Source organism: Helianthus annuus, chromosome 7 (genome assembly GCF_002127325.2).
Source record: "Helianthus annuus cultivar XRQ/B chromosome 7, HanXRQr2.0-SUNRISE, whole genome shotgun sequence".
In the NCBI taxonomy this organism is placed as follows: Eukaryota; Viridiplantae; Streptophyta; class Magnoliopsida; order Asterales; family Asteraceae; genus Helianthus; species Helianthus annuus.
This window is the reverse complement of record NC_035439.2, coordinates 145,439,343-145,511,431: the sequence shown is the minus strand read 5'-3', so window position 1 is coordinate 145,511,431 and position 72,089 is coordinate 145,439,343. Positions and strand designations below refer to the sequence as shown.

The following is a 72,089-nucleotide window of genomic DNA, read 5'->3' as shown; positions in this document are numbered from 1 at the left end:
GTCTGTATTCGATCTGTATATGAACGATGTCCCAAGTCTGTAAGTTGACTAAGTCAACCATCCTCCGGATTGACTTGGTCAAACTGTTAGAAAGATGTTTGTCTGGATCGAAGGATAGCCTCGAAGGATACAACTGATCCTTCGAGGTGCTCGAAAGATATGGTTCGACCATTAGACCTCGAAGGATGATCCTTCGAGGTCCATGCTGATCATTCGAACTTGTTGTGGTCGATAGATGATCCTTCGGACCATCTATCGGATCCTTCGGTCAGAACCTGCTGTGTTTGGGTATATATACCCATGCAGTGTGTTAGTGTTAGAAAGATGCACACATAGAGAGTTAGAGAAACTCTGTTGAAAAACACACACACACACACACTTAGAGAGTTTGCAAGATAGATTGTAAACATTGTGCTTGTAACCGGAAACCTTCATACGTATTAATACAGTGGTGTTAATCGGTGAACTTTGTGTGTTCTTGTGTTTGTTCTTGCATCATCCCGGTTTGTCCGCTAGCTTGGATTCCGCACTCGCTAGTGGGTTAGTATAACAAGGTTTAGGTTTGTTCTCGATCCTCCGAGAGGGACCTACACCTCCCAACCGCCGGAGTGATCTCACTCCGGGAGCCGCTACCCGACCAAGCTAGCTCCGCGGTGACTTCCCCATGTAGAGTTCTTACCCTGGGCGACATATGTCACTACCAAGACTCGAACCCGGTACCTCTGGGAAGAGGTGGGTGTCGATGGCCAACTGGGCTACCCAAGTTGGTTAAGTTTTGCCCTTTTGTATGTGGGCAGTGGTTTGAAATTTAAATGTGGGCAGACCTTTGGAATTTGAATGTGGGCCAGCTTTGAAATTTAAATTCTTTTAATATTAAGGTTTATAATGTAAAAATGACATAAGAAAAGCCTTGTTGAACAGCCTCTATGGTTGACAACTAATCTTTTCTTATGTCATTGAGTTTTCTTCTTTTATAGTAAAGATAGATAGATTCATAATGTTGGGTTTTTAACATGTTTATCAAAGTAATTTTATCCGAATAAAATTAAAACGCAGCGGAAAAAGATTTAAAGCATCTTACTTTACAAGATTTAAAACCATTTTAAATGCAAAACCCAATAATCGGATCCATATATGACATGCATGCTATCAAAATCACAACCATAGGGTGTTTAGAATACTACCATTCAAAGAGCAAGGTGATATGAAGAAGATTAAAATTTATGAATGGAAATCTTCAAAGGAGAAGACCTCAAGCTTGCATACCCAAGCCTCCAACGAACACCTTATGTTGCTAGGATTTGTACACTTGAAACACACTTGAAAAATTCCTCTTGATCAACCACCTTTGGCCGAAAATTAGAGAGTGTTTGTGTGTGTTCTTGCACTTGAATTCTAACTTGAAAGACCCTCATTGACAACCTTATGTTGACCGAAAAATATGAGAGCAATTACTATAGTTTTCTCAAGTTCTAAAATCCTATTTTGTCATACAAAATAGTTATAGAAAGTTGTGAGAGATTGCCACCCACAAGACCCAATCAAGGACCATCTAACCATGCAAGATGCATGCCTTCTCATTGGACCAAAAAGTCCTGGGAAGACCCATGGGGTGGGCGGCCTAGGCTTTTATTTTTAAAAAAAAAATTCAAATTCTTTTATAAATTTAAGTCTTGTTAATTTTATAACCTTTTATAAAATATAACATCTTATGTTTACAAGACTTATGCAACCTTTTAAAATGTTATTTAACCCATTAAATAACAAAATAAAATATTCTCCCAAAATAAATTATCCATATAATTTATTAGATTGTCAAGTGCAATTATTTAGAAAACCAATTTCTAAATATTATAAGTGTTAATATTTATTTGTTTGATCATATTGTAGGTATTTGTCTAGCTTGTTATTGGGTATGACCCGACTTGGAAGCCACATCAATTTAATATGTTTCTTGGGCATACAGAGTCCAACAATCTCCCACTTGCACAAGATACATAGAAGATTGATGCAAGCAGTAAATGACGCCTAACAACGGTTTACTACCCCTAATACGTATGCCGAACTGCCATTCAATAACATCATCCCCTTTAAGTCCCTTACTTGAACATGATTTAGGTGAATTTATCATCTATCCTTTTGTTTCAGATGTCATGTCAAATCCAGAGATATGGTGTGATCATTCTCTGTTGATTTAACTTTAGCAGGCCTTAGACATCTTACTCTGAACGAATAGGAGGAACAAATCCCTTCTTGACTACATACGTCTCTCACAATCACCTTGTACCACACCTGAGCTTAGCCTTATGTACTGTCTTATTACAGACAACGAAGAACTAAGTCAAGGTATAATATTTGGTGAATATCAAGACCCAATATGTATCTCAGGTCAGAGGATACTATGATATTCTCCTTTGCTCAAATTTACTTATGATCAATCACAAATGATTCCATGCAGTAACATTTGAGAGCGGGTCAGTCCAATATTTGTATCGCATAAATACTTATGAACTTTGGCAGCAACATTTTTCTCTATATTCATACCTAATGAATATCCACCAATCCAAGTTCATAATAGTCTTACATTCATATTTGTTCCCACAAGTATGATCGACTACGGACATTTAGAATAAGTAACTTATTAATGGATTTAAACATGCTAAAATGGAACATAACTCAAAATACCATTAAGATTTAAAATAACAGTTGTTCCAATATCCAAATACAAAATAGATCAAATCCAATCACTAGAATATCGAAGTTCTAAGGCACAAGTATGACCCTTCATGCTTTGCCCGTTCAAGGAGCTTCGTGAGTGGATCCGCAATATTTTGATCAGTGCATGAACTTTGCGAATACATGTCTTTCCCTTTTTTCAACTTCATCCCTTATGTAGTTGAAACTCTGCTCAATGTGCCTAGTCTTTTAATGTGCACGAGGTTCCTTGATTTGAGCAATCGCACCATCGTTATCACAAAGATCTCTAGGAGTCCTGAATGGTAGGGACTACCCCTAGATCGGCAATAATTCAAGTGGCAGATCCATATGAATTACCTCGATCAATGAAGCGGCGATGTATTCTGATTTTGTAGTGGACAATGATACCCTGATTGTGATCGAGAATCATCTCGATCAGTTTGGAAACTCGTATCCATGTAACCCTTTACAACGAATTCTGAAACTCGCATCCCTGTAACCCTTTACAACGAGTTCTTCTTTACCAGATCCATATATTAGAAACATATCCTTAGTCCTCCTAAGGTATTTCAATATGCTCTTAACAACCATCCAATGACTGTTACCTGGATTTTGCTGGTATCTACTTGTCATGCTTAAAGCGCATGACACGTCCGGTCTAGTGCATATCATTGCATACATTATGGATCCTATAACAGACGCATATTGGATTCCTTTCATTCTTTCTTGCTCATCCTTTGAGCTTGGACATTGAGACGCACTCAATATTGTCCCCTCTTGAAAAGGTACCAAACATTTCATAGAGCTCTCTATCTTGAACCTTTTCAAGACTTTGTCAATGTATGCACTTTAGTTTAAACCTATCAAGCACCTTGATCTATCCCTATAGATCTTTATTCCCAAAATATAGGCGGTTTCTTCAAGATCCTTATTGGAAAAACAACTTCCAAGCCAAGGTTTTACACCTTCCATGGTTGGAATGTCATTTCCAAATAGTAGAATGTCATCGACATATAATACTAAGAAAGTGATGATCCTCCCACTAGCCTTCTTATACACGCAAGCTTCATTGACGTTCTTGATGAATCCATATTCCCTAATCTCTTCATCAATATAATGATTCTAACTTCCAGATGCTTGATTCAATCCATAGATTGATTTCTTTAACTTGCACACCTTGTCAGGATGTTTTGGATCAACAAAACCTTCAGGCTGAACCAAATAGACATCTTCCTTAAGATATCCATTAAGGAAAGCCGTTTTGACATCCATTTGCCAAATCTCATAATCATATTAAGCAGGTATGGCCAATAATATCCTAGTTGACTTTAGCATCGCCACGGGCGAAAAGGTCTCATTATAATCAACTCTTTGAGTTTGAGTGAAACCTTTTGCTACAAGTCTCCCTTTATGAGTATCCAAGTTTCCATGCATATCTATTTTTTCCTGAAAACCCACTTATTTCCAACTACTTTGGAGTTAAGAGGTTGCATAACCAATTCCCATACTTGGTTGTTATACATGGATTGCATCTCTACGTTCATGGCTTCAAGCCATTTGTCACTATCGAATTTTGACATTGCATCATGGTATATGGTAGGTTCACACGAATCTACCATGTAGCATCCATCCATGAAAAATCCATATCTTTCAGGTGGACTACTGATTCTACCAGATCTGCAAACGTTTTGTTTGTAATGATCAACCACTTGATCATTTTCAACAACCTCTTGTTGAATGCTAGTATCAACCAAACGTGTATCGGCTTGTGGTTCTTGATCCTCATCAAGTTCCACTGTTCTACTAGCTCCTTCCATAAAGAACTTAGTTTCCAAGAACTCAGCCTTTCGAGCAACAAATACCTTTTGCTCTGTTGGATCGTAGAAATAGTATCCTATATCATCTTTAGGATATCCTACAAAGATACACCTAATGGATCGTACTTCTAATTTGTTTGGGTGTATTGCTTCACAAAAGCTTCACAATCCATACCTTTTAAATATGATAATGATGGAGCCCTTCCATGCCATATTTCAAAAGGTGTCTTATCCACATTCTTGGTTTGGGCCACATTGAATGTATGAGCCGCAGAGAGCAAAGCATAACCCCAAAATGATAGAGATAATGCGCTCCTAGCCATCATAGATCGAACCATATCCAAATAGAGTTCGATTCCTCCTCTATCAGAACGAAGAACTTTGATTGAGTTGATTTTGTACTTCACCTTTTGAAGGCTTTGAACATTTCAAAACTTCAACTTTGTATCTCAGCAAGTATACATAACCATAACTACAATAGTTATCGGTAAAAGGTAATGAAGTGTCCCTCACCATTCCTAGTCATTGTCTTAAAAGGATCACATACATCCGAATGTATGATACCTAATAAATCTTTTACCCTTTCCCACTAAAGGGTTTCTTAGTTATTTTACCTTTTAAACAAGATTCACATATATCAAATGAACCAATTTCATTTGTTTCCAAAAGACCATTCTTTTGAAGTGTTTGCATGTGATTCTGTTTAAATGACCAAGGCGATAATGCGAAAGATTGGTCTTACTCAAATCCATTTTGAGTTTCTTGGTGATTGCTTGGTACATTGAACTACCAAACGACGTATTATCATGAACCAGTTCATAAATACCATTTGAAAGCATAGCTTTAAAGTAAAACATGTCATTTATCAAAATATAAATGTCATTGTTTACAAACTTTAAATCAAAACCATATTGTCTTATAAGGGAAACTTGAATAATGTTCCTAGTCAAACTAGGAGCATTCAAAACATTTTTAAAACAATTTCCAAACCATTTGGAAGTTTCAAAACATAGTCTCCTAGGGCTTCAACTTGAACATTGCCCATGAAGAGACTAATGTCTCCCTTCTTGTAATCCTTATTTCTTGTTAACTCTTGCAACGAATTGCAAATATGAGTTCCATATCCGGTATCTAATACCCATGTGTTTGAAGAAAAACATTAAGGTCAATATGTATTATTAAGGTTGTACCTGAGGTTGCCCTGCATCCCTCTTAGTTTTCAACTCTTTGAGATAGGTTGGACAATTCCTTTTCAAATGCCCTATCTCACCATACTCAAAGTATGGATCGTTCGTGGCAACCTTTGCCTTCTCTTCTTTTGGTTTTGGTGGTTCCGCTTTAGTCTTTCTTTTTTCTATTTTCTTTTTTTTTTGATGTGCCCGTTTCCATTTGCAACAATTGCTTTGGTGTCGGGGTGATGCCCTTTCTTGTTGCCATCCTCATTGATCGTTAGAATGGATAAATCCCTTTTATCCATATTGAGCCTTTCGAGGTGATCAATGTGGCGTTTCATCTTAAGGACATAAGATGAGACCGACTGGGTTTCCTCCATTCGACATGCATGAAGCGCTCGAACCGTTTCGAAGCGTTCTACCCTAAGGAACATTTCCTACAATTGGGTAATCATGTCGTATACCCATTATGTTCAAAATCCTATTGAATCTCGGGAATCATAATTCCTAACATTAGGCAAGAAGCTTGTATAGTATCCTCGATATACTTAATCCAATCGTTGTAGGCATCCTTATCTTCCATAAGAAGTTCATCGGGATTAGGATCGTTCAATACATAGGATATCTTTTCTTACTTGAGAACGATTCTTAAGTTTCGATATTAATCCATGAAGTGTTATGATTAAGACGATCCTTTTCAAGGATGGTTTTTAGTGATAGTTTACGGACGGTTTGGGTAATATTGTTAGCTGCCATCTACAAAATTTAACAAGGTTCAAATTTTAGTATTTTTAATATTATTATATTTTAATCATTAATACCTTTTATGTCTCAAGGACAATTATAATTAAAATCTAGAATCCAACGTTACATTTAAATATTGGTTAGGTGACCTTTATCCCTCTATTTAATTTAACAAGGTAGTCAACGTTTGACAATTGCAACCCTTTGCAACTTCTAGCCATATGGGATCGGTTAAACATCTTTATGTTTAGTTGGCATGTTTAATCCCATCAATACCTTTGTTCCCCATGCTTCGGTGACCCTTAGTTCATGGTTTCCAAATCAAGTCGTCCAACTTACACACACGTGTGAGTTTATACACATAAGTGGTTAGGTGACCTCTATCCCACAAACATGGTAAACCCACCTCGAATATACAAGTTCCCTCAAATGTGGTTAGGTGACCTTTATCCCACAAAGAGTTCCCAAGTGATTCGAATGTTGTATTAAAGGATGGTGTTTGACTTGTTTTATAAAAGGGATTTTGAGTTTTTCAAAATTCTAGTTTAGAAATTTTTTATGTACCATATATTTGCATGCATTGAAATCAATGGTACTTTAGTGAAAACCAATTTTCAAGGTTTTTTTAATAAAAACCCATTTTATTATAAAATCATTAATTTTTTAATAACCTTTTATTAACCAACTTTAGTGATTTTTTAAGAACCAATTTTAAGCTTGTTGTCGATGATTAATTGTTAAGCATGCATATCCAAATATCATCTAAACAATCATAAATAAAACAACCACACAAGGACAACATACAAAACAATAGGTGCATAACCATAGCCAACTATTTTGACCACACTTGTTAGCTGAAACAAGTGTATCAAAAGGTCCTTCCTAAAGGGTGAACATTTACACAAATAATGTGTCGTTGAACTCCCACTTGATCCTGCATCCAAATGCTTCAATTCTTCTTCTTGTGTTGTGATTTCTTCACATTCTTAGGTCTTCCAAATGTCTTTTATATTCAGCTCCAAACTCTTTTGGACTTCAAAAATGTGTTTTGGTTATCGGGCTAAAATCCCGTTAAAAACTATGAAGTCCTTTAGGCCCGAATTTAGCCAAAACCAAAACCGCATTTTTGTGTGCATCTTCTTTTACAAAAAAAAAAAAGTATCCTAATACATTTTTTCTAGTAAAATAAAATGCACCTAATCTATTTACTTACATACCAAATGAAAATAAATAAATTACATATTTTTTACAAATGGAAGACAAAAATAATAATTATTACAACCCATTGAATAATTAAATAAAATCACAAACACAAACATTCAACATATTCACACAAGGTCATGGCTAGGTTATGTACACCAAAATATATATATATCCAAATATATATAAAATTCAAGAGCAAAATGGTTTCCTTTTACAACCTACATTTTTGGTCAAGAATGAAAAAAACCGAAAAATATGGGTTTTTGTCCAAACAAAACAAATCATCCACATGACATAATATTTTCAAGATTCCTTTATGCATGTAGGAAATAAATCTTGAAAAAAAACAAAGGAAAACCATAGATAAAATTTCGGCCATAGGGTTTCTACAAACCCGAAAATTTTAAATCCGATGAAGCATGCACTCATATAAGCGGCTCTAGATGCGATTGTTGGGTTTTTCACATGTTTATCAAAGTAATTTTATCCGAATAAAACTAAAACGCAATGGAAAAAGATTTAAAACATGTTACTTTACAAGATTTAAAACCATTTTAAATGCAAAACCCAATAACCGGATCCATATATGATATGCATGCTATCAAAATCACAACCATAGGGTGTTTAGAATACTACCATTCAAAGAGCAAGGTGATATGAAGAAGATGAAATTTATGAATGGAAATCTTCAATGGAGAAGACCTCAAGCTTGCATACCCCAAGCCTCCAACGAACACCTTTTGTTGCTAGGATTTGTACACTTGAAACACACTTGAAAAATTCCTCTTGATCAACCACCTTTGGCCGAAAATTAGAGAGTGTTTGTGTGTGTTCTTGCACTTGAATTCTAACTTGAAAGACCCTCATTGACAACCTTATGTTGGGCGAAAAATATGAGAGCAATTACTAGAGTTTATTCAAGTTCTAAAATCCTAATTTGTCATACAAAATAGTTATAGAAAGTTGTGAGAGATTGCCACCCACAAGACCCAATCAAGGACCATCTAACCATGCAAGATGCCTGCCTTCTCATTGGACCAAAAATTCTTTGGAAGACCCCATGGGGTGGGCGGCCTAGGCTTTTATTTTTAAAAAAAATCAAATTCTTTTATAAATTTAAGTCTTGTTTATTTGATAACCTTTTATAAAATATAACATCTTATGTTTACAAGACTTATGCAACCTTTTAAAATGTTATTTAACCCACTAAAAATAAAATATTCTATAAAAATAAATTATCCATATAATTTATTAGCGTGTCAAGTGCAATTATTTAGAAAACCAATTTCTAAATATTATAAGTGTTAATATTTATGTGTTTGATCATATCATAAATAAATATTGTAGGTGTTTATCAAGCTTGTTATTGCGTATGACCCGACTTGGATCATAACATACTAGCCACAGCAATTTAATATGTGTCTTGGGCATACAGAGTCCAACACATAATACTCCAAAAAAAACACCTCTAAACATTATGAACTATTTAAATTTAATTATTTTGATAATGAAGTTATTAGTTAACTAAAAGTTTCTACTTTTTAAGTAATAAAATTTAAAATTAGAGTTAATTGCGTGGATGGTCCCTGTGGTTTGTCATTTTTTCACGTTTAATCTCCAACTTTTTAAAATTACATGTGTGCTCCCTGTGGTTTCATCGTTTGTTACTCGGATAGTCCCCTGACTGGATGGAGGTTAGTTTATCCAGTTAAGTCCATGTAAAATGACTAAATTACCCTTATTATAAAAAACTAATTAACTAATAAATATGTGGGGCCAGCTTAACAACCCAATCTCTTCACCAACTCCGGTGACCGGTGACTTTTGGCGACCTGAAATCATTTAACCTCTGGTTATATATAAAAATCCACTTATATCATTCTAGATTTTGAATCCATGAACAACCTTTTAAAACCCACTTTTATAACATAATCTGATGAGAAGGTTAGTTACGATCTTTAATACGAGCTGGCCCACCAACCCAATAAACTTCACCACAAACCCACTCATTATTCACCAGCAAATTGATCTTCTCCGGCGACCTCCTACAAACGCTAACTATGCTTATCTCAGTCAATGGGTTACCAAAATCAGATACACTACCAAATCCATATTTAGAACACTTTCAAATGCTAACTATGCTTACCTCAGTCAACGGATTTAACCGATGTTCACGCTTGCAATCCTAATCGGAGATATGGTATGCCACTGATACGCGCAAAATGCAACATATAAATTATATCAATTGTGGCATAAAACTAACCCATTTTAGTACTAATGTTGGAAAAAGTGTGCTTTTGTCTTCCTTTTATATTTTTAGGATTAAATGAGCTCAAATTAACAAAAGAAGCAAAAAGACAGCAAAATCTAACATAAATACAAGAAAAGGAACAAAAGTGGATTGCCCGACCCCGCGACAGTATCCTCTCAAGCAAAACAAAGAAGGCAGAAGACTGAACACGCCCCGTGCTCAGCGAGCACGGGGCCGTGCCCAAGAAGCAGCAGAAAAGACAAACCTATAGAAGCTTCTATTGCCCACCACGGGGCCGTGCCCAGCGAACACAGGGGCGTGGCCAAAGTACTGCAGGCGCATTTATTGTAATTGTGAATTACAATTAATAAAGAGAGAGTGTGTCAGACGGACACGGGGCCGTGCCCAGTGGACATGGGCCCATGCCCAGGCTTCTGTTCAGCCTATAAATAGGAGTGCTTGGAGCCATTGCAACTCATCCCTTGGCATACTACCTCTCTCACACTTCATCCACCACCCACCATCATCACAACACCATCATCCACCACCATCATCCATTGTCCATCATAGAGTGTGTGAGTCATCTCGGGATCCAAGATTGATCGTAAGAGTTCTTAACAATCAAGGCCATGTTTGCCTAAGTCTCTTACATCACTTGGTGAAGACAAGTGTTTAGTATAATACTTTTTATTTTTAATCTTTTGCACTTCTTAATTGGTTTTGTATTAATGACTTTAATAACTAGTTTCTTATGTTGAAGGTGATTCTTCCTTATCGTTTGTCCGTGGTGTCTTGGCATTATTTTACTGTCTATATAAAATAAAAGATTTTCACCATTCATATCTCCACGGTCTATATGGAGGTATGTTGGCTAGCTGGTCGGGGGTTAAGGGAACGGTTTGGTAAGAGTCTTGCCCTTGTTCAGCGTTTAGAGGTCCTGCAAGGGACCTGGGTCAAATTTAGTAGGACCTCCTTCAATACCCAAAGGTATTGGATGGCGGGGGTCCAAACTCTTTGATCGCCTCATAAGTTAAACTACTATTAATACTGTAACCCGGCTATTTAGGACTGTATCCCTGCTGACTCAGACTGCTTAGTCGAGGGTAACGTCACCTCCAAAAGAGGGGCCTACCATAATTTGCATTAATAACTTAATTAATTATCTTTCAATAATCTGACCCTTTAGGATTGTATCCTCGCTGACTCAAACTACTGGGTTGAGGGTAACGTCGCCTTCAAAAGAGGGGCCTACTACAATAACTAAGATAATCTCTTAAACAAGTGCAAAAGTGCAAAAATTATCAAAGGTTATACTAATACACGAGTCGGATCCAAGTGATTCATCTTGTCTATCTGTTTTTATTTTATTTTTATTTTTCAGCATTTAGTTAGTTTTGTTTTCATAGCTTAAAATCTTTTTTCTAACATTTTGATTTGATTAGACGTTGAGGATAAACCGGTACTAAAAGCTCTTGTGTCCTTGGACGACCTTGGTATCTTACCAACACTATACTACGTCCACGATGGGTGCACTTGCCCATATGTGTGTTTAGTGTTAGTAAATATTGTGTTTTATAAATTTAAAACTTGGCTAAAGTGTAAAAAGGGCTTAAAATATATACCTAAAACATATTACACTACACACGCATCCCCACCAAACCTTTAAACTGACATTGTTGACCCAACATCTTCCCCCGTCATGTACGACGGAGCCTTAGCCTTCGTGGTGCCATCGAAAACCACCATCTGTTTCCCTCTCTCTGCTCGCACATTCACCACCGTCAATGGGGTTTGGAACATCGATGCGTTAACGGTTTTTGAACTGAAACGAGGGAAAGGCTCGAGGGAGGGTACATGTCGGAAAACGGCGCCGGTGGGAATCGTCGGAACCCTAGCCAGCCCCCTTCTCTCCTGCTCTCTTCTCTTTCTCTCTCTATCTCTAGCTATTTGTGTTTGTGAGAGAGATAATGGTGGTTGATGGGTTTTTTACTTTTTGTATGAGGAATGGTTCCCACATTATTTATTATATTAATATTTGTTTTTTAATATATGGATAAAGGATAGTTAAGTAATTTCACACATAATTAACTGGATAAACTAACCTTCATCCGGTCAGGGGACTATCCGAGTAACAAACGATTAAACCATAAGGAGTACATATGTAATTTTAAAAAATTGAGAACTAAATGTAAAAAAATGACAAACCACATAAACCATCCGCGCAATTAACTCTTAAAATTATAAGAAGCATGAAAACATTTAAAGGGTATTTAATCAGTTTAAGAGTCTTAAAAAGTAAATTAAGACAGATAACTTAAAAACGACTATACGGGAAAACAAAGATCTAGAGGTTTCTACAATGATTACACATGACACAAAAAAAAGAAAAAGAAAACTTTTATTTATGAGTATGGGCGAGTATCAGAAAGTTTATTTTGTAGTAAGAAATAGAATTATAACATGTGGCAAAATTTAAAATAAATAGTAAGGATATTTTAGTCGATTTTACTCAATCTTCTTCATTCTTTTCCTCTCTGTAACTTCAAAACCCATCATCTTTAACCTTTTCTTCACTTTCTATCTCAATAATCACTATATTATAGTGCGATTTCGTCACCAATCAATGATTCAAACACCCAATCAACGTGTTCTTCAACTTTTTTGAAGAAACCAATTTAATTTCATACAATATTTCATTTTTTCCCTGTGATTTTGAAGCGAATCACTCGATTCGTTCAATTCGGTCGCTGATAAGTGTTTCTAACATTCAAATTTCGTCAATCGGCTTCGATCTATGTAATAAATTTTTGGATTGCATTTTTATGATCTGGATTTTTAAATTGAGTCATTGCGTTTTAAAATCTTGGCAGGGGTCCGGGGGCAGCGCCCCTGAGAGCAGGGTCCAAGGGGCGGGAGCCCGTGGCGGGGTCCAAGGGGCAGAGCCCCTGGCTGGGGTTGAGCTGGAATTTTTTTTTTTTTTGATTAAATTGCTTTAATAAAACTGTATCAGAAAATTTAATTTTCTGGAAATTGCCTCATTTTCGTAAACAGTTTTGATCTCTTACTTCCTGGTTCAGTCATTACGGTTTAGAAATAAGACATTTTTATCTGTTTTTAGACTATTGCGTTTTAGAAATAAGACATTTTATGCGTTTTCTGGCCATTGCATTTTAGAAAAACATATTTTTGAAGTGTTTTTAATCATTGTGTTTTAAGTAAAACACATTTTATGTGTTTTCAGTCCATTGCGTTTTAGAGAGAACACTTTTTTTTGTTTTTTTAGGCTATTGCGTTTTAGAAATAAGATATTTTTATGTTTTTTCTTACCATTGTGTTTTAGAAAAACACATTTTTGAAGTGTTTTTATTCTATTGTGTTTTAGGTAAAACACATTTTTATTTGTTTTCAGTGTATTGCTTTTAAAAAAAAAAGACAGTTTTAAGTGTTTTCTGGCCATTGCATTTTAGCAAAAAGACATTTTTTTGTATTTTTTGTGCATTGCATTTTAGGTAAAACACATTTTATGTGTTTCAGTCCATTGTGTTTTAGAAAGTACGCTTTCTTTTGTGTTTTTAGGCTATTGCGTTTTAGAAATAAGACATTTTTTGTGTTTTCTGGCCATTGCGTTTTAGATGTAAGACATTTATACATTTATTCGTGTTTTTTGTGTATTGCGTTTTACAAAAAGTCATTTTTTACGTTTTTTTTTTTCATTGCGTTTTACGCCAGTGGGTTTTCGAAAAAAAAAATTCGAAATTATAGCAATAGTATACTCATTATAAAGATAAAAAAACTCGTTTTTTTTGTGCATTTTTTATAATAAAATAATGTCGTATGAAAAAGTTATTAATGTTTAAAAAATGAGGGAAAATTGGAGGAGAGAAAAACTATTGTCCTAAATTGACTATAATGCCCTTACACATCTTTTCAATTTCACTCATTTAACCTTAACCACCGATTAAATCAATTGATGATCAATATTACTTACTAGCCTTTCTAGCCAAACAAATTTCCTATCATATCTTAACCCTTATTAGTATGGATAAATAAATTAGTTTTTCTTAATCTCATCCAATAATTCTTTTTCGATTGCATTGAAATGACCCAGTCCAAGTAAACGCATAAAGTCTCCATATGCGAACTTGCACAGCAACTTAGAAAATCAACATATGTGGACAGAAATGAAGTCGTTGCAAGGATAAATCAACTAGCCAAGTCAAGCGCAACTTTTTTTTGACCAACAAACAAATTAAAAGCCCGGTTACTCAAGGTAAACCAATGACAGAAGGCGACATACGCCCACGGTCGCAAACAACACTAGGGTAACCTAAGGCCACCATCTCAAGTTCCTAGGAAAACCCATCATCCAAAGACCAATGTGGTAAAACCGTATTAGGATCGAATTCGAACTCGAGAGGTGTGGCTTTCAGTGGCGAAATCAGTAACTTTTTTCGCCGGGTTCCTTTTGGTAGATTTTTACCAATTCTCAATATTTTTTTCCAAATCATACAAGTTTCCACTATTTTTTTCATTTTTTCCCGAGCAGAGGGGGTTCCCATGAACCCCCAAAACACCCTTGAATCCGCCCCTGGTGGCTTTCAACCCGAATCTTCACTTCCTGAGCTACAGCTCACTGGCCAATCCCAGCCCAACTGCCCACCGAATTTATATAATACAAAATCATATGTGGCTCACTGGCCAAGCCCAGCCCAACTGCCCACCCAATTTTATATAATACAAAATCATATCACTGGCCAAGCCCAGCCCAACTGCCCACCCAATTTAATATACTACAAAATCATATGGCTTTCACTGGCCAAGCCCAGCCCAACTGCCCATCCAATTTTACATAATACAAAATCATATGGCTTTCACATACGTAATCAAACAAACGGATTAATAAAGAACACACACTTTGCACTAGTTGAACTTGACAGAATGACAACTAAAACTGAAACCTAAAACATTGAGAATGGATAACGGAATATTTATTAATTTGGGTATGAGTTTTGTATTAAGGGTTTTTTACATATTTACCCCTCCTAAGCTGCTCTATTACATATTTACCCAAACCAAAAAATCAATTACATATTTCCCCTCCCTAACATATATATATCACATATTTCCCCTTTTCATTAAAATGACCCTTATTTATAACTATTTTACCCTTAATGAACTAGTAAATGAATATTTACATATTTCCCCACTCTAATATGTAAAATCAATTACATATTTACCCAATTTATGTATTATCACCCCAATTCTTCTATACTTCGCCCCTGTTTACAATGATAAAAACATAAAACCAAAAAGTACAAAACATAATTTCCGTTCATAATAATAAAACCATAAATTCCGTTCATAATAATTTTCGTTCAAAAAACATAAATACGATACCAAAAATTCGAAATCAAGCGCTCATCTTTGACTGATTACTTTCACGTCTTTTTTGCACTTTTTCCTCGTCCCCTTTTGCTTGTTGAGGCTTGTTGTTGAGTAGGATCTTCAGGTGCTGAGTTTTTGCATGTCTTTTCACGGTGTCCATACTCACCACATCGTGGACATTTTTGTCGTTTTTTAGGTTCGTCACCTGGTCTAATTCTGTTTTTTCTTGGTCTCCCAGGTGGACGTTTGATTGCAGGTGGGTATATCTTCTCCTCGTTATCTATATGCACCCATTGATCCTTTGTAGGCATTGAAGCAACTTCTAAAGCATAAGCTAATTTAAACTAATATTTACCTTTCTTGCACCGAGCTTGTCTCGACATTATTATTCATTGTCACATAAATGGTTAATTCTTTCTCAACTTTATACATACTAAGCATGAATTTAAAGTTGTCATGAGAATCAACCTTCACAAATTTTTGCTTAGTAGCGTATTTGTCGATATAAAAAACTGAAAAGGATATCTCCGGATCCGGAGGATAATGAGCGGCAACCTCTTCATTCAAATCATCAAAGTCGTATATCCAAGTGTCAATGTTAAGACATTTTTGAAAGCCAAAACAATAACGTTTTTTGTATGAGTTCTTAGCTAACCGAAAGTAACCTCCATATTTTAATTTTATCTTGTACTTAGTTGATCCTTGGCCAACAACATGTTCAAGCAATATTGGTGATTCTGTCCCATTCTCCCAAGTTGGTGTAAATGAATTATTTTCCATATCATCTTCCATACAAAGCACCTGATTCATATAGAAGAAGACTTTAATTTCAGACATAAATACCACCATTAACAGTGATTTAAAGCTCAAATAAAACATGTATTTTTGGGTTCATTAATGTATAAATTCTATTCGAGTAGATCTTATTGTTTACCCAGTTATATCCAAACATTTGAAATATGATATACATCAAGTAAACATAACCTCTATGAAATAAATAAGAGTAGTAAAAGTAATGATGTTTATTTTACCCATAGACGTGAGCATGTATGCCCTAAAAGACAATTTGAGAACAGTTATACATATGCATCGAACCAGACATAAACTGAATACATATCAGTTATAATCGATGAACATCACCAGACATAAACTGAATACATATCAGACATAAACTGAATACGCAGCCTATATGCATCGAACCAGACAAAAACTGAATACATATCAGTGAACAATCGATGAAGAAGATGAAAAACACTTACCTGATGAAGATGAACGTCGTCTGGGGGAGAAGAAACGTCTTTGGTGTAGGGTTTTGGATGCGTTCAGTATACGAATGGGGATTATTACGCATGATTAATTTGAGGGTAGTTAGGTAATTTCTCAAAAAAAAGGAAAATATGTAATTGATTTTTTTGGTTTGGATAAATACGTAATAAGGAGGCTTATGAGGGGGAAATATGTAAAAATCCCTTGTATTAATATATTAGACTCTAAGGTGACCTAGTTCGGTTGTCTGGTTTACCCGAATTATATTCATAACAATCTTTTTTTTTCTTATTATCCGATAATAGAGTAATCTATCAATCCACTAAATATTTAGTTTTATATATCTAACTAGGCTATCACCCGCGAACTTCGCGGGCAGGAAAATTTAAGTTATATTAATCGAATTATATCGTTAAATAAAATAGACATATTTTCAAACGTTATATTGTTTTATAATTGCTTTGAATTGAAATTAATAGAATTTTTGAAAAGAGAATTGAAATAGCATAAACGATACACAATGAGTTGTATAGTATATAAGAAAAGAGGTTTCATAAAGATTATATAAAGTAAAATGTTACCCGTTTTCAAGCCATAAATGTAATATTTATATATATTCTAAGAAAAGCATATGAAGGTAATCCAAGAATTTTGATGTGTACTGGATGAGATAGTCCTTTGTATGACAAAATATATAGTCGCCACGTATACTTTTTTTCCAAATAATCAGCATATCAAAAGCAAAAGCAAAAGCACAAATGCAACCAAATGTCGAAAGTAAAATAACAATCTCTCATCAAAAGTTACCAAGCCTGTTGCTAAAACTTTGGAAAAAAAACAAAAAAGCTTCTTGTAGTTAAAGTGTTAATGTTTAAAATTAATAGATAATAATAATAATAATAATAATAATAATAATAATAATAATAATAATAATAATAATAATAATGAGCAAGTATGAGTGCCCAAGCGTCGTGGCGGCTCATGAGTAGTTGCATTTGTCATTAATTTGGACCAGTATATACAGGGGCGAAGTATAGAAGGGGCAGGGAGGGGCGCCCGACCCCCCGAACTTTTCGCTCAGTAATGTTATATATGTAGTTTTCGTATAGAAATTTTTGGGTATATACGTTTTCGATCACCCGGTTCTATAGAAAATTTTGTGTATATACGTTTTCGACCCCCATTCATTCTGGTCAAGCTTCGCCACTAAGTATATAGATGTTGACCTGGTGTTGTAGAGGTTAAACACAATGCATGTATTGCATTAAGAAGCTTTGGATTAACAACCCAAAATTTTAGAACATGTGCATGAGCTTTAAAAAGCCTACCGAGCATTTAAAGAAAATCAACCAAGAAATGTAAACTAGAAAGGACTCTAAACTCTAAAGTCGTACAGTTTACTCTATATCTAGAAATAGGGTTGTAATGTTATGGCTTTTGAACATTGTAGTGTAATCTATTACATTGATTATATAGAAATTGGGTGGGCAATATTGCTTACAGTCTAGTCGTTGACCAACTTATTCAAAGCTACAAATACCTACTCTTGGGTCGATTCCTATACAACAAAATAACCGAAACAGAGCGAATTATAAGTGTCTTTGGGATAACAAAAAGGTGGATAATGTTCTTTCATTTATAGTTCTTTTTAGTACCGCATCTAGTAATGTCAACTTCAAACCAACTATGCACTTTATCGTCCTTACTGACCCATATGTTCAAAGTGTCAAACGGGTCGAAATTGACCCAAATATGTAATGTTAATCTATAAAACCTCCTAAATCATTTTACACATGCAATTAGAAACATAAGAGGAGCTACTTGGGGTAGATTAAGCAAAAGTCTAAGCCAACGTTGTCACACCCCCCCCCCCCCCCAAAAAAAAAAAAACCACGCGCGGATTTCACCGCGAGGCGTGTAACGTACCAGGATTTAGCCAATAATCACATTAAACTAACAGTAAAATAATAAACACGTAATCTTATTCAGTATGAAAAGTGCATTTAAAAACGTCTGATTTAGACAAGTATACGTTCAGCGGAAGCAATTGAAATTGTTCTAAGTATTTGAAATCAAACTGTTTATAAAGCATAGCGTAATATTAAACGTTTTAATAAACGACACGATCCATGACATCCCTAGCTCCTCCGATTGCAAGTTCCGTTCCTGGAAGACACCTAACGACCTGCAAGCATGCAGAAAAGTGTGTCAACATGAAGTTGGCGAGTTCACAGTTTTGTTTAACAAAAATAATGTAAGTGTTTAGTTTAAAGACATGTTACGAATAATAAACTCGATACCGATTGACTGTTCTATTTTTGGTGCCCTCATCAATGTCTATCATCATTGATCAAAGTGTTTAAGGTCATTAGTTCACGCCCGGCTCCCAGCACGGCAGCACGGCGTGAGGTTTGTCAGGCCTAAGAGCGCTATCAACTAAAACCTCGTTGCCGCCCAGGCAACTAGCTCGGTATGTAAGTAGTAACTTTCGTGATGGAGTTGAGTTTATTAACTAACATCGAAATTAAACCAACACATTGAAAAGTATTCCTCCCAGAAATAGTAGTTTTTTTGCCCCCCCCCCCCCGGGGACGCATGCTAGTGAAAAAGTAGTGAACTCACCTTAGTTTGCTCGGTAAATGTTAACGTGCTTCTACGTGTTAAATACAAGTTAGGTCCGTTACACGCGACCTAATATACATTCAGTGTTGGTAAGTATATGAGTAGGGTTTGCAATACCCTTAGTGTCCAAACAGTTAGTGATCAAGTTAATATATTTATTATATAGCATCGCACAACTTACCTACCTAATATGAAATAGTTAAACACATACATGTATTCACACAAACTCGGTCAAGTACATCAGCATATTAGTCAAGTAAATTCGGACCCTTTTTTATTTAACCAAGTGCGGATCCTTTTATATTCAAACAAGTGCGGACCTCCATATATATCATAAGTGCGGACACTTTTGTGTCTAGCATGTGTGGACACCTTTGTATCTAACATGTGCGGACATCCTAAGTGCGGACCATATACATTCATTAAGTGCGGACTATATTAAGAAATATGTGCAGACCCTTATATCATTCCTTAAGTGCGGACTATATTAAGCAATATGTGCGGACCCTTATATCACTCATTAAGTGTGGACTATATTAAGCAATATGTGCAGACCATATACTTTCAACAAATGCGAACATATAAACAAGTTTAACAAATGCGGACACCCTTTGAACTTAATAAATGCAGACCCTTGTGACTTCACTAGGCCTGACAGTTATCTACGGACTAACATTTCTTCCCAAATTAGCAACATAGAGAATATCACAGTTTTCAATAAAGAACCTACGACAAAAACCCCAAATCGCAGTAATCAATCATACTCTGAATCTAGGCAAAAGTTTAGCATTCATGTCACATCAAATAGCATCTAAAATGACTAGTAGCAACCATACACTTCAACCAATCTAGAAATTATCACACCTTCATCAATCATAAAACAAAAACACAGATTGTTTAGATGTCTAGGATTTTGCATTGGAATCAAAAGAACAAGATTCACAACATAAAGCATGAACACTTACCTTAGATTGATATAGAGGTTGTTCTAGGAGAGTTGGAAAGATCAATATTGAGGATGGAGAGTTGTGTTGCAAAGCCCAAATAATTGAAGAGTGATTTGAGAGCAATGAATTGTCGTACAGTGATTATGAGAGGTTTTAGGGTTTGAAGTAGCCTATTAAAGTTTTACAAATATACTAAACACCCCCTTAATTATATAACTTTCATAGAAGGAGCACACAATATCATTCAGTTTATAATAAAGCACATAACTCATGTAGTTCTCATACAACGTATAAGTTTCATATAGACCGTTCGTATAAATGTAACACCCCAAAATTTCGTATGACATATTATAATGTTTAATCGCAATACTTAGACGAAAAGTAATGGTAAACATAAATTTTTACCATTATTCCAATTATAGCTTTTAGCAAATCTAAAATTTTATATATATGCATGAAGGTTTACTAAGTATGTAAATATGAGAAAAGTGACATGTTCTAAATGATGAGGGAGACAAAATGAAAAAGTATGTAATTAAAACCCATAACAAAAAAAATGTCCAGTGCTTCATGTGGGTGTGTGTGCAATCGTGAGAAAGGGACCAGGAGGAGCTTTCCCCTCAAAACCCTAACATCCTAAATTCATCAAATTGGAAGGGAAATTGAAGTGTAAATTGATGCATGTATCAAGATTCATGATCATCTAGTGTTCTTTTAACACCAAGTAAGTCAAATTTCATATTTTAGTGATGTATGATAAAGTGGGTTATGTATAATCTATGAATGTAGTATGAAATTGAGATGAATGCTAGATAATATTAACATGTAGAAATAGTAATATGTTTGATTCTGACCATATTGAAGGTTTTGATTAAAACCCACTTGGTATTTGTAAGAAAGTGAAGGATTGGTGAAGTTTATATGTGAATTAAGTAATGTTGATGTTTAAGTAGAGTTGTAGAAGATATTTTAAGGAATAATTCGATAAGAAACAGAATACATATACATATGATTATGATGATAATATATGAAGATTAAATGAATATGATGATCCATGAATGAACAAGGAAAAATGTGCTTTAATTACTCGTACACTATGCCTTATTGATGGTACGCACATAAGGTGTTGCATAGAATGCCTAGGTTTATTTACTTGTGATTTGATATGAATCCTTGTTAAATGGATGTGGTAGAATAGAAATGGAAGTGTGCATAGCTGTTTAACACCATGATGAATAAAGGAAATGCATATGTAATTAATTCGTATGAAAGCTACAAGTATGAAATTGTAACATGTAGGAGCGAAGAAGGAAAAAGACACAAGCCATTCCAAAACACAAGTAGCGCAAGACCACGGTAAGTTCTTATGAACTTTGTCTATCCTTAATGTAGATTATGAATGTTAGTCTCGTTATATAAATTGTAGTTCGAAAGTGGTATTGTAAACATGGTAATTTGATATGTTGAACATTTAAGGAACGGTTAGAAAAATGAGAAAGTAAAGGAATGCTATGTAGTCGAACTGTATGAATGGGTCGCACTAATAGAATGAATGTTTGAAATGTTATGTAGTCGAACCGTATGAACGGGTCGTACTAATAGAATGTACGTTTGAATTCTATGTAGTCGAACCGTATGAATGATCGCACTAATAGAAGGTATGTTGTTCTATGCTTACAAAATTTTATTGTAAATTGTCATTTGTGCTGAAACCATAATTATATAATTTGTGATAGTTAAATATGAAAGGAATGAATTTGTTCGTCATAAATGAAAGTTATCTTATGAATGTTATTATCCGTTATTAACGGCAGAGCCGGCTGAAGGGTAAGGAAACTAAAGCCTTTGCTTTAGGCCACCACTATTCAAAGGCCCCAATTTGAGTAAAAATTGTATGCTATTATTCTGTTATTGGTTTAGAAAGAATGACTGGGCAAAGGAGTTTTAAGTCAATAAAGATAAATGATTTTTTATTTTTCTTTTTGAGATTCTAACTCTATTTCTCTTATTTTCTGTTGTTTTCTCGTTTTCATATGTTTGCATTATTTTTATTGTTTTCTGTTCTCATATGTTTGCATTAGTGGTTAAGTTTCTATTTCTAGAAATAGTTATATTAGCTTTTATTTTCATGATTTATTTACTAAGTTTTAAATTTTTCAGTAAACATAAATGCCTTGAAAAGAAAATAATTCACATAATAATAATAACATCATAATCTAGTTTATTTTTATAAAACAACACTATAATATATAAGAATACCACCATATACTTGATTTACAACAGCAAAAAATAATATCAGTAAAATACTGAAAAGGGCCCCGCATTTGAGTTCGCTTTAGGCCTCTCAAAACGTTGAGACGGCCCTGATTAACGGATAAGTGATGAATAAATGAAATTTACTTTATCCGTCACTCACGGGTTGGAATGTATGCGTATGAATAAAAGGAATGAATTCGTATGTTATAAACGAACCGAATGAATGTTTATGTACGAATGTGAATGCCCGTTTCAACGGGATAATAACGGTATATCTCAATTATGAGATAGTAAGTTTTGACCCGTTCTATCGGGTAAGAAAATGCGTGTATGAGATGAATGCATAAAATGGATTAATTTTGATTTACTAGATTAGAAGTAACATAACTGACGAGTTTAATTTCGGTATTTGATGTAGGTAAATCCGCAGTTTAGACGTTATGGCGAACTTGGGATGAACACACATGATACACCCACCTCGCGCTTCCGGAGTATCTACGAATATGGGTCTAAAATTATGATTTTGTTTATCAAACCAAATACCTGTAGTCTTTTGGGGTTCGTATGTACTTTAACCCAGTTAAATGTTGTTTTATATGACTTATATTGTGTTAGAAAGTTACATTTTTGCAAATGTTTTTAATTGCAAAAGGCAGGGAATCGCCTATTTTACGAACGGATCATGCCCAAATTTCATTAAAATTTGTATTTTAATTATTTTTATTATCGAATGTGGAAAGCGGGTGTTTCAATAAAATTATCATTTGTGTGAATGATTAACGTTTAGAGAATTAATCTTGTGTGCGTGTTCCGGTAATTTCCCGAATTACCAAAGTAGACTCATTTAACTAACCCAGTTAAATGCGGTGCTATGAATGTACGTCTAAATTAATTGTGGTTAAGTTAAAGTAGTGGTTAAGTTAAAGTAGTAACCTGAAGTTGCATACTTCAAGTTGGAACACCATAATCGAACAAACTAAACAATCAACCAAAGTTAACCATAACTGGTCCATAACCACCAGTTAACCAACCCTGCCATAACGATGCACGGTTATTGATATCGCTGGAGCAATCTTCCATAAACAAAGCTCAGTTATCGGTTCTGGATGAAGTCTCCATAACTGAACTGAACCGACTTTACACACCGCTATATTATACGGGTGATTTGTACACGATCAAATCAGATTGCTTAACAGGGGCGGACCTAGGTTGTCCCCAAGGGGGGCGGGCGCACCCCATGACTTTTTTTCGGTTAGTATATATGCGTGATGCGCCCCTTATAAAATATTAACACCGCACCCCTTGAAATATTAACGCCGCACCCCATGACCGAAGAAGAAAGAGTAGAACAAAGAAAAAGTTTTCCGGTGAACAGAAAGAAGTTACAGGGAATCACCAGCTCTAGAAATTGGAATTGAAAAAGGGAGACAAAGAGAGGAAGATGATCTTTGAAATGCAATTTAATGCATAATGCAGTAGTTAGTTGCAGTACAATTGTTTTTGTGGTTAATAAAGTTCCATGTGTTATTAAAAAAAGTTAGTTGAAGTACATCGAAGAGTTGGTAATTTCCAATCTAGAGACACAATTTAAACAAGCGTGACTGAGGAAATCATTATTATTATTTTACTTTTCATATTGTTATTCATTAATTTTTAGTATGTAAACACTATGAATTATATTACTGATTTTTTATATTACCCTTTTTACTTTTTTTTACTAATTTGTTTATAATTTACAATTTACACTATTTTCATATCTTCTTTAAAATTAAATACATTGAGTTTTAAATTTTGAGCGATTTATACCACGCATAAAAACTAAGAATTTTGGTAACGATATTAAAATAGAGATGTTATAATGGTTACATTTCAAAGAATGTAAACCCGTAAGGATATTGTACTTTCTATTATGCAATTGAACAAAGATTAACTTACTTTTTCTTGATTATATAAAATTTAGTTTGATTATCTTTTTATATGATCCGAATCAGTCTGACCTGACCCGAACCGAACCGAAAAAATTTATTATATAGCAATAAACAAAGAACCCCTTAAAATTTCTGCACCCCATGAAAAAAATTTCTGGGTCCGCCACGGTTGCTTAATATGGTTTATTTCTTTAATATAATTAGAATCATTATAGATAATCTCCCTTAGTTGTATAATTATGGATAAGACAACGTGTGTAGTTGTTTACCACTAATTTCTTTCCGTATTGGAAGCCCCGTGTTTGAACGTCGCAAATAATACGTTTAGACCTACGACTCTACGAGTAGCGTGATCAACTAGTATGAGCGAAAACCATTTTTATATGAATAATTTTGGTTTGACCATAAATTATATATTAAAGTAAGACCATTTTTATATGAATAATTTTGGTTTGACCTCATATTATTATATACTAAAGTAATAAGAATTGATGTACTCAATAAAAAAAGGCATGTTTTGGAAGTTTTAATTATCCAACTTGATGTTTTTTCAGTTAAATTGTTTTCTGCACAGTTATTTAATCTGAGAATGTTAAACTAGTATAATGGAAATTAAAATGATTATCTTATAGCTTTTATTTTTTTATCTTGTAAAATAACAAGTAGTAGCTAATAAGCGTTATCTAGCATTTTCTTTCAATTTATTATGGGTTAACTTTAAACTCTACGGTCTTAATGCATATAAGTACCCGCCAATCTAACGCATTTTAAAAATGTGTGTCGTTATTGAAGAAAAAAAACAACAGCATAAGAACAATTAAGTTTCTTAAAGGCTTGAAGCTCAGCGGTATTAATAGTTGTTGTAAATATGCCACTACTCAAGTTGTTGAGAGTTCTAGTTTCATAGTAAACTTTGACATAAATTTAGAGTAGCTAAGTATTTAATATCACAACCTATATTTTAGTTGTATATTTAGAAAATTTATTTTTTTATTCGTCACCTAATTATATAATTAGCTGATTGACATTAGTGGTGTGAAGTTTTAACACGATAGGGAAGTTAACACGAACTTAACATGGGTTTTGTGTGTTCAGATTTAGTGTAACCAATTTTGGGTTGACGATTCAGTCTGCATGCTAAGTGAGCCCGTCAGTAAATGGTTTAGATGTTAGTTGTCCAAGCATGAGGAGTACAAACATGATTGACGTCACTAGGAAACTTTAGGGAAGAAAAATGTAAACGAATATTGGATTAAAATAAAATTCAACTTTCACCATATGTCTCATAGCACTTCCAATTTACGAATTGTACCACGCTTCTTCCAACTTTCAACTTATTTTCCTCTAGCACTCTCAAACTAACTGAATCCAAACTCAGTCTGATGTCACGTAACAAAAAAAGTGCCACACTAGATGCCATGTCATAAAAAAAGCCATGTTAGATGCCACGTCACAAAATAAGTTCCATGTCTGATGCCACGTAATTGAAAAAAAAAACACGTCAGAAGCCACGTCACTATACAAGTGTCACATCTGGGTTAGGGTTTAGTTAGTTTGAGAGTGCCAGTGGAGTTGATAGCTGGGAAATGGATCAATTTTTTTTATTTCTGTTGTTAATTAGGAATGAATGGACTGTCTATAGGTATTGTTTTATTAAAAAGATTTATCAATACTTTAGCTACTTTAGCAACTTGCTTATTACTCGATTCTCGATTCCATTTCTTGATGTTAGTAATGTACAATGGTCAAATATGATCATTTTCTTCTCGGGACCACTTACTTTTTTTCATCAAGTGAGAATTAGAATTAATTCCAGTTTATCTACTTCTATCCAAGTAAGGAGGAAAGAAACGTCTTTAATTAGCCACAAAATTTATTTACTACACGGCGAGAGGTTTCATTTTTCTTTTAATGGAAGTTTTGGGTGTGAGATTATATGGTTCTAATGAACCAACATAAATTTTGAAACATCAGTTAATAAGTAGTATATTCTATATATGATTTTTTTATTGATTTTTACTATCAAATTGCCGATTCTACCCCTACATACAAGGTTACCAGATTCCCATGGAGATGCGCATTACAGTACTTGTATGCTTCTAGCTAGAATTTTACTAAAAATGGGAGCGTATGGATTGGTTCAGATTATTATGGAATTATTACCACACGCTCATTCTATATTTTCTTTTTGGTGATGATAGTAGGCATAATACAAATAATCTATGCCGCTTCATCATCTCCCGGCCAACGTAATTGAATAAAGAATAGCATATTCCTCTGTATCCCATATGGGTTTTATCTTAAAGGAATTGTTTCAATACAGATACGAGACTCAATGGAGCTATTTTACTAATAATCTCTCAATGGCTTTATCGGTGCTACACTTTTTTTCTGCGGGAATGAGTTATGATAGAATACGTCTTGTTTATCTCGATGAAATAGGTGGAGTAGCTATCCCCATGCCAAAACTCATTACAATGTTCAGTAGCTTTTCAATGGCTTCCCTTGCATTACCAGGTATTAGTAGTTTTGTTGCAGAAATGCTAGTACTTTTAGGTATATTTACCAGCCAAAAATATCTTTTAATGCCCAAAATTACTATTTTACTAATAATCTCTCAATGGCTTTATCGGTGCTACACTTTTTTTCTGCGCGAATGAGTTATGATAGAATACGTCTTGTTTATCTCGATGAAATAGGTGGAGTAGCTATCCCCATGCCAAAACTTATTACAATGTTCAGTAGCTTTTCAATGGCTTCCCTTGCATTACTAGGTATTAGTAATTTTGCTGCAGAAATGCTAGTACTTTTAGGTATATTTACCAGCCAAAAATATCTTTTAATGCCCGAAATTACTATCAGTTTCCTAAGGCAATTGGAATGATAATAACTCTTGTATTTATTATCTATGCCAAGTAAAATATTATAATGATACAAGTTTTTTAATACTCCAAACTCTTATGTTTTTTAGTCTGGACCTTGCGAGTTATTTGTTTCCATCTCAATTTTTATACTTGTAATAGGTATTCGTATGTACCCCAATAATTTTGTTTTTTGACAATCAGTTGACAAGGTTGAAGGTATTCTATCTGATTATTTTTATAGATAGTTTTCTTTGAAAAAAAAACTCATGTTATTTTTAAGAGTTGGTTGGCTAATAAAAAAGAAGAAGTATTTTTATTCTCTTAAATTTTAAATAAAGTCAAAACATAGTATGAATTTAAATTTTTACCCAATGTATTTTGTATTTGTAAAAATCATGTGAATCACTATACCACTTGATTCACATGGTTTTCTCCGATTGAGACAAGCTATTTTATATACACCGTATTGCATTGTGTTTGTATTCTTACGATGTTTTTCTTGAATTTAACTATAGGTTAACGTAAATGAACCATAACTATGTAACCCTATTCCTAATAGATTGACCCAAAAATAGCATCTCCAAATAATAAGAAAGCCTAGAGTCGCCATAATTGTAGAATTTATTCCTTGCAATTTTTTATTTGTTCGGGTATCTAAATAAATTGCGAATACGATTTAAGTAACAAAGGCCCAAGTTTCATTTGGATCCCAACTCCAACATGATCCCCATGCTTATTTCCTATGATTAAAGAGATAAATACAAGGCTAATCACGCTATAACTCCAATAATATTTCGGAAGCTCGTAGCATTGGTCCCGAAAAAACTCAATTTATTGCTTCCTCTCCACCAATAATGCCTACCCCTTCTACTCGTTCTAACAAATGGAATTCCGAGTAATAAGCTTTTGATATTCAACAATTCCTATTAAAAAAATAATCACAAAATCCAAACATTTATCTATCCGGACATGAGGTACATCAAGAAGGATTCCACCAATGCAAAAATAAAAAATAAAAAATAAAAATTGTGCATCATTCTCATACCGGTGGCAGCTTCAAATAGGTCGTATATCAATTCTCTTTCTCGAAAAATATAGAGGAAAGGAGTCTATGCCTCGATATATGCCATAAAAGGGATGCGAAACTATACTGAACTCCAACATGACGACTCTGATATAATTGGCCCTTTAGGGACTTGAATATTGCCTAATTGCTCTGGCGCATTTACAGTTAATGCTTCTGTGGAACATAGTAGCTAAATAATCCTAACGTGTTACATGAGGCAATATTGTATAATTGATTGATTTTACACAGTATTTTCTATACCTCGGTATAAATAATCCAATATTGGTTCATAGTCAATAACATCTTCACCTTCAAGAGTTACACTGAGCCAAAGAACATCATGCATTGATGGGTGGTGAGGTTCCATATTCACTTTTATGAGGTCTTTTCTTGTAGATGGTACAGTCATAGGTTTTTCCCGATTCTTGCATGAATTGCTGAAAGCAAAAAAGAAGTTCATCAATCTGCATGGGAATCATTCAAACTAACTCTTAAATTAACGAGTTTTCTTTCTCGAATGTCCAACTTCCCTATTAATTCTTTATAGCGTGCTTTATTGTTTTTTACAAATAAGGCAGCAACCGTTGATGTTTTCCCATAATTTTCTACAGACCTCTCTGAGATAAATAGTTTTTTTTGTGCAATTCCAAACGTGAAGTGAGTCTCCGTATCTTATTGGTGAAATTTACTACTAGAAATTCAACAAATCATATGTTTTCTTTGTTTTCTTCTTGTTCTTTCAAAGTAACGGAAATAATACTATTAGAAATTTCAATATAGTATAACAATAATCATAGTTTATTTATATTCATTTTATCCGTTAACGTTAATCAATCCAATTTTTTAGTTCATTTTGATAGTGACACAAAAAGACCATACCAAATAGTTTAGGGGTGTTGCTAAATGTACCCCTTTTTTCAAATTTTTACTGGCTACACCTCCCCCCTGAAGTTTGTAAATAAAAACAATGAATCCATGTGTTTTCTACTTTTTTAAAATTACATACGAAACTATCCCTATTTTTTATAGGGGTTTATCCACTTCCCATAATTTGAATACTTACCTAAACATGTTTTCTTTTACATTAGAACGGCTTCATAACAAAATTCCTACTGATTGAAAAAAGGAGATTAAGAGAGACCTTGAAAAACGATTTAGTGCAACTTTGATTTTCATCAAAAATCTAATTGATTGAGCGTTCTTTGTATGTATTCATCTTTCTCATTAATATAGTTCTTCTTCTTATTTTTTTTTTTTTTCGGTTCAAACTTTACCACAAATCGATTTGTGGATGTATTAAAGTCAATTCGTTGCTGTACATAATGTTTGATATATTGCGCATGAAGACTTCCTCTTTGTTAATATATTATATTTATGTATTAAAGTCAATTCGTTGCAGTAGTTTCAGAAAAGAAAAGCATTAGTTGCAAAAAGAAACGAAAAAAGAACCCTAGAATCGATCAACCTTATTATCACACATAGAACCTAATTTGTTGGTATTGTTGTATTACACTAGAGCTCAATCCTTAATTTAATACCAAAAGGCTCTATTACAACACATCATGATTTGTTAATATCAATAGAAAACTATTATATTTAAACAAGGAAAATTGGTATTTAATAAACCAACCTTTTCCCAGTTGGTAAATAATAATCCAACGTACATAATTGGTATATAATAATCCTACTTATCAACATGTTGGCACTCAATGGACCTCCGTTAGTTTTTTTTAACTGAAGTTAGTTTTTAAGTTTTATTTATTACACAAACAGTCTCTGTAGTTGTAATTTACTAGTTTTAACTATGAGTTAATAGCCAAAATGGTCCCTGAGGTTAATAGCCACAGCACCACCACTGCCACCACCACCACCGCACCGCCACCGCCACCGTCACAGCACCGCCACCACCACCACCATCGCCACAACACCTCCACCACTGTAACTATCGCCACAACACCACCACCACCACCACAGCACCGCCACCCGTCAGGACTAGCACCACTGTCGCCGGCCGCCAGAAAATACAGTCGCCGCCGTCTCCACTGCTCTGTTTCTCTGTCTCCTCACCGACACTCTCTCTCCTCGCCGTTCTCTCTTCTTCTACGATCTATCGCCGGAAAAGCAGGGAACCAGGGTGTGGTTGTGGCTGTCGTCGAAGATACAGAGGGAGAGAAAGAAGTTGAGTGTGGTGGTGCGGTGGTGGTGGTGGTGCTGTGGCGGTGGTGGTGGCGGTGCGGTGGTGGTGGTGGTGGTGCTGTGGCTATTAACCTCAGGGACCATTTTGGCTATTAATTCATAGTAAAAACTAGTAAATTACAACTACAGAGACTGTTTGTGTAATAAATAAATAAAACTTAAAAACTAACTTCAGTTAAAAAAAAACTAACGGAGGTTCATTGAGTGCCAACATGTTGATAGGTAGGATTATTATATACCAATTCTGTACGTTGGATTATTATTTACCAATTGGGCAAAGGTTGGTTTATTAAATACCAATTTTCCTTTAAACAATAAGGTATTATAATTATATTACTTATTGGTTTCTTTTATGAACGAGTTTAATTAAATATTAGAATCCTCTAGATGCATGTTTGGATTGATTCGATTATGTTTCGATGAAATTGAATTGCTTTTGATTGATATTCGGTTTATTTTGAATCAAGTTTGAACATTTTAGTTGGTCACAGATCATTTACTTCGGTTGGTGTATCATTTGTGATTTCAAACAGTTTTTTTTTTCTAAAAACCCATATTATACTTTGAAGATAAATATGTCACTTGAGGAAAAAAAAAAAAAAGCTATAGGGCTCGTGGGAAAAAGAATGTGGCACCGAAATATTGTTCACATTAATTTTTCATTATACCTTGTGAATAATATACAACGATTTGAGTTTGTTTAGAAAATCTTGTTCAATATATCTAAAAAAATCAAACAATTTTGATCATTGGTTAGGAGATCTGGATGTTATAAAAAATGTGAGTCACGGATTTTTAAAGAGTGAAATTTGAAAAGTTTTAAAAATGTTTTTTTTATGAAAAGGGGGTGCATTTAGTAATAAGGGTGAAAATAATCTGATAACCCAAATATAAATAAAAACTTCAATATGAAACATTTACTAATCAAGTTTAGTAGCCATGTTAAAAGTGTTACGTGAGAAAAATACACCCAAATAAATTACTAAATATTTTAGTTTATGGCTTTGACAATGAATTGTTCAAGGATTTATTTAGATAGTTTGCTAGAAAAAAAAATTGTATGAAAACATAATAAAGAGAGATGATAAGAACTTTTTTTATCACTCGTCGCATACATTACATTTAAACAATAATATTTATCTCATTTCATATTGCAGCTTGAGTTGAATAACAACAAAGAATAAGATAAAAGAAACACTCAAATTTCAAAGAGTTCTTATGCAATCCATTTGGCGAATACATGAACTAACTCACGGAATCCATGACTTTTGGCATGCTAAGTGATTCGACCATCGATATTCGATTGTCTTATTGCGAGATGGATCTTTAAATCTCTTCCAATCATGAATAACCGTGACCAAATCAGTGACTTTCGCTCTAATACTTCGACAACAATTTGCATGTACAGTTGAAACAATGTTAGCATCTCTACTATCTTGACAAAATCCACTGAAATAAATAGTGTCCAAAAACCTAACCCTAAGCCTCAACCTTTCAAAAGCACCTTTTTGCATTAGGTCAACAAGAACATCTTGTTCTTTCTTTCCAGTTGAGTTGTTTCTTTCCCCATACCATTCATCAAACAATGCGATTGTTTTGTTGTTAGATTTGATCATGTAGAAACCGGTGTTTATCGGATTTGTTTGTGACCACTGATTGCCATTAAACTTATCCACACTTATTTGAAGATCAACAGTTTCATTTAGGGTTAGCCCTGAAAATGGATTCCTTAGCCACAAAACATCGGTGTCCTGTAATTCATTCAACATGAAACTATATGTTATTAAGAATGACTTGATAGCTTACATTTTTTATATATTATTTTCCGTGCCTTATTAACACTACGAAAAACACACTATCTTTTTTTTTTAACGATAGATCAACTAGATTTCCATCTGACTCAAAAGGGCCAACATATGCTGTTTAAACCCCTCACCTCAAGTTCGAATCCCTTCCAGAGGTGTTCTCCCATATTTACATAATTTTGCACTTAGTAGAAATCGAACCTGAGACCTCCCAGAAGGAAACCACTTAGTGGAAAACCCCCTGACCAACTGGGCTATACCATATTGGCAAAAAAAAAAAATAATAATAATAAAATAAAAACTATCTACTTAATGAAAAAGAAAAATTCCCACAAAAAGAAAAACCAAAAATTTCAAAATTTGTAGTTGATCCAATGGTAATTACCGGATGATTCCCGATGATGACCTACAAAATTAAGGTATAATTGAAAATAAATATTTATATGGTTAATTATTGATAATTCGTCGATGATATTGCCATGGTTACCCGTTTGTATATGGTTTATTTTAGTGATTTTCTCTTGAACCAAACCATATATGTGTGTATATGTATGCATATGATATTCATTTCATAACCAATATAATATTGAGAATCACAAAACCTGTATAATTATACAAGCGAGTACATAAAACTTTAGTAATATTCATATAAAAAGGTTTTTATATAGACATTGTATCCAAATAATGAATTTTTAAGTTAAGCATGCACAATATTCTTTTGAAAGCTCTAATTGTAGATATTGAACAAATATATATACATATATTGAGAGAACACGTAAAAACAAAATGAACCATTTACTAATTTTCTAATTTGAAAAAGAACAATAAAGTTATAATGTTTATTGTTTCTCAACATCTCTTATGAAAGTTATTTTTAAACACTGAGAAATATGTTTATTGGTTGTATATGTATATGTGTAGATTGTATTGGCAACACATTTGTAGATAATGTATGAAAAGTTAGTTTGATAGCTTCTTTATACACATAATCTATACATGTTATATGTATATGTAAAAAATACAAGATTTAAAGAATATAAATCATTGATAAAAACATTAACTTATTTAATTGTTTCTTAATGTACTTTCAATAATTTCGTGTTAATTATAATTAATGATTTTCACCAATATATTTGTATATTATTTTTTTAATGTAGAGATGCATAAAACTGCATTCTTTTTTCATTTTTTTCTAGTTATGTTAAACACGTTAAAGAAAAATCAATTTAATGTAGAGATGCATAAAACTGCGTTCTTTATTTCATTTTTTTCTAGTTATGTTAAACACGTATTTAAAGAAAAATCAAAGTCAAGACAATGCCTGATAATCGTGGATTTGATTTCTTGATTTTACATATTTTTATATCTTAATTAGTTATATAATTATAGTTGATATTCGTAGTAAAAAGGAAGGAAAAGTCACGTCGTCCTTGGGTCCAGTCTATCAAGATTCGTGGACTTCTTATAGAGAAAATATTTAAATATTAATTAAATAGTAAACGTATTGGAAAAATATCCAAGTTTTAAAATATACCTCGAATAATAATATGACATATTTTCTTAGCATGTTAATACTTTTCATTTTTATACCTAAATAACAGACTACTTTACCCTATTATCATCTATATAAATAAACAAAATTTAAAACATCATATTAGTTTTAGCCTTAAATTGTTGAAAACAAGTTTGTCATAGTATTTGGATGAAAAGAAAGTTTAAAACATAATTACTAAACTTGTAAGGAGTACAAATAACTATATAAGGGAGTGTAGGGGTGAAAATGCATTTATTTATATTTCGTATATTAGATTTTAATGTAGTATTACTTTGGTTAACTAATTATTAAAAATTGTCTAATTTTTGAAGACGTAAAATTGTATACCTTATTATATATAAAGTTCTAGAAATCGGTAACCTAAAAAATTATTCATATAAACTAAATTTAATATATTATTTCATAATTATAGATGTAAATTTAACATGTTTCCACATGCTTAATCCTAAAATAAGGTAGATATAAATTCAACATGTTCCTACACGTTTAACCCCTAAAATAATAAAATAGATGTAATATAAGTTATAACACATTCTAAAACTTGACTTACCGTAAAAACAAAGTTGTATCCACGCCGAAGAACATCTCCAAGAAAACGTGTTCTTTGCCACATCATCTTTATGAAATCCTCGGACATGTAAGTCTTTTCATCGACAAAGTCCTCGCTATTGGTTTTCAGCTTGTAACAATGTAATCTAAGAAACCTACACCGTTCGAATGCGGTTTGGTCAACTGCCACGATCAAAAGATGGTTGGTCAATTGCCTTGTATTTTCTCCTAGCCAAAACCCATCTAAGAATATATCAAGCATTGGTTTGTCCCCCTCGGTGTAAGCTCGGTTCACAATGGTGATGATCACCGTTTTGTTGGCCATCGAAGCTCCCTCCAAGGCTGTTTCCAACTCATCTCTATACATTGAAGTCTCATGCTGCAATCACACAACACACGATATATATTTAAGGAAATTGAATAGAATTCAATAGATTATTAAGACATTGATAAAGTATGAAATATATATATATATATATATATATATATATATATTTCTAATCTTTACTGGTTTGAGGAAGTTTTCATGGTATCTAGTTAACTTTTTGAACTTTTTTTGATTCTAGGTGATCTGCTAGTCGAAAAAGCAGTTGTGAATAGCGTTTATGAGACATAACATCTGCTAGTTCAGCTAGCAGACCCTCTTAAACACTTATCACATCTGGTAGTTCAGCTAGCAGGTCACTTACAATCAAAACAAGTTACAAAAATTGACTGGAAACCATGAAAACTTCTCCAAACCACCTAAAGCCATAAAAAAAAGTCAAGTATGACGAAGCTTACGATGGCTAACGAATGTTTCGAATGATGAAGCTTGCGGGTCATGGAGGTTATTGAAACCGAAGGGTTTTCTCCTGATAGAAGATAAATAAAAGTTAATGATATAAGCAATAAAGTGCAAAGGGCAAGAGGGGTTCCAGCTTTCAATGATTGATCCATCATGATGATCTTGAGGCGGCCGACGGAGGAGTGCGGTGGCCGGCGACCAGTTTACAGGTTGGCGATATATCAGGAGGAATTTAAATTAAATTTGGACTTGGAGAGGAATGATGATTTGTAATGGTGATTGGTTGGACGTGAGTTCATGTTGGACTTGATCACTTCATAAATAATAGTCATGCATGAGGTGCCGTGAATATTGATTCATTTTGGTATTTATGAGTTGCGACTTTTGTTGGGTGTGTTTTTATGTTATTTGTTTGACTTGAGGGTATACACTTGTTTATATTTTATAACTAGGTTATAACCCCATGTATTATATGGGTTAAGTAAATAAAATATCAAATAGTTAATAACGAAGATTTAACAATTATAAAACGATATTTTAAGACACTTTTCTGATATCTGAACAAAATTTTGTTTTATGTATAATCAAAACTTGTGATGTTTGTCAAGTTTATAAATATGTAAGCATTTGAACTATCGATTAGAAGACAAACTGTATCATCGACTTTCTCACGACGTGAACCCAAGTTTTATTTAAATAATAGTGGTCTTAATTTATTAGTTCTAAAAATATTGTTGAAATGTTTAGATTAGGCATATAACAATTAGCCAATTAAATAAACTTATAGCTACAAAATAATATTTAAATTAATTAGATAAGTATAAATTATCGGTAACTATTAAGTTATATAACTTTAAAATTTAAATATATGGACTTGAGTTACATCTTAAAAGGATAGTTGTTTTTGAATAATTTTATTAGTACGATAAATGTAGTTATTATTATTTTTGTATTTTTAACATATTAAATAAATATATTATTTGTTAAGCAAGAAAATCGTTTTCTCCACCCTCGTTATGAAAATGCTCAATATTTGTTTCAATTATTAAGATATAGTTTCTAATCTAGTAATTAATATAAATAAGAAAATTATTCCCTCTACCCTCGTTATGAAAATGATTGATATTTGTTTCAATTTGCCTAATAGCATCGACCTGTGAACAACCTGCTCATATACATGATAGTTTGCATCACCAACTAAATAATCCCCGTGGTTTCTAATAGATATGATTGATACCTTTTTAATTCAACACCAACAAAATTAATAAATAATCAACGTGTTTTTCAACAAAATTAATAAATAACCTAGTAATTAATATAAATAAATAATAAGATAATTTATGAAACTTTATCCGTAATTTCTTAAATGTTTAAGACATATATCAAATTTAATAATTTAAATTTAAATAATAATTATCTATAATTAAGTAATAGTAGATGGTCTAGAATAATGACAAGTGTCTTTTTATTGGTTTTCTTTTATTATATAGTATAGATTAGCGTAAAAATCACATATTAAGGGGTAGGGGTGGTTATCACTCACCATCCATTTATCACTCACAACATCCAATCAAGTTTTGCTATGTTATCAACCATTATTTCATCACTCATAACCTTTTTTAATAGAATTGCCCATCACTCACAATACCCAACAATAAACCCTCACATCCCCCTCACAATCTTCCATTTATCACGCGTTAAGTTTATCACGGAAATTGTGTTTCACGCGTTAAGTTTGATGGGTGGCGGTGGTTTGTTGGATTATATCACGCGTGATATATGTTTATCACGTACAAAATTACAGCCACCCCGAGTGACCTAATGTGTTTTACATACAAAATGCTAGTTAGAGATGAAGAACCTTTTTCTTTTTCTTATTCGCTTTTACTTAAAAATTATGTTTAATTGAAAAATGTAAAAAAAATCATGATTTTACAGGAGTAGAGTAATTATTGTATGGTAAGTATACTTACTCTACAATTTTGTAGAGTAATTATAATTGCTCGATAAAGTTACATAATTACTCTACTAATATAAAATCATGATTTTTTTTTTTTTGAATTCTGAAACTAAAATATGTGATTAATAAGATAGAAAAAACATTTTTCAAAAAAATAAAAAAATTACTCCTTCACTTCTCACGTTAAGTGTATTTTTTATGTTAAAACTCATTTATACAATAATTTAACTCTATAACTAATCTCTTAAAAACTACTGAGATTTTGTTTTATAATTACTCCCACACTTTGGGGCAGAATTTGTTTTATAACTACTCGAAGTCCATAAAAACGAATACTAGTATCATACTAATTATCTTACTCAAATTACACAGACTCTAACTATTTATTTTACTAAAATAAAAGAATAATAGATTTTAATAATCCTAACTATTAGCAGTTGGCCGGTAACGGTTCAAACTTCAAAAATAACCAGTGGTGATCTCACATTTTCAAATATTGTAAATCAATGGACTTTTACTAAACTGAAAAAGATAAAGAGACAAAAAGAAATTAAGGTACTATTAGTAAAGGTCCATTAGTTTATAATATGTGAAAAGTTAGGACCGTTGTCGGCCAACAGCTAATAATTTGGATTATTAAAATCCATTATTTCTAAAATAAACCATACTAATCCTACTCGAATACGTCTCGCAATAATAATCAAACACCAACTCACATCATTTTTTTACTAAACACTATCTCTACTAATTAAACACCTAAAAGATAATTCAAAACATTCAAACAATTAATTAATTAAACTTGCCATTTTGACCCCCTCAACTTTCTTTCAACTTCGTTTTAGAATTAAAACCTTCATGAACAACAACAAAGAATAAATTACAAAAACACTAAAATTTCAAAGTGTTATTATCCAATCCGTTGGCGAATGCATAAACTAACTCATGAAATCCATGAATTTTTGCATGCTGAGTGATTCGACCATCGATATTCGATTGTCTTATTGCGAGATGGATCTTTTAATCTCTTCCAATCATAAATAACCGTGACCAAATCAATGACTTTCGCTCTAATACTCTTGCAACAATTTGCATGTATAGTAGAAACAACGTTAGCATCTCTACTATCTCGACAAAATCCACTGAAATAATTGGTGTCCAAAAACCGAACCCTAAGCCTCAGCCTATTAAAAGCACCTTTTTTCATTAGCTCAGTAAGAACATCTTGTTCCTTCTTTCCAGTTGAGTTGTTTCTTTGCCCATACCATTCATCAAACAATGCGATTGTCTTGTTGTTGGATCTAACCATGTAAAAACCGGTGTTTATCGGATTCTTTTGTGACCATTGCTTGCCGTTAAACTGGTCCACACTTATTTGAAGATCAACAGTTTCATTTAGGGTTAGTACTGCAAATGGATCCCTTAGCCATAAAACATCGGTGTCCTGTAATTGATTCAACATATATAAAGAACTATTTAATAGCTTAGGATCTTTTAATATATTATATTTTACAGGCCTTATAACACTACTAAAAAAGTACTATCATTAATGAAAAAGCAAAATTCCAAAAAAAAGAAACCAAAAATTTTTAAAATTCTTCGGTGATCCAATGGTAATTAGGGCTGTAAACGAACCGAACGTTCAGCGAATAGTTTATGAACTGTTCGGCGGGAAGTTCGTTTATGTTCGTTCCTTTAATAAACGAACGAACATGAACAAGAAATTTCGTTCGATTAGTTAAATGAACGAACATGAACAGATGTCTCGTTCGTTCAATTGTGTTCGTAAACGTTTGGTAAGGTGTTCGTGAACTTTCGTTCATTTTATATGTGTTCGATTATGTTTGTATGTTTGTGTTTTAATTAAATATTTTTTACTTTCATATATTTATCTATACTTTTTATATTATTAAACTTTTATTTATTTTATTACCATAACAATTAAATTAGGAAACCTTATTTCACTTTGTTTATGTACTATTTCCTTTTGCTTTCTCATTATTTACATTCACGAATACGATCGACCTCTGTTCCACAATAAGGGATTCAACTATTCAAGTTCCAGTGCTACTCTACGGGCCATCCACCTTTATCCTTCGTCGCGTTGGCCAAAGTTATTTGTGTTCGTGAACCGTTCGCGAACACTCTCATTTCCTTAATGAACGAACACGAACATAAAATCTCGTTCGGTAAGTGTTCATGAACCGTTCATAAACACATTTATTTCCTTAACGAACGAACACGAACAAGGCCTTATTCGTGTTCGTTCGGTTCGTTTACAACCCTAATGGTAATTATCGGATGATTCCCGATGATGACCTACAAAATTAAGGTGTAATTGAAAATAAACATTTAAACAGTTAATTGTCACTAATCCGTTGATGATATTGTATACGGTTAATTTTAGTGATTTTCTCTTGAACAAACTATATATAATATATGTGTGTATGTATGCATGTTTGTAGCAATGTTTATTCATAACCAATATTATACTAAGAATTAAAAAAATCATACAATTATATAATTAAGCACGTGTACAAAACAATTTAGTTATGTCCATCTAAAAGAGGTGTTTATATGCACAGTTTTCTTTTGAAATCCATAATGGAAGATAATGAGCAAATACATATACATGCATGTAGAAAGAAAAGATATATACAAAACACTATATACTGAGAAAATATACACGTATAACAAAATAAACAGTTTATATTTTCAGTTTTAAAAAATATATAAAATGATAATGTTCATTCTTTCTCACTCCTCACATATAAGTTATAATTAACACCTAGAAATTAGTTTATTGTTTGTATTGTATATAGCCTACACATATCTAAATTATATTGCTAATATGTTTGTAGGTAACGCTACAAAACTAAAAATCATATAAACAAATTAGTTTGATAGCTTCCTTATACGTAATCTATACATATATACACGTGTGATATATATATATATATATATATATATATATATATATAAAGCTACAAGATTTAAAAAATATAAAGAGTAAAATGTCAAAATGATCCTTGAGTTTAGGTTATTTTTGTCACTTCAGTTAAAAAATGAAACTTTTTCCATCTGGGTCTCTGAGGTTTCATTTTTGTAGTCATTTTCATCCAAATCACTAACTCAGTTAAAATGTACTATTAACTCATGGATGATTTTGACAATTCCCAAACCTCAAGGACGATTTTCACAATTTAGCCATTTATTCTTTTATTTTTTTAGTTTTTATTTTTTATTTTGAAGTAAAAACAAAAAAAAAATTATAAATATAATATATATACACACACATATGTATATACACACTTATTTTTTTCCCTTTTAACCTTTAAAATAAAAAAATAAATTAACCATAATATATATATATATATATACATATACACATGCATTTATAATTATATATATACACACAGTGGCGAAGCTTTATTGAGATTTTTTGCTCGTAGTGATAATTTTACCAAAAATTTCTGAATTTTTTTGGTGTAAAATATTAGATTTATTAAGAGTCTGACCCCTACCAAATTGAATTTTGAGAGTCTGGCAGCCCCCATTGAGAGTTCATTCAAGCTTCGCCATTGTATACACATACCATGTGCGCTCTTTCTCTTATATCATTCTCTCTTCGCCACCACCAATCTCACTGCCACAACCAGACCCTCTATCTCGGCACTCGTATCTTATCTCCCCTTGTTGATCCGTCGTACCAAACATCATCAGTTTATTATTTTTTTATTTAAAGCTAAAAAATAAAATTAAAAAATAAGTGTAAAAATATAAAATGTGTGTGTACATATAAATTTGTGTATATGTATATATATTTTTATAACTATTTTTATTTTTATTTAAATATAAAAATAGAATTTATAAAATTAAAAAACAAAAGACTAAATGGGAAAGTGCCAAAATCGTCCCTAAGGTTTGAGAATTGTCAAAATCATCAATGAGAGTTAATGATATATTTTAACTGAGTTTGCCATTTATATGGAAATGACAACAAAAATAAAAACTCAGGGACCCAGATATAAAAAATTTCATTTTTGAACTAAAGTAAGAAAAGTGACCTAAACTCAAGTAACCATTTTGACATTTTACTCTACACATAATCTATATATACACGTGTGTGTATATAGAATAAATATATCGTACATTTTGCCCTAACGTGCGAGCGTACGCAATGTCAAATTCGCAAGTTATAACAAAAGTTCGCATGTTGTAAAAACAGAAGATCGCATGTTCAAAAAAAAATTCACAAGTTTATAAAAAAAAAAAAAAGTTTCGCATGTTTTAAAAAAAGTAAAAATCGCATGTTACTCAAAATACCAAACTCGCATGTTATAAACTTTTTTCGCATGTTGATATTGAATCTCATACAATTCGTACGTTAAGACATTTTGTACAAGAACTGGTCTCTCTCTATATATAAAACTACAAGATTTAAATAATATAAATCATTGATAAAAAAACGTTTAACTGACTTGTCAATAACTTCGTGTTATATAATGATTCTCACCGATGCATTTATATATGATTTTTTTATGCAGTGATGCACAATTAAAAACCGAATTCTTTATTTCACTTTTTTTTCTAGAGATGCATAATTAAAACTGGATTCTTTATTTCACTTTTTTCCAGTTATGTTAAACAAGTATTTAAAGAAAAAAAAAAATTAAGACGATGCCTGATAATCGTGGATACGATTTCTTGCTTTTACATATTTTTGTTAATATCATTAATATTCTAAATTAAAGGAAGGAAAAGTCACGTCGTCATTGACTCATTGGGTCCAATCTATCAATATTCGTTGAGTTTTTATAGAAAAAATATTAAAATATCAATTAAATAGCAAACGTTTTGGAAAAATATTCAAGTTATAAAATATACCTCGGATAATAATATTATATCTTATTTTTGCCTAGTTAATACTTTTTATTTTTATGCCTAATTAGCAGTCTTACTTTACACTTTTATCATCTATTTATGATCTAAATTTGGTCCTTTAAAATAATTTAACCACATAATATCACTAGAAATGAACAAAATCTAAAATATCATATAACTTTTAGCCTTAAATTTTTTTTTTTTTTGATAAGTAAATTTTTATTTATATATAAACAACTGGCCGAGTTACATCAATATCACAGGTAAGCGAGCAACAAGCTGCGCCGCTACCCCCTTCTGACGAAAACAAGTTTGTCATGGTATTTGGATAAAAACAAAAAGGTTTAAAACATAGTTAACCAACGAAAAATGATATGATCGAACTAAACTTGTAATGAGTACAAATAACTATATAAGGGAGTGTATGAAAATGCATTTAATTTATATATTTCGTATATTAGATTTTAATGTATTATTTTGATTAACTAACTATTGATTTTTTTTTATTTAGAAGATGTAAAATTGTGTACCTTTTTATATATAAAGTTCTAGAAATCGGTAACTTAAGATATTATTCATATAAAAACAAATTTTAAAATTTAGTTGTTATTTCTTAATTATAGATGTAAATTTAACATGTTTTACACACTTAACCCCTAAAATAAAATAAATGTAATATAACACATTCTAAAATTGACTTACCGTAAAAACAAAATTGTATCCACGTCGAAGAACATCTCCAAGAAAATGGGTTCTTTTCCACATCATCTTTATGAAATCCTTGGACATGAAAGTCTTCTCATTAGCGAAGTCCTTGCCTTCAGTTTTTAGCCAGTAACAATGTAATCTAAGAAACCGGCACCGTTCAAACGCGGTCTGGTCAACTGCCACGACCAAAAGATGGTTTGTCAATTGCCTTGTATTTTCTCCTAGCCAAAACCCGTCTAAGAATATATCAAGCATTGGTTTGTCGCCCTCGGTGTAGGCTCGGTTCACAATGGTGATGATCACCGTTTTGTTGGCCATGGATGCTCCATCCAAGGCTGTTTCCAACTCATCTCTATACATTGAGGTATCCTGCTACGTACAATCACACAAAACAAGCTAATTTAGGAAAATTAATCAAGAGAACACCGACACATTAAGGAGTGTTTATTTTTATCTTTAGCTTGTTTGGAGATGTTTTCAATATGGTTTTTAGTCAATTTTTGGAACTTGTTATGATCTAGGTGATCCGGAATAGTGTTTATGTAACATATCACATCCGCTAGTTAACTAGCGGATCTTGATAAACATTATTCACGCCCACTAGTTCAACTAGCGGGTTCTCTACAATCAAAACAAGTTTCAAAATTGACTAGAAACCAATAAATCTTTTCCAAACTATTTAAAGATTAAAAAGAAATCAAGTATGAAGAAGCTTACAATGACTAATTTGGAATGATAAAGCTTGCGGGTCATGGTGAGTATGGATAACAAAGGGCTTTCTCCTGATAATAGATAAATAAAAGTAAAGGATATAAGCAGTAAAGTGCAAAGGGCAAGAGGTGTTCCATGTTTGATTGATTGAACCATTGTTGTTGTGGTTCAATTGGATGGGTCTGATGAAGAATTAATTAGAAAGAATTATATATATACATATATATATATATATATATATATATATATATAAAGGGTAGGGCTAGATAGAAAACCCTATCTATATAAGAAACCCTAGAAAACCCAACCTCCCGACATTTTTTTTTTAAAAAAAATAACACATGTAATATACATGTTTTTAAGAGTTTTGGGCCAAAAAAAATCAAAAAAGCGCCGAAGGGATAATTTAAAAAAAAAAAATTTTCAGCAACTTTCAGCATTTTTGTCTAACACATGTTAGGCACTGAATTTTGTTTATTTTTTTTTTAAAAAATCCCTACGGCGCTTTTTTGTTTTTTTGGCCCAAAACACTCTAAAACATGTATATTAATGTGTAATTTTTTTCAAAAAAAAAATGTCGGGAGGTTGGGTAAAAATGGGGGGAGATTTGGGTTTTCAGAGTTTTCTAATAATTTTAGGGTTTTTTGTCTAGCATTACCCTATATATAAAATAGGGGTATGATTAAATAAAAAGTTAATTGTAAGGCACCTTAACCTTTTACTTTTCAAATCAATGGTTAAAATTAAAGTGTTGGAACAAAAATGACTCTAAGGATATTTTTGTAATAACCTATTTGTTGACTTTCTCTTTCTATTTGTAAGGCACATGGATATTCCTCCAATATTTTTTAAACTTTTATAACTTTTTCATACGACATTATGTTTTCAAAAAAAAAATTGAAACATTTCGACGTAAGTTTTACATCAATCGACTCGTATCCTTGTTCTAATCAAAAACCTTAAAACATCAGCTTGTAATTCGAAAAAAAAAACTTAACGGAGTTAAGTTTTTTTTAACTAACTGTTAAAGGATGGGACTGCCAGAGGCCAACCACTTCTAGGTTGGATTATTAAATCCAATTTCCCAAGCAAATTATATTATTTGTTAGTGTTGATATAAACTTTGAAATAAAAGATACGTTACATTACTTATGTAAATCTTAAATTACAATTAACTGAAAAAAAAAATAAATACGAAAAAATCACAAGTCATTAAAAATTTTTTTATACACCACATTTGTTGTTTCGTTCATAAGTTTGCCGCCTTTATCTAATATTAGTAATATGACTCCATCTTAAGTGACATACAAGTGTTACACGGTTACATAATCTCAAAGTGTGTAATAAAATAAATATACCAAACAAAGTGACATAGCAAACTAGGAAAGTAGTTTAAATATTTATGTGTATCTTGTATGGTCTTTTCTTTGTACAATTGATGCGTAGCATCTTGCTAGTATAAATAAACGAATTTTGTTGGCCGTTTAAAAAAAGTTTAAATACTTTATGATAATATGTTTATTTATATAAATAATTAGAAAAGTACCCGTTGCGTTGCGGCCGGGTACATAGTATATTTTAGTGTTGTAATGACATAAGTACTAAAATAAATTAGAATTCTAACATCATACTATCTTCTTATTCCCAACAATAATGGTTGTTTCAGATTCCTTTAGTTTCAGATGTTATCTATTTAAAATATTGGCATGTACGTAAATCATCAACAAAGAAAACTGGAGCTTCCCCTAACAATGTCAAGACCAACGTTCAAACCAACTGATATGGGTTCCGTCACCATACTGCATACTGCATTTTAGAACATTTTCAGGCCATTTAGTAAACCAAAACATATAATAATAACAATAATCGTAAAAGTAAATAAATAAACTCACCTAACCTCCAAGCTATGTATCAATACTTGTTAGAACGCCTACAATAGCTTTGTTGTACCGTAATATTCTATTTTTTAATTAATACAATGTGGGAGACGATAAACATTAAAAATACATTTGAGATGAATTTCAACCATTTGACATGTTCTTTTTGAAGTTACCTTTCCTACTTGACCCACTACTCCACTGCAGATAAACCACAACCTAAATCAGCCTACTTTGAAATTTGTTTATTAATTCATAATTAGAAAAGTATATTTTCTCTAACTAACATAATGAAACAGAAATATATACACACACTCACACACGCCTCGACTTGATTTTGTAAGGACTTGAAAAGTGGACATAATCAAATATTTCAGCCAGCCAACATGAGAGCCTTTCTCTGGAATTGGTGTTGGACTTGGATTACCCTCGGGGTACTCTGTTTGGTGCAGTGGGTGCCCCGAGAGTGCTAGGGATTAATTTTGTTGGTCGTTCAAAAAAAAAACATGAGGGCCTTTCGAGTTACCTACATGTCAATTAGTCCCACACGAGATCAAATATAATTATTATCACTCTAATTTATTAAATTAGTAATTCATCAATTTTAAACAAACATATAGATAATAAAGATATAATGAAACAAAAAATTATCTATTTTAGAAGCAGCGTATGGATGAAGTGTGTGATTGGGAGAAACAAAATACTCACAGTTTAAAGATTGTAGTTTTACAAGAAATCAGTCTGCCAAGACAATTGCATTAGCCATATCTGTTTAGCCTCCTCTGGTGTCATCTCTATACAAGCAGGATGAAATTTGAACTCCAGCTATCATATTTGATGTTCTTTAAATGGTAACCTTGCAATCTGCGCTGCCATCACGTTGAATTATAAGGTCATTAGAATTGTGAGACATCTCGCAATTACAATACCAGCCAAGTAACATCTTAAAGAAATGATTATTATCAATGGAGTAGCCTAACACATAGCCGGAGGCAGCACGATCAAGATCTTTAACATGTCATCTAGGGATGAGATCGGTACCGAAAATGCGGATGCCAAAATTAAGGAAAAGTGGGTACTGAATATATCCGTTTGGTACCGGTTTTTCGGTACTTACCACATTGGTACCGCTTTGGTGTTTTCCATTTTTTTTTACCTAATCTTCATTACCGATTGATACGAACCATTGGATTACAAATAAGTTTAACTGATACTATTTTAAAAACAACTGACTAATCAAGATCTATAAATTGGTTTAAATTTTCATACTAAATTTTCACATAATTGCCCATATCCATAGACCTGTCACCTAAAGTAAAATTATAAAAGAAATGAAGTGATACAGAACAAAGAAGTCAAAGCCAAATTTCAAAGCAAGTATTGAAGATCAAATATAAGTACAGAGGATGAGCTATAAATAACATATTAACAAAATAAGATAAAGATCTTGACTTACATTGGGGTCGTGTCGGGTACGCTGTTTCCATCTCAAGGGCATCGAGCCGTTGTTAGAAAAAAAAATATCAACCCATTCATTATTAAGTGAATTAGATAGGTACTTGGGCATCAAACTAAAACATATTAAGTAGTCAAAAATCAAAAGGAAAAACATACATGGGTTTAAAATCATCCCCTTTTCAAGCTCCTCCATCGCCTTAGCAAACCTAGGCTCCATCTCCCTCACAAACCCATATGTAAACCTGACCCGGCTCACATCCAAATACAAGCCTAGTTCTTTATGCTGGTACAGACATTCAGTGTACCCCTTCCACAGAACCTTCGGGTGGGTCCGTCTCCAATTCACTATTCACCACCGCTACGTCAACGCCGGTGGCGGGCGTCTTTGATAGAGTTGAGTGAACATCATGCGCCACCGAGTGGGTTAAAAGAGTGTTGATACAGCTTCATATGGCAAATCAAACATCAAAAGAAATATTTGAATCACATCGGAGTGGCCTATTAAAATACATGATTCTGGTTACCCAGGTTCATCCTCAAAAACAGGAGGTTACAACATACAAGTTACAACCGCTGAAAAACTGCTCCTTCTAGAAGAATTGGGTTAATTTACACGGCGGATATCTCATCTCAGCTTGATCAAACGGTCACTATTAAGTCAAATTCAGTTATTTTTTAAGGGTAACATAAGAATATATAATTTCTTTGGTAAAGACGACAAAGTGGCTCAGTTTTACGGAATACTAATAGAGTCGAACCTTACCTGAGTTTGGCATGAACTATACCAGAAGACATCGCGAAACCCTAATCTGTCTCCACCGCCACTTCTCAACAAAAGAAACACCATCGTCTTCCCGACCATCACTACCACCGTCACTTCTCAACAAAAGAAACACCATCGTCTTCATCATGGCCGGCCATCACTACCGTTGTCGGCTCCTTCGTCGGAGAAAGGGGAGAACCCTAGAGGAATGATAAGGACATGAGAGACAAGACATAAGGGGGTTTTAAGAAAAGGAAGAAGTCGTCACATATCTGAACCACCGCCTCTTACCACCATCATCCTCTATCAAACCCTAGCACCACCACTGTTGTTTCTTTCTCCAACCCGACACCACCTAGACCATCACTGTTGTAGCTCCATCTAAAGGCACCATGGCTCCGCCATCACCGGCGGCCGGAACCCATCGGATCCTTTTTCTTTGCTGCTCTCTCTCTCTCTACTTTCTCAGACTACTCTCTCTCTCTAAAGTCTAAAGTTTGCATCTCATTTTCTTTTATGTACAAGTAGGGAAAAGTTAAGGTCAAGTAGTACATGACTTTAAACAATGTGTACAATCTTTACTGCCTGAGACATCAACCAAGCTTGATGCACAACCTTTAATGCAACAAAATGTTGCAAATTAGAGTGTTATATAATTTAATTAGTTCAAACATTTGATTGTGTATGTCAGACCGGGTCCATACATATATAGAATGGGTCCAAACGTGTGAAAACGGATCAATAAAATTACTATATGATAAATTACTATTATTACTATATGATAAATTTAAAACGGAATGAACAGTATCATTCAAATTTTTTTTTAATTTTTTATTTATTATATGATTTTTTATATATCGAGCAATACCTTATATTCATTTATTAGACTATGAGGTATGGGGCGAGGGTTGAGGCGTGGTTTGGGTACAAATGCCCAAGTCACCACCCCGGGTGGGTTTGGGTTTCAGCGTGGACCCTTGGGCGGGAGTTTCAGCCCGGGCGTTGGGCATGCCTAGCGGTCCTCCGTGGCCGGCTCTCATTGGCTGGGTTGGCTAGGCCATAGCGGCTAGGTTTAAATTTTAAAAAATAACCGTTTGGCTTTGGGTACAAATGCCCAAGTCATCACCCCGGGTGGGTTTGGGTTTCGGCATGGCCCATTGGGCGGGAGTTTCAGCCCGGGCGTTGGGCATGCCTAGCGGTCCTCTGTGGCCGGCTTTCATTGGCTGGGTTGGCTAGGCCATAGCGGCTATGTAACACTCTAGTTATTATTTTAAAGGTTTTCGTATAAATTACGAATACCGACTTGTATTTAGTGTTAAGTATCCTTAACAAATTCCGAGTAAATTAAAACTTTTACAATTCATAAGCTATTCTACAAACGTGAATGGATTCGTCGTTAAATTTTACAACAAGGCGATGTGCGGAAGCATGAGTCTTTATCGTGTTCGGTTCTTCATTGAGCTTGATCGTCTTCCGGCATCCCATAGAGTACCTACATTTCATAAACATGAAATGCTTAGTCATACAGAGTTTTAAACGTGTCTAAACGGGTCCGAGAAACAATTGATAACAAAACAACAATTTCAACCTGACCTCCACCGTAAATTACGGTGGCACCGTAATTTACGGTGGCCACTGGTTTCACATGCCCCTACCGTAAACCAGTAGGGGGCTACCGTAAGACTTCACATCTCCACCGTAAATTACGGTGGCACCGTAATTTACGGTGGACCCTGCATCTAGCTTATCCAATTTGCCGTAATTTTGACCCATTCATGTTTTTATCAAACGAAACATGTTTGTTTGATCCATATTTTCACGGTAATCATAATTTCAATAATTCCTATCACATTAGGTTCAAGTCACGGGTTCCTTACGTATTTTAAACCCGTTTACGCTCATATGCATATTTTGACCCGTTAAGGGTATTTATGCATATTCTGAGCATGAAACGCTTTCATCCGTTTCTTGCATTATTATACCACATTACTTATTATGAGATCTTCAACCACAACTAAAATTTGTGGTGAGCTCAATGAGATGATCTATATAATCCGAGTTTTTCTCGTCGGATTGCTAATTTACGACAAAGACTCATATTGAGTCTTTTGACCCAAGATTTACCCTTTTCATTCTCTATACTTATTCAAAGTATTTGTTTGATCACATAACTTGTTTTTAGACGACTCTTAAGGTTCATTTACTCGATTTTGCTTACGAGGGCGTTTTAGTCATCTTAAACCCTTTCTTTACAACAAAGGACTTTCCATGTCGTAATTGACCAAAATTCCACTGTTTGAACTAGGATCTTGTTTAAACAGACATCATGTTCTTAAAACACAATGACAATAACTTAAATCATTCAGTTTACTTAAAAGATAACCCAATGTCCATTTTAACTTGTTTAGCCCTCATTGAACTTCAAGTTCTAATGATGATTTGACCAATTATACATACCTGGCTCGAATCAATATATTGATTCGTTTCGATACCTTGCCTTAGTAGCCGCTAAGCGATAGCGATGTACATATCCATCCGATATTTATTTCTATAATCACATAGCTCAACAACTATTAGTCAATATTGTCAAAGGGTGATAATTGCACCTTTTGACCCGTTTGGTCTAAAGGACCATAAAACTCTATGAGGTGATAGTTATTACCATCTTATCTATATGACTAACTTCGGTTTACACCGCATAGTCGTTCTACTTGTAAATCATTTATTGATTTCTTTGACCCATTATAACCCAAGCTATAATGTGTTTTTCCCCAAATAAACGGTTGTTGACCACAAATGACCAAAGTACCATTTTACTCTTACTATTTGCAATGGTTCACCTTATAAGGTAACCATTTAAAAACTCATTATCTTTTAGTCATTTCATGACTAATTAACCGCATTAGCTCCTTTTTATCCATTAAACATGATTTATGTCATTGTCTTTTGTTCCGGACCGCACTTGCCGTGTCGGAACATCATAGTTTAAAACAAGACTTATTATTCACGGTCTATCAAACCAATAGGTATCGAATAACTAAAATGTAAGCTTCACTTACCTTGTATCCGGATTATGCTCTTTTCTTCTCGTGCTTGATTCGTTTGACCGCTTCTTTCTCAAGCCTCCACCTAGCTCGTTAGGCGACAAACTATCATCATTCACAAGGTGGTTAGATTAGTCATTTCAATTCACGACTATTCCACCTTACGTATTTTCTATGTCGAATCTACTATTCGACTTTGTCATTGGTTAGTTTGACTTCTAAAAGTCAACTACCTTTAATCATACAATGGGCACAATTAAGTTAAATCAACATTAAGATTAGAACCCGTCTTAACCCATACTTCATGTAATTAGTCAAACAAGGCAATTACGCGTTTCACTCGTAATTTCATCATGTAAACATTCACTTAGGCATTTCAACGAACACCTTGTGGGCATATTCTATAAAATCAACAATCAATTTTCATAACTAGTTATTTGCCCAAGTTTTAACATCATTCACAAGTTCTTATGTCTAGCATGCATATCAATACCTAGACTTACTTCATGGAAATCGAATTACACCAAATTGATGATAATAAATCTAGTGTTCATCATCTTCTCACAAAACCCATTTAGCACTTACATAACTAGTTAACCCAAACACTAATTTATGGTGCTAAATTAACGGATTTACATCTAGGACTCGTTCCTAGACTTGTGCTCATATCAATTGTACTACAATCACCCATTATTCATGCCAGAATTTCATTCATGAATGTTAATCATAATTTTGAAATATCATCAAATAGCAAAATTCAACATACCTTTCGATCCCCACACTTAGGTGATTACGAATTTGTATTCATGCATTGATTTAAGACTGAAATTGACCTTCAATTTGATGATTTTTGGCACTTTAGGGTTTTGCTCCCTTTTCCTTTCCTCTGGTCGATACGCACACACACACACACACTAAATGTGTGTGTTGTGTTTTATTTATTTGATTTTTATTAAAACTAGTTTGCCCACTTGACAACCTTAGTCCCTCATGTTTTATCTTGATCATTTGAAGCTACAACTCACCATTTATCACTTAGCCTCATACTAGTAACTAGGTTAACTATCCCTAGTTAACTTAATAGGTTCGGGAAGTTATAACCCGTTATATTTTAAGTCCCGTTAACTCGGCCTTTCATAACTTTATTGTTCTCAAGCATTCATTCACTTTTGATTTAATATTAGGTTTATTTAATTAAAATCCTAATATTCACCGGGTAAATTTTACTATTAACGGTACTTTACCCGTCTTTTAGTATTAACGGGGTTCGATTACCAAACCCGTTTTCGGGGTGTTACAGGCTAGGTTTAAATTTTAAAAAATAACCGTTTGGCTTGACAAACGGTTCACCCAAGTCACTATAAAACCCCCCAACCCCACCGCCTGTCCACATCGCTACCCCAACCCTTCACTCCACCTACCCGAACCCGCTAGCCACACTTGATACCGGCACAACGCGATGAAGGGCCGCCAACCCGGTGAGACCCGTTACTGGCCGGAAGCTTTCGCTAGCTACCGGCACAACGTAGGGAACGACCGGCACAATTTAAACACGTGCCAACACAAGTGGCGCGAGCTACGACCGAAGCTCGACCGTTTTAAAGCCTACTACGATAGCGTCACGGGTGGTGATATAAGTCACGAAAACCGGGTGGCGGTGGCCAACATCGAGTTCCGGGGCAAGGAGCGGAAGCCGTTTGACAAACTCGCCCTGTTCGAAATCTACCTAACGCTTTAGGCTTTTTTATTCTTAACCGACCCAACACGTCACTCACCAGCGGGGAGGCTCAAAGTCCACGTGTCAACCCATGTCCCAAACATGAATCCTGTAATTTTTACAGTGATTAAGTGGTGAAACAAGAGTTAGGGTCTATGTTCAGTCTTTGAAAGAAATGAAACGGTTAAAAGAAAAGTTGCAGGATGATGTCGGTCGAAAACACCAATGCCTTTCGTGCGACGCGCGTTATTGAAAAACACTAGTTGTCGTAAAACTCAAGTTTCTTGAACTTTGGGTTTACGTGAATAAAATTATCTTTAGTAGAGATTGAAAAATCTATATATAATAAAAGATAGCATCTTTAGTAGAGATTGAAAAATCTTCTATACATATAATAAAATACCATGGAATGGAATGACATGTGTAATTTATTAGGGACATTTTCTTTTTGATTTTTATGTCTTTCTTTTCTATTTAATTAATTATAATCATTTATCTTTTAAATTAAAAATAACTAATATATAGGACATTCATCTCAATTTGACTTTCTTGTTTATCTTAAAAGATAATAATAAAAATATTGTAGGATCGTTTCACGACCAAAACGAGTCGTTCAGAAGAATTCTGATCAATACGAAAGGCGGAAACTAACGTATCGACTTTGAAACAGCTTGATTTACACTCTAATTGTCTTTTTGATTGATATAACAGCGTTTTACAGCGAGTAGACACTTCAGCAGCACTTCGGCTCTGGAATCGGAAAGTTACAAATGAAATGAACAGGCACGATATATATAGGCCATCCATTCCGTGCGAAATGGGCAAGACCCATTTCGTGCGAAATGGAGAATGTCCATTTCGTGCGAAATGCCCTTGTTCCATTTCGTGCGAAATGGTCACTATCACACGTTTCTCGTATTTCGTGTCCTGATCTTTCTAATCTAATACAAGACTCGATACAAGACGAAGTCGACAGACATATGCACCAACAGACTTCCCTTTGGATGTTGACGAAGTCTTTAGTGTCGAGTCTTCAACATCTTCAGTCTTTATCAGTCTATTTGCTCTCTCTGAAGTATCTAACAGTGTAAAGCATCCTCAATCTTCTTTCTTCTTCTCTCTCTCTTTTTCAGGATTTCAACCTGGCTTTCAACCATTCATACTCCCCCTTGAATGTTGATCTAATCTTCAATAAATTTTCAGGATCTCAATCTGACTCTATCTTCTCTTGATCCGATCTCTTAATTCCTTAAGTTCATCAGCATCAGCAGCTTGCGAGGACATGGTCCAGGATCAGAAGCTGGCTCTATACATCAACAGACTCCCCTTTTCGAACAGACTCCCCCTTAAGTTGTGCTGGGATCGTAGTCTGACTTTTACATGTTTTAAAATCGTGACCTGGCTCACACTCTGCTCAGGTGTAGACACGGGGACCTGCACAAGACTCTACCACACAATAAATTCCACAAATTTAAAATTTGACAAATTTATTCTATGGTCACCATTCGTAAAAACAAACTCAAAACATCATTTGTTATAATATGACATTTCACAAATTATCTCAACTTTTTAACTTTACTTTTTACCGCAAACAAACTCACCGAAACCTGTTTATCATGTTTAGCACTCGGAATTTTGAAAATCAGCTTTTCATCATCAGTTGTCGAAACTAAAATGAAATAAAATCTTTTTGAATTTTCAAATATGCTAAAACACACTGAAAATCTTTTTGGATTTTGATTTTAACGAAATGCAGTAAAGAAATATTTACAAACAATATTTTTGTGAGTTTGTGTAAGAGGATCATATTAGATTATGAGACATATCACTAATCACCGTTAAGCTTTAAACATTTTAAGTTCTAAACGATTCACTTATATTGTCAGTATATTGATCCATTTAAATTTTCATACAAAGTTCAACTGTTTCGAGATACGACATTAGTGTTTTAATTGACTTAAACTTATTCGCGTGTACCACCTCAGAATATACTCCCGTATCCAGACTTCTATATTCAGTCTTACACGTGAATGTACACTAATGATATCTGTAAACGAGTAAATGCGAAACCATGAGAGCTCAGGTTAGAACTTCCGTTCAGACAAAGAGATGATGGCTCGTCTCTAGGTGTGTCCCATTTGGGGATCTTTTCTTCAACAACACATGATTAGCATTTTTCAATGTTTCATCATTTTTTATGCTAAGGGTGAGCTTTATGATTAAAGCTTATGCAAAGTTTATACGAGGACTAGGCTATTGCTCCCGGAAAATCAGAAGTCCTGGTATAATACCCCAGATATCACCACGCACAAAGACCTAGTATGTCAGAAATAGAAAATATTTCAAACAAGATTTCGGGGGTTACCCATATATCTGAGAGATGTCCCCCACGAAATAAGTAAATATTCGATATTTATGTTTATATCTCGAAAACAATCTACTAAATGTACAAAAATCTACTGGCATATCATCAGTGATACTGTTTATCACATTTGACTTTCCAATTCTTTAGCTTGCTGTGATAGTCCACCGATGTACTATCATTTCCTCTTTTTTACAACAAAACTCGTTTTTAATTTTTCAATGTTTTTGGCTTTTTAAATTTTATCATGTTTTTGGATTTTTCAAATTTTCGAAATTTCTAAAATTTTTTACTCCCCCTAAAATCAAAATCATATTTCAAATTTTGATTTTCTGGGAAAATTCGAAGACAAATTGTACAAACAAACTGACAACTGTTGTGAATTGCTTCAAATCGCCATTCATTTGGCAAAAACAATCAGAACTCCCCCTGACAACAAACTATTTTCCCATTATGATTTCAAAACACTTAAGTTTGTTTTAATCAAAATAGTTTTTCCGGAAAATAAGTTTTGTTGATTTTACCACATGTAGGATTGGGGATAAACTCATCATTTTGTTTTTCAACCACTTGTATGAAAGTTAAATCAAGTTCAACTTAATGACCTTGATTAACCACATGTGGGTACATATACTTGTATGTTCTCATCAATCAATACCACTTGTAAGATGACATATGACAATTTTGAGAATTTTGAGAATTTTGAGAAAGATGCCAATTCATGCTCCACGATTACCAACTTGGGAACTCCGGCAAGTCAGGATTTTCACATATGAAATACTGACATCCAAGCCTGACCAAACTTGGATGTGACCTTTTCAGTTTCACATGGGGTTTCAGTATTTCTTTTTTCTTCCTAAAAATCTTTCACCCCTTTGGCCTTTCCCTCGACCATTTTCCCAAAAATCCTTTTCACTTTTCCATTGAAAGCCTTTTCGACATCAAATTCTTTCTTTTCAGAATAGAATTGATTCGAAATTTCAATTTTACCAACTTTTGATTTTAAATTTTCAGCCCGCAATGGTGGAAAATTGACATCATCCATTGGCGGTACTGAATTTTCTCTTTTAGCCTCAACTTGTGGCTCCTCTGATTTTGATGAGTCAGATTCATCGCCAAATTTCACATCTGATTTCTTAGCAACCCATGTTTGGTTGTTAAGATTCACCCTTCTTTTATAAAACATTTTCGAACATTCACCAACTTCATATTTTGAATTTTTAAACACTTTGAACTTTTAAGTTGGTGGTTCGGTTTTATCAACGACTTTCACTTTGAGTTTAGAAACAACTTCCTGTTTTGTGTCGGTTTTAGAAGTCACATTCCGAAGTTCTCACAATAAACGACGGTAAGATACTCATAATATTGAAACAAAAATGAAGGTATTTTGCTAAGGGAGGTGGGGGTGGCAACGTTATAGTTGCGTGATACCCATTTTCAACGCGTGGAAAACAAAAATTCCCACCGCCACCTCTCAATTTCACGCGTGGAACTTTAAGTAGCGTGATAATTTCAACGCGTTATGGGGTTAGCGTGATAAATGGTTGTGATGGGGTGTGGGGGTTTATTGTTAGGTGTTCTGAGTGATGACCATTGCCACCAAAAAAGGTTGTGAGTGATGGAAAAATGGTTGATGACATGGCGGAACTTGATTGGGTGCTTGTGAGTGATGGAATGTATTTGTCTTTATTTTTTTCATTTTTGTCAAACACCTTCATCCATTCTTTCATCAAATCTGGTTCTTGAACTATTCGTGCAATGAATGCTCCTAACTTTGAATCAGGTGGAATGTATTTGTCCCAGCTAAAACCTTCTGCCAACATCATCTTGATCTATTATACCATAATAAGCTCTCTTTGTTGACTCTTCGATTGCCTTCTTAGCATGTGCAGTTTGTAGTTCTTGTTGTTGATACGGTTGTTGAGCAACTTGTTGATATATAGCTTTCTGATAATAATCAGTATTCCCGAACGGATTCTGTGCTCCTCCTGCTTCTCGATTGGTACATTCCCTCTTGAAATGTCCTTTCTCCCTACATCGAATACAAGTAACTTTAGATTTATCAAAACCCAAAGTAGAAACATTAGCATCACGGAAGTCATCTCTTCCAGTAATCATCTTAAATTTTTCAGCTCTCCTCAATACACTCGCTAAACACCATTTAATATCCATAAGCTCCATTTCTTCTGCATCGATCTGATCGTAATCCTCTTTCGTCAACATAGGATTTCCGATCCTTCCTGCAATTCAAAGCCTTCATATCATTCCGACCATCAACCATTTTAAATTTTATTTTTTTTCCTTCAAATTCAAATCATCTCAAACCTTCACATCACATTACGCCCTATTTTTTTACTAAAAAAAGAAAAGCATGTGTGTATGTGGTCCCCACTTAAACAAACCAAACTCGCCGCTACAACAAACTGGACCTCAAAGTCTTACACCTCCAACGTAATTCCAGACCTAATGATGAAGTTGCTAAGGAAAGAAAAAATTGCAGTTTTCAATTCATATGGACCCCCAATGTAAGTTAATCACCCAATTCAAATTTGATGTAGTCTTTTAAATAATTTATGTAGCCTACTATTCCGAAACTTGTGTGATTAAACAAGAAAAAGTTTAATGACGGTTATTTATTTATTGGGGTATTGGATTTTAATAATCCCAAGTTTTACTGATTGGCCGGTAATAATCCCAACTTTAAGATTTTGGCCACCAATGATCCTTGTCTAACTGGGTTATAACCCAGTTAGTTTTTTGAAGTTTTGAGCGGCGGAGAAGGTCACTAGAGGTTGGAGATGACAAGTGGTGGTCTCCTTTGGTGGTTTCAGGGGTAAAGAAGGTCGTCGGAATAAGTTGCAGGTCACCGGAGTTGCGTAGATGGTGGAAATTTTAAACTTTTGAGAAGCGGAGAAGATTACAGGAGGTCGGAGATGATTGGTGGTGGTCGTTTGGTGGTTTCAGGGGTAAAACAGGTCACCGGAATAAGTTGCAGGTCACCAGCCCAACAAGGTTATAACCCAGTTAGACAAGGATCATTGGTGGCCAAAATCTTACAAGTTGGGACTGTTGTAGACAATTTTTGAAGTTGAGATTATTACCGGCCAATTAGTGAAACTTGGGATTATTAAAATCCAATACCCCTTTATTTATTTATTTATTTATTTTTTTGAAAACTAAACTTCATTAAAAACACATCTTCGACCCAAGAGGGCAAAAGGCCAAAAACACCCCTGACCAAACGGGCAAATGGCAGGCGATTACAGCATATACATCCGGTATTTACACCAATCCATCCAACTAATATAATTACAAGAAGATCTGTTTCTAACCAACCCATAACCCCTCAATTTAACCTCCCCCTAAAATTTCTTGCGGACTTCGTCTAATCTGCTTGAAAACCAATTCATTTCTTTCTTTCTAAATACACCAACACAAAATAATCACCAAACCTTGAATGAGACTCTTAGCTTTCTTACCAAGTTGCGTGGTAGTATTAGAATATCACACATATCCATCTCCAAATTGTTCAAAAGGTTAAAACTTCTAATATATTAATTGGTTGAACAATTTAAATCAGTTTTTGTTTAATTTTTATATAAATTAATAATTTCTATAGGTATACTTCGACCAGTATCGAAAATGTATCACTCAAAATCTATGAGGCGCTATATATGTTCGAATATTTAAGTACTGAGATTTTTGAAAATTATTATGGTTTTACATTAAATGTATAACTTAACATTTGAATACATAAGTGATTATCACTTTTTACAAACTAAAAACAAAAATAATGTGCAAGAAAAATTATCTTTCATAAATTACAAATCATGTTGAAAGGTGATAAGGTATAAAACAGAAAAAAAAAAAAAAACATTTGACATGAGTAGGAAATAAAATGTTTTCTAACTATAATAAATCCAAAGGGGTTATAAATCATGGTTGAATTAATTTAGTGAAGGGTAATTCATTTTTTCTCTTCCTGTTATTAATTTCATACAGTTTATTTTATCATGAATTAACTTTTTTTATGTATCAATACTATATAAGACCACCCGTAGTGGTTGTTCTTTGGGGCGTTTTTTATGCTCAATCACGCCCAATCTCGCCCACATGCCACTACGCATGGGCGTGTTTGGCTTTTTTTTGGTTATGGCGTTTTATAAATCACGCCAAATGGGGGAGTTTTTTTGGCCAATCACATTTGAGCTTCCATTTTTTGTCCAATAAGATTTTTTTTAAATGTTTTTTTTTTTATTTTACTACAAACATAATGCCCTACAATCCCCACATCTCCACTACACTTCTTTTGTAAAAACGCCCAATAATACCCCATACTGACTGGGCTGCCACATAGCGCAAAACGCCCTAGGGTGTGGCATTATTCACCCCAACGACTACGCATGGTCTAATAAAAGAAACATATGGGAACACGTGTCATTCATTAAAGCTATCTATTTTTTTATTTTTTTAAACAAAAAGGGAGTGGTATTGATTAGTATGTTGCGGAATTGCGGGTGATAGTGTAATCTCAAACAGTTCTGACAGATAAGTTAGTTATTATTTACTAGATTATAAACATGTGTATTATATGGGGTTGTTTAATAGACCCATTGTATAATAAAAAAATGAAAGAACAATAATGTGTAAAAACAATTACCACTAACCATAGAGTTTTTTCGAGTTGATGATTTAGTGGTACGGTGGTTGTTACTTATAAAAGTAATGTGAGTTTAAAACATGATATTATGTGTAAGTTGATAGCTGGATTAGGTATAAAAAATTTATACCTTAAAAAATAAGGTGATTTTTTTTGTATATATTTTAATCACTATATTCCGATAGATATTCTTTAAAGTCCCTTTATTGGGAAAATTGGTATAAATACCTGTTGTATATGTTGTAATTGTTTGTCATTTGTCAGTTCGGGCTGGGGGCGTGTGTTTGTATTTGTCCCTTGCCTGTTTGGGTCAGAGGCGTGTTTTTATAAATTTACTTTCTTTTAAGGGTGTAAGGAGTGGTTAAACACTTTGGAGTGGTAAACTAAAAAACCGACCAATCAGAGCTCGCCATGTCAATCAGGCAAAAGTGTTTAAACTTTGGTGAAAAGTGTTGGCAATAGTTTAGACATTTGATAAAGTGGTAAACTTAAAAAAAAAAAAAAAAACGTGTGATTGGTTGAGAGATGGAATGGACCCCACCCACACACCCCCTCTCTCTTTCCTTCCTCCCCTCACCGATTCGGTATACCCTCACCGATCGGCATCATCTTCTTCAGCAAATGGGTGTAGGCATTGGTTTGCCACACTTTACCACTTCGGTAAAGTGGGTTTGCCGCATACCACACCGCATGCCCTAAAGTGACATCTTTTGACATAAATATTTCAACACATTTAAAGACTCATAAATGTTGAGTGATATCTTTTGACTCATTTATGTTGTTTAACTAATTAAATTTAATGTATAGCTCTAAAACAAATATTAGTTTGTATTATGTTGTTTAACTAGTTAAATTTAATGTATTGCTGTAAAACAAATATAAGTTTATGCAAAGCAAAAAAAAAAAAAAAAAAACTAATTTATTTTGCTTGACAACTAAAAATTTGTATTTGTTGTAATAACAAAAATTTTAAAGTGCTTAGTATACAAGTATATGGTGTAATTTACTCTATTTCTTACTTGATCTTTTAGAGTAATAACTAGTATTAAATTCCCGCGTTGCGGCGGGGGCGTAAAACCGTAACAAATAGAATTAATGTGACACCATCATCAGCGACCATCAACACTAAAGTTGCGGCGTGTTAATGCGGAGAAATTAGATCGAAACGCAAAATATAGAAAACAATAACTAAGTCGATTTAGGACACGCACGTTGCGACAACCTATCAAACAGGAAAAATAGACGATGTAAAAACGTTGAACCACACATGCACCGTTCCACCATGTTAACTCGCAAAATTTAGAGCGTAGTGTAAAACAAAACGTAAAAGGGTTGAACCACACACGTACGTTGCACCGTTTTAACTCGTAAAATTTAGAATGAAACGTAAAGCGGAAGTTTTTAGGAGTATATAAAGTATAGGGGACCAAAGTTAAAAGTAACAAAGTTGTGAGGTTAAATTGAAAAAGATGAAAACTTTTGGTTGAAAGTAAAAAAATCAAAGAGTTATGGGTTAAAAGTGTAATGCTAAAAAATTTTGAGGTACAACACTACTATACTATACTAATGCTATAACTTGTTGCTAAACTTGTATTAAGCACCCCCGCATTGCAGCGGGGGCGAACACTAATGACACACTACTGCCAGCGACCACTAACACTGAAGTTGCGGCATGTTAATGCGAAGTAATTAAACCGAAACGTAAAACATAGAATAGAATAACTAAGTTGATCTACGACTTACGTGTTTCGATGAACCCACGTCTATTTTTTCCCGTATAACTGGTTCATCGTAATCTATATATAATATATATCATTATCACTATACAATATCTCTATATCATTACCACTATACAAACCATAATGCATACATTACAACAACCATTGCACCAATATGTTGCAAATTATACAACTATACAAACCATAATTTATGCGTTACAACAACGCAAAACAAAACAAAATATGAGATGAGGAAATGTGGGTATGGCCTATGAGTACAATTAATTATGCATAACATATAACAAAATATAAGAAAATGTGGCTATGGGTACAACCAATTATGCATAACATATCACCCCGAATGCACATATATGTTGCAAATTTATAGTATATAATATGTAAATATGTGATTTTGTCGGGCTAAACATGTATTAAGGCTGAAAGCCCAATGTCTTAGTCGAATCGAATCCAACAAGCCAAAATGGGCCGACAAACAATTGGGTTGCGGTGGTCTTCTAATTTCTATGTGTACTTGTACTTGGGTTAAATTTAACATTTTGATGTTTATGGCTTGTATAGTTTGTATTGGGCTAGAAATAAGTACACTTGGGGTAGGTTCCTTTGTATAAGGCCCATTTAATAGACGTGTTTGAAGATTAATATTTGGGGACTTGTCACAAAATTAGTTAGTACTTCTCCTGTAACTTTTTTTTTTAATTTGTAAACTTTACCAGGTACCATTCTTCTTTAAGCAAAAAAAGTCGCAGATTACTGGCCCTTGGTGGCGCGCCAATGGTGTTAGCGACCATTTGTGATGTGTTGCTACAAAAAATCGTTGAGATTGTTACTTGGATCATTGTAACGATGAAGGAGGTAAATTAGCTACACCTCGTTCTCTCCGTCTTGTATTGAGGCTATCAAACACCATGAAAAGCTCGTTAGAAGGGGTGTAAAATCGAAGCCTCAAGATCCCCCACTAACATGCAACTTAGGGGCTGTTTGTTTAGCTCTTAACGAGCCTCTTAATGGTTCAGACCTCCTCTTACTGAGGTTCAGACTGTTTGTTTCATGAGCAGATGTCTGAATGGTTCAGACAGTTGCCTCTGAATGATTAAGTTTTATACTGAGTCTGAATGGTTAAGACCTCTAATCTGAATTGGTCAGACATTTGCCTCTGAACGGTTAAGCATTATACTGGCTCTTAATGGTTCAGACGTTTTACTGGTTCAGCACTTAATGATTCAGACCTTTTATTGATTCAGCACTTAACCATTTAGAAGTTGTCAAATAGCCCCTTAGAGCATTCACATCCAATCCATCAAATTATACATACATTCCACTAAAAAACAACTCCTATATCAATATATTTTCACTAAAAACAAATATTTTTTCTCTCTCCTTTTCAATTAAATAATATTTTCATTACATTTTTCTCTCTCCTTCACTCACAACCACTTTCAATATATATTAAAAAAATTATAGTGGGTGAACAGTGTCCCCTCAAATATACAGATGAACAGTAACATTTTCTCTCTCCTCCACTCACAACCACTTTTTATACCCTTTATAATATAAAAACTTCCCCTCACATATTTTGATGGATAGAATGTGAATATTTCTACCTTCAAAAATCCCATTTTGTTGGTTAATATACTCAATATTTCTATTATTTCAACCTTCAAAAATCCCATTTTGTTGGTTGATTACTACTCTAGACTCCATATATTGTTTATTTAAGACTTTTTTTTATTAACATTTCAAATTTACACAATTTATACGAAAACATACGGAGCCTTAAATACCAAAAGGACATGTTGGAAAATTTTCAAAACCTGATAAAAACTTTCCTTCATATTTTAGTGTGAACCAGTTTATTTAAGGTTTTTTGACTTAAGATTATAATAAATTTTGGTTGTTGTGGAAAACCTATTCTCGTCAACAAAGTACACTTAATTATGAACCAACTTCAAACTCAACCCACAATAATTTTCTTATGACATTCGGGTGGTGTTATAGTGTTAGTTTATAAGTGTTGATAAACGTACCTCTCTTCATACACACTTGGTGACTAGCCCCTCCCCTGTTAAAAAGTAATATCCCTCTCAAACAACAGGTTTGATAGGGGGTACATTTAGCCACCCCTCGTTTTATACAAGCAAGGATCAAGTAAGACCACACACTTCCAAATAGGGGTGGGCATAAAACCGAATAAACCGAACCGAACCGTAACCGAAAAAACAAACTAAACTAACCGAAAACCGAAATAAAAGAAAAAACGAACTAAACTAACCGAAAACCGAAATAACCGAAGGGTCGGTTATTTATATTTTTGATAACCGATTGTTGCAGTTCGGTTATGGTTATTCTTATTTTCATAACCGAAAATAACCAAACCGAACCGAATGTTTTAAACATGGTCAGATCCATAGAATCATAAGTTTTTAAGTTAGTGTTTAAGTGTTTAACCATGTGGTAGTGAAATATAATTAATAATTTTACAAGCTTTAAGTGTGTATATTTATTGTTTGCACATTAATTTTGCATGACCCACACATTTAAAGCCAAACTTTATAAACAATGAGAAAAAATGACCAATAACCGAACCGAAACCGCATTAACCGCCAATAAGCGATTAATCGAAACCGCATTAACCAAAACCAAATATGATTTTTTGATAACCGGAGTGTGCAGTTATGGTTTCGGTTTTAGGCAATAACCGAACCGAACCGCACCATGCTCACCCCTACTTCCAAACCTCATGTTGCTCATGTGGTGTAAATATCTGACAATCCCTGGTTTGTACACAATTCTAGCACAGTAAAGAAAGGTACCCATCTTTATGATGGTTCTGCCAATCTTAACTCGCAAGCCCATCGCCATCAACACCTAACGCTATATACACAATTTCACAGTGAACACACAGTGAACTAAGTATAATAATTATTCAACATACGTTCAACCAACTTCTAATTTATCATTACTTTAACAACCAAAATGTCGCCTTCTCTATATACCAAGTATTATGCGCCTTAATGTAACCTTTGGTTTTCATCTTTCGTATTTTAATGTATCATTCGTATTTATTGTATCATCGTTACCATGCACATTGTGGTGCGATCATATATGTTTGTAGTTCTTTAGACCAAACATAATGAGGTGTTTTGCCAATGTTTAACGCCATAAAACACCGGTGGCACCATTATACGAGTGCGTTTGCTCAATAACGCTGCTTTTTGGCTTGAATTCTTTGAACAAAAATCAAATAATTTAATATTATATGATTGTAGTATGGAGTTTTTGTATTTATTTTGTACAGCTATATGAGCTAATTTGCTCCAATAAAATCACTAGCAAAATGAAACTCTAATTATACTTACCAAAAACAACCGCCACAACTATACCTATTAAATCACATTAATATCAAAAAACTATTGGTAAGGTTTGCGAAGTTGAGACATATAAAAACTTTATCTATATATGTGAAAATAGAAAGATTACTTCCAAAAATACCCCCAGTTCCAAACAAACAAAAGACAAACAACAAAACTCAAGATATAGAAACATAAAGTATCAATAACACATAAAATGGTGAAAGATTAGCACAAACAGAAATATATATAATATCATATAGACATAAGGACATGGTAACAATCACATGCATAGTCCACCTAAAGTGTAAAGAAAATATAAGCCCCTAGACAAGACTAAAACACAATTGTATCCATCAAATTCTTAACCTGCATCCTACATCTTCACGAACTCCTATACTGGACCATGTCTTCAGAGAGGTGCAACTCTAGCAAATCCTGCTTAATCCGCTCGTCCCAAAGTCAATATTTAAACATGGCTGATCCATGCCAGATTTTGTTGGTTTGGGGCTACGTTACGTTGTTACCCTTGAAACATTCGAATATTTAAACATTCCTAGATTGATTTTCTCTTTCTTTATTTTGTGGTTATGATGGTAGAACACTTAATATTTTAGTAGTATGTGTGCTTTTAGTTTACATCTTGACCATTCCCAGTAAAACGCGACGTGTTCGAACTCTGATCGCTTTAACGCGAGAAAGGGGGACCACGCTCTAAGCCTAAGTATTCCTCAATGACCAATCGCTTAAAAGTACCATGAAGGAAAGGTGAAAAGAACCATGTTTAGGGAGTGCGATTGTTAGCGGCTTAGAAAAATCAAAGTGTGGAGAAATCGACACAATTTTCACATCAAAAGCATAGACACGGGGCCGTGTTAGTTTAACACACCCCCGTGCCCCTTTAAATGTCAAAATTTCATCATTGGAACTTTGACACAGGACCATGTCTATGTTGACACGAGGGCGTGTCAAAGCTCCAAAGTTGTGTCTTTTGTTTTCAAAACAAAACTTTTGATGTCCAGACAGGGGGTCATGTCTTATTGTTTGTTAAGTTTTATCTTTTGTTTAAACCACACTTTTTCATATTGTAACCATTTTGTATGCACTTGGGCACATTGATGACAATGGGCAATTTAACTTTGTGTGTGTGTGTGGGGGGGGGGGGGGGGGGGGGCATTGAATCGTTTGTCATAACTAAGCCTTACACAAAACTCGCTTCGGAACCGCTAAACACCTCAAATTTTTTAAAATGTTCATTTTTCCATTCTAAACTTGTTAAGTACTGTTTTTGGAAACCATGTTTCATACATTATGTTTTCAAATTTATAGACCAAAGTGTCGTGATATAAGGAATGATAAAAGAAAATTAAAAAAGGCATCACAAGCTTATTAAACTTTAATTGTATATACACTTTCACAAATCTCCCACATTTGTGAGCTTTTGTGCCTTATATTGAGCATCAACCGTCATATACATACATTTTATAAATGCTCACCTTTTCATTTCTTGTGTGATAGCCAAATTAATGGTTCATAAAAATTTAGAATATAACAAGGTTAAACCATGTAAGTAAGTGAAGAGGCATTAGGATTTTAAACCCCTTGTTTAGCCTTAGTTTTCATTTGTTTCCCCTACTCAAAATAATCCCCTAGTTAGCTAACCTTGAGCCTATTTCCATTCATTTCAACAACCCGCAAGTTTTTGCAAAACAACCCAGTAGCCAAAATGTCACAACCGCCGACCCCACCCTGGGAGCGGGAGCCGTGAACCAGTCAAGTGGTACCGGTATTTAATAAATACGCAGCAAAAAAATTTTTCCTCAGGATCGTAGTTGGAAAATAATTTCAGAGTACATAAAAAACCAACTTTTAATATTAAACAAATGGTTAAAACTCGTATTTCATTCAAATATTTTTATAGGGATAAACCCAAATTAATAAAATATAAATTTCTTATATTATTCAAGTATTTATAGCCACTTTATTTAAGCCTTCAGTGCTCCATAGCTGGCTTCTACTATCTTTACAGCAAATTACCTGAAATGCGTTTTAAAAATATTTTATCAGCAAGAAATACTGGCGAGTACATTCCAGTTTATAAAAATAAGTTTATATAACTTTACAGTATTGAGAGCGATTACAATGTTTATATCTACCAATATACTCATTCAGTATTTGTCATGTTGGCAGTTCCATGACTGTGGTCATATTACTCTTTGGTTAACTCGTTGTCCAATGGTAACGTATTTACTAGTAGTGTATACAAAACCCCACATACCGGCAGCAATTATAGAATATATAGACTCAATCACTGTAAGTATAAATAACTGAAAATATTTGAGGTTTTGTAAAACAGTTTGGTAGAAAAAGAGAATGACTCACTTTGTAACTTTAGGATTCAACTAAAAGCCTCCTGGTATAATCTTGGGTATAACTCCTGAGCTATTTAATAAAATATGCACTCGCGTTAAGTATAATAACTCAAATTCAATTTTATCAATACGACCCGAGACAGAACCCCTACGTACTTAGTCAGGCAGAGCCTTGACATGCCTTACGTGGCCCTAGATCAATCAGACAGGGTATCAACTTAGTGATCAGGGGTTAAGACACTTAAAACATGGCAAGGCTTTGTAGGATTTAGGGGTGAATTACCAAAGAAAAATTAGGCGTAAATATAAGAGACTTAGAGAGGGGGGACGAGGAACAGAGGATGAGCAAATGAAATGCTTCGAGGAAATGAAATGCTTCATCCCCTGCTCATATATAGTGAAAGTTCAAAACTTGGAGATCACGTAAGCTTCTACTAGAATGACATGGACAAGTTCAAAAAATCAAATGTAAGTTTTAATTTAATATTATTTTATTATTTATATATTATAATTAATTCAGCTGTTTCACTCATTTAGCGCTTATAACTTCTAAAATATGGCGTTTTATAAAACAATGAATATGTCATTAGAACGAGAATACTTTTATCTACATTTTGACCTAAGTTTCATTAAAAACGGAGTAAGGTTAATTATAATGTATTTTTATTATTATAATTATTAAACGGTTGCTACGTTCGTCAAAATACCTCATATTTCTAACAGTCAACTTACCTATGATCTACCTGTTTAATAACATAAGTTTTTATATACTTTATTCTAAATTTTATAAATAAAAAATTTGGAAATGTTACACAAAACGCTTTTTAAATTTTTCACCTTTTTTTTGCAAAATATGGTCTTTTGATAAAAACACCTATGTAACTTTGTTATGTTTATATTTCCAACTTTAGAAATATTGTGTATAGAGAAAATAAGAAAAGGAAAAAAAATCTAGAAAAACATAAAAAGGAAAAACAAAATAGAATAAATTGTCGAGCACCAAAATCTTGTTAAACTCGTGGTACATTTTTTAACCTTCAGTCACAAAAATAAACGTTTTTCATTAGACCAATATTCTGCCACTTATACCGAAAAATTCCACACCCTAGCCAAAACCTACATTATAGACCTTTAAAACACCTCTTGATATTTACATTGTTCATGTTAATAGAAGGAGGTTCGATTCTTGTCAAGTATATAATATGCATAGGTTCCACGTTTGGCAGGAGTGATTCATTTAACATTATCCGGCCGAGTATTGAGTGATTATGTGTAAGTGTGTGAATATGTATATAGCTAAATGGAAATTAGTAGGTATGTTATGCCTAGAAATATTTTTCTTCCAAAGTTTTAAAAATTATGATGAATAGGATTTTTTTTAAATAAGAAAACTAATTATGAACTTGGATCCTAAGACAAAACCCTTCTCTTCTACCCCTTTTATTTGAGAGTGTTAAAAGCACTATTATGAGTTTTGCTTGAGTACAAGAAAAGATTCAAGTGTGTAGATATTTGATATGTGCAAAACCTAACATATATTTTATATCAAATAAAGCGTGTTTTAGTTGTTTTATTGTATTAGTTTTGGAAGTAAGTCGCTTTTGATTTTCAAGGTAAAAAATGCATAAACTGACAAAATGAGCAGAATCATGGCGAAAAACAAGATCTTTACAAGAAATCAGAAAAGCCACATGCCCCCGTGCCTCATTGTGACATCTCACAAATTTTTAGGTTAATCCGTACATCCTAATCATACATTTATGTGATAACTATGTGCAATTAGACTTAATTAATATTAATTGAATCCATAAAGTCTAGCAAGGTCTCAGTAAATGCATGGGTTTACATTTGATAACCATCAGATATCATCTTATCGCGTAACGCTAAAAGTGTCCAAAATAAACATTGGTGGTTATTCGCTAAACTTTTGTAAGGCCCAGAAATATTGTATAGTTTTACGCTTATCTTTATTGTACACGGTTATGTTTATTGGGCTTAGAATAGGACTTGGGTTTGGGCTAGGCCATGTGGGCCGATTGGTTAGAGGCTCCTATATATTGTCATTCTAGTTTATTGTTAGGTAGCTTTCTCATTTTTTCAATCATGTAATCCCCCACGGAGAACCTTGTACTAGACAATCCTAGAGATTGTCTGCAAGGTTCTTAGAGATTGTACTAGACGTTCCTAGAGAGCGTGTGCAATCTTCTTGGAGATCGTACCAGATGGTTTGTTGAAACCGTGTGCGATCGAAGCAGCGGCACAAAGTTTGGTTATAATATTTTTTTTTTCTTTTTGTTCTTGTGGTTTGATCTTATATTTCGCGTTCGATTAAACCTTTGAGTGATATCGTGGGATGTTTGGGACTTACAACTTTTTAAAGCTAAATATGTTCCAATATGCCTAGAATATCAAATCAGTGGCATTAGTATGCGTTTGGTATGAAAAATAGATAAAAACATAACACGAATATAATAATATCGTATTTTACGGTTTTCTCACGTATATGTTAACTTTGTCACAAATTATCATCTATACTTGTAATTTTCACCAAACTACGTGTTTTGTGTGTCTTATATCATAAAAGCCCTAACTAGATGAAACCAAGGCTAACTAGACCAAAACATCACTTAGAATGAAACCTAACTAAATTAATGGGGTTAGAGATATATTTATATATAATAATCATACTTTTGATCAATCCCACTTCCCCACACCTACATTTTTAGCCGCCCCTTGACAATCCATGCTTGTTAACTTGGCAATAAGAAGCATGCCTTGCATAGGTGTTTGGAGTTCACGATTGTGTTAAGATATTTTGGGTTAAAAACATAAGACATCATCATTTGTTCATTCACATGCAAGAACACAACTCAAAACTCCCCTTTTCTCTCTATACTTCTAGAAGAGCCACCCAACATCCAATTTTTTCATCCAATCCACTAAATACAAGCCTAATTCACCCTTTTTGAGATCTAAGGAAAGCTTGGAGCTTAACCCAGGAGAAAGATCTCATAACCCAAGCAAACCTCATCCTTCATCTTGTTGGAAATCTTCCCTAGCTAGGCTAGTGGTCAATTTTAATCTCTTGTTATTTATCTTGTTAAAATGTCTATTTGGTGTAAGATATGTTCACCAAATGAGATGTTAATGTGTTTTTGTTAAAAACAAACTAATTTAATGTTTAAATGGAAGATTCTGAAAGATGTATGTATGTAGTTTAGGCCGTGGATGTGTATGTATGGATGTGTGATGATGATGCATGTTTAAGTATGTTATAAGTGCTTGTATGTTGTAGGGTGATGATTTTGTAACTTGATGGATGTTGTTAAGTGAATGTTTTCGCTAAAATGATGGATATATAAGTATGTATGATGAGCCGCGAGCATGTATGTGTTGTATGATGATGATATGTGCTTGAAAAGTATGTTAAAACCCTATAACATGTATGTTTAGAGATGAATATTGGTTATTGATGCTTTGATCATTTTACGTGCATGTATATGCTTGATTATATGTGTTAAGATGATTCTTGGTGTTAGATGTCTTAACATGTTAAAAATGGAAAAGTTGATAAGTTAAAAAAGTAATTTTAAGTGAATATCACCAAGTATGGTGAGTGTTATGTAGTTGATCATGGTATGATCATCATAAGTTTTTATGGTTACTAGGTTTTTATCCAGTCGCGCGTTGCGGCGAAACGGAGCAAATTATAATGTAAAATGTAGCATGTTGTTTAGAAAGTCAAATCATTAGAAGTTTATCATTGTATCGGTTTACGATAGCAAATAAATACTTTATTTTTAATATAAATTCGTTTTTAATAAAACTTATATTAATCGAGGGTAAAAAGTAAGCTCAACTACGTACTTAAGTTTATAGAAGAAAAATTAACGAATTTATTAAAGAAATATCAAATTAATTGATAAAGTAAAGATAAATTTAAAAAAAGAAGAAAATATTATTTAAAACAAAATAAATGATAAAGGAAATATGGTTTTAGAAAAGAAAAAATAAAAATACGTTAAAAGCTGAAAGTATATAGAAAAAAATTAAAATATGTTAAAAGATAAAAGTTAATATTAAAAAATATATTAATATAATAAAATATTAAAAAGCTATATATTATTTTAAATTTAAAATTACTATTCATCATCCTTGGAAAACTATATATATATATAATATAATATAATTCTGATGTTTAAAATAGACTTGATGAATTTTTCAAAGAAAAGGGTGATTTCATAACAATTGGATTTGAAACGTACGTATACGTATTTTATATAGAAAAGTTATCATTTTATGAGAAAGTGAATTTTTATATAAAAACCTAAGTCTTGAAGCTATGTGAAATTATATATATATATATATATATATATATATATATATATATATATATATATATATATATATATATATATATATAGGAGAGTTCAAATGAGAAGAAACTTTATGTAAGAAGAAAAAAAGAAGAAATTTTAACCAATAAGAATGTTTCAATTTACTTTATTTAATATAAGTATTTAATGTTACTATAAGGGTAATATGGTAAACCTACAAAGATCATTAATTAGTAGTATTCCTCTTTAATAACTAACTACATTAAAATTTGTAACTTATCTTCAAAATATATATTTTTTCAAAGAAATAAAATAAAATAATTTTGAGTGTAGGATAAATTACAATGTGTATATGATAAATTACGGGTTGTGTAGGATAAGATTCAACATGTGTAGGGTAAATTTCGAAAGGTGTAGGGTAACTTTTGATGTGTGTAGTCAAAAAAACATTAGGGTGAAGGATGATAGTTTTTATAACTAATTAATTAGTTAAAGATGATAATAAATTAGATAAGTGAAAAAGTATGTAATGTTTTACAATTATACCCTTTATTCTTTTTCTTCTCAATTAAATTTTCTTCTCAAATGAACATTCCCCTATATATATATATATATATATATATATATATATATATATATATATATATATATATATGCAAGTAGTTGATTGTTTAGTAAGTCTATCTGAAAATTGGCAATTTATGGATATTTGTTGATAAATAAATGTGTGATCATGTTTAATGTTTAATGATGAAAATATGTTCATTTAGCTAAATGTTAAGCAACATGTTGTAAATGAATTTATGATTTGCATGAAAAATGGTGTAAGTGTTCTATGTTATGAATGTATGTGTAGATATATAGTTTAACATGTTTAGTGAGGTTTGATGAATTTGTATGTTATATATATCTTAAGTGTTACGTGTTATATATATATATATAATAAATGGTGTAAGTATATGGAGAAAACTCATTTTATTGAGAAAACTTAGGAAACTAGAATTTGTGGTCCATATGCATCCACCTCATCAATTCAATTACAT

The 72,089-nt window shown here is 33.3% G+C and overlaps 2 protein-coding genes, 1 long non-coding RNA gene and 1 pseudogene across 5 annotated transcripts; 1 reads left to right on the top strand and 3 right to left on the bottom strand.

Annotated features, from left to right (window-relative positions):
- Positions 1 to 11,583: 11,583 nt before the first annotated feature.
- LOC118480309 lies at positions 11,584 to 26,545 on the top strand (annotated as a pseudogene).
- A 4,941-nt stretch (positions 26,546 to 31,486) lies between these two features.
- Positions 31,487 to 35,430, bottom strand: LOC110869113 (uncharacterized protein At1g28695). Its single transcript, XM_022118402.2, has 3 exons — positions 35,107 to 35,430; positions 34,325 to 34,702; positions 31,487 to 32,165 (listed from the first exon to the last, which is right to left on the bottom strand). Exons 1-3 carry the CDS (start codon positions 35,263 to 35,265, stop codon positions 31,665 to 31,667), a joined length of 1,038 nt encoding a protein of 345 aa, XP_021974094.1. The 5' UTR covers positions 35,266 to 35,430; the 3' UTR covers positions 31,487 to 31,664.
- A 2,580-nt stretch (positions 35,431 to 38,010) lies between these two features.
- LOC110867154 (uncharacterized protein At1g28695) lies at positions 38,011 to 43,019 on the bottom strand. The gene is made up of 2 exons (XM_022116287.1): positions 42,654 to 43,019; positions 38,011 to 38,511 (listed from the first exon to the last, which is right to left on the bottom strand). Exons 1-2 carry the CDS (start codon positions 43,017 to 43,019, stop codon positions 38,011 to 38,013), a joined length of 867 nt encoding a protein of 288 aa, XP_021971979.1.
- A 1,962-nt stretch (positions 43,020 to 44,981) lies between these two features.
- On the bottom strand, positions 44,982 to 48,120 carry LOC110869114. Of its 3 annotated transcripts, XR_004863004.1 has the most exons (5): positions 47,760 to 48,120; positions 47,469 to 47,668; positions 46,862 to 47,149; positions 46,704 to 46,724; positions 44,982 to 46,111 (listed from the first exon to the last, which is right to left on the bottom strand). It is a non-coding gene; the product is annotated as an uncharacterized LOC110869114 (long non-coding RNA). The 3 variants fall into 3 exon arrangements; XR_004863003.1 differs by having other exon boundaries at positions 44,982 to 46,116; positions 46,862 to 47,668; XR_004863002.1 differs by having other exon boundaries at positions 46,862 to 47,668.
- Between the last annotated feature and the right edge of the window lie 23,969 nt (positions 48,121 to 72,089).

Coding starts and splice junctions, on each gene's coding strand:
- LOC110869113 (XM_022118402.2), bottom strand. CDS start 35,265: ATGATGGATCAATCATTGAAAGCTGGAACCCCTCTTGCCCTTTGCACT. Junction 34,703..35,106: donor CGAAACATTCGTTAGCCATC/GTAAGCTTCGTC, acceptor GTGTGATTGCAG/CATGAGACTTCAATGTATAG. Junction 32,166..34,324: donor GATACAACTTTGTTTTTACG/GTAAGTCAAGTT, acceptor AATGAATTACAG/GACACCGATGTTTTGTGGCT.
- LOC110867154 (XM_022116287.1), bottom strand. CDS start 43,019: ATGTATAGAGATGAGTTGGAAACAGCCTTGGATGGAGCATCCATGGCC. Junction 38,512..42,653: donor GATACAATTTTGTTTTTACG/GTAAGTCAATTT, acceptor AATCAATTACAG/GACACCGATGTTTTATGGCT.